The sequence below is a fragment of the Clarias gariepinus genome, chromosome 10, assembly GCF_024256425.1.
Source record: "Clarias gariepinus isolate MV-2021 ecotype Netherlands chromosome 10, CGAR_prim_01v2, whole genome shotgun sequence".
Classification (NCBI taxonomy): domain Eukaryota; kingdom Metazoa; phylum Chordata; class Actinopteri; order Siluriformes; family Clariidae; genus Clarias; species Clarias gariepinus.
This window is the reverse complement of record NC_071109.1, coordinates 24060981-24122310: the sequence shown is the minus strand read 5'-3', so window position 1 is coordinate 24122310 and position 61330 is coordinate 24060981. Positions and strand designations below refer to the sequence as shown.

General features: G+C 36.2%; 2 protein-coding genes across 2 annotated transcripts; both read left to right on the top strand.

Moving 5' to 3' along the window:
• Positions 1 to 21500: 21500 nt before the first annotated feature.
• On the top strand, positions 21501 to 27721 carry gm2a (ganglioside GM2 activator). The gene is made up of 4 exons (XM_053506626.1): positions 21501 to 21747; positions 21831 to 21983; positions 23484 to 23666; positions 26060 to 27721. Exons 1-4 carry the CDS (start codon positions 21646 to 21648, stop codon positions 26213 to 26215), a joined length of 594 nt encoding a protein of 197 aa, XP_053362601.1. The 5' UTR covers positions 21501 to 21645; the 3' UTR covers positions 26216 to 27721.
• Positions 27722 to 35622: 7901 nt separating this feature from the next.
• On the top strand, positions 35623 to 51029 carry ccdc69 (coiled-coil domain containing 69). Its single transcript, XM_053505047.1, has 9 exons — positions 35623 to 35900; positions 42013 to 42073; positions 43322 to 43500; positions 46539 to 46626; positions 46708 to 46781; positions 46948 to 47049; positions 47183 to 47302; positions 49183 to 49280; positions 49662 to 51029. Exons 1-9 carry the CDS (start codon positions 35853 to 35855, stop codon positions 49834 to 49836), a joined length of 945 nt encoding a protein of 314 aa, XP_053361022.1. The 5' UTR covers positions 35623 to 35852; the 3' UTR covers positions 49837 to 51029.
• Positions 51030 to 61330: the final 10301 nt, after the last annotated feature.

Here is a 61330-nt window from a genome sequence, read left to right as displayed (position 1 = left end):
ATGAGCACATGGACCCAGGAAACAAGCAAGCATGCATGGCCCACAAATAAGACTCAACAGAAGGTGGGCATCAGGCCACAGACAGCAGGTGGACCTAGCAAAAGTGCACTTTGAAGACAGAGTGAAAAATGTGCATCCCTTAGGGCATGATAGGACAATTTAGAGACACAGGAACTTGCATCTCATTTTATGCACTGCCTTTGAATGACAAAAAATATTTGGAGTGGATCAGAGCCGTGTTTTCATGGAAACATTTGAAGTACACGGCAGTATAACAGTATCCTCGCTTGTGCTCTGCTGGCTTTTAGTGATTTAAATCTCCTAAAGCTTTGGCTTGTTTATTTTAAGCCTCAGATGTTGATTAATGGATGAGCCATGAATCACTAAACCCACTATTTAGACAAGCAGTCTTTTTTAATACACCTTCTATCTGAGAGGCTTATTGTTAGTTATTAAAAGAAGTAATTCTCTGGAGTTGAAATTGTTGAATGACTCTCACTCTCATTCTCTGTCAGATGTCCTGACTTGTCTTCCCTTTGCTTTCTAAAAAGTTGCATGATCAATGTCTTGAATTAGAAATGTCAGATCAGTCAGGAGGTTAATACTATTCATTTATCATCAGTTCAGTATAATACTGGATTTGTTCTGCTTCTTCATTATGGATTGTCTACTGGATTATCATGTTTAATCAGCAAACAAAAAAAGTGGCATAAAAATATATAAGAAACAGTTATATGGTGAAGAACAAATGTTTCTCATATTTTCATGCCAAGATTTTTTTTATAACTGTAAAAGAAATCTTGGATATGCCAACAGACTGGCTCAATAGTAATGTATTGGATGAATACAATCCTTATACCTGTATTAAGTATTTAAAACAAGGCTCATATATCAACATGTTTTTCTGGCTTTTCACTTGAACCATGAAGCTTTTTATTTTTAAAATTTTCACTCACATAACACATTCAAATTATAATATTTATAATAAGGTTTGTGTTTGAGCTAATGAGGTACGCGTTAAACCAATTAAATTCAAGTAAAAAGTTGAACATGATCTATTAACTATACAAACTTATCAGTAAGGGATACTAAAGCAATGTTGCATGAGAGGGAGTGCTGTTGTACTAAATATCAGAATGACCTCAAGTGTGATATTGCTTTTATACAACAGTTCCACAAACACCATTTATTTTAAAAAGATTATAGTTTGTTTTTTATTTAACCAGTTTCTTTTCTCCGCCAACACATCCTTCCGCAACTGGAAGAACTAAAACTTGCTTAACTGGCAGAGCTAGAGCTCGAAACTTAGCGCCCGACAGTTAGTGTAATTAACAGAGATAAAAGTAGTTTTAAATTCTTACTGGTACTATTGTATGTAGCTAAACGTTGAGGAGACTAAACTGTCGAGGTGGTGGACAGACCTGAAAAACTTACAAGATATTTTTTTTTACATTTTGCTTTAGAAAAACTGCAAACTTTTGTGTTCTAGGGATGAATGCCAACTAGCATTAAATGGAAAGCTGGTGTATTATGTCTATAAAGAGACAAAGTGCTGTTTAAGATGACGTTACGTTATCACCCATATTGTCGACTGATAGTTAATTGTACTTAACAGTTAATACACCTGTAGTTCTAACAAATATAGGACTATATTAGGATATAGTTAAACAATCCAATACTATTATGGCCGTTTATCACCACTCGTAGAATCCTCTCGACTGGTCGGTATTTACTGTTACTGTATATATTTTACTTTAATAGTCTTTTTCCCATTTATATAATTTGGTTTTAGTTTTAGTGTCTACAAGGCTTTCAGGTGTCTGTGAAAGTGATTAGATAATTGATGGTCACAGCTGTCTGCACCAAATAAACAATGACTGACCACATGGCTGCTTCCCATTCTGACAGTTAATTACACCAGGGTGTTGGAAAAGTCAAGACTATATTTTAAATAGCATTTAGTTGACTAATAGTTGCCTATTTACCTTCCCTTCTCCCAAACCACATAATCCAACAAAGCAGTGTGGTCTTGCCATAGTAGTTTAATCATATTGGTATAAGAGGATGATAAAATAATTGATCAGAAAGAAAATGCCAAACAAAATGAGATTGACAGTATCTATTCAGAGCATAGATTGCACACTAACTTCTTTTCAAAGGGCTAAAGAAATTGCAGCATTAGACCTGACAATATATTTATTGTGTTTGTTATTTCAGGAAATAGACAGAGATGATATCTTGACTTTTTTCTTTAGTTGAATTGTTGAAATAGTTGAAATGTTTTGTTGTAATTGGGATTGGCTTTCTTGATTGTAATTGGAATATTACCTCTGGCTATTACTGTACATACTGTATTTTTACACTGCCACACATAATTGCCCAAAATACAACTTGTGCATTCAAAAAACAAATATGGTTTGAATAGACAGACTCTATTAAACTTTGAATTGTATGAGCACCTGGACAGCACAAATTTAGAGGTTAAGAGGCGAATGTCAAAATCTGACAAAGAGATATAACAACATATGCCACATTCACACTAGCATGCATGGAAGAAAACTATGTAAATTAAAATTTTATTTGATATGAAATTATGTTTCTTCATGCACTTGGTACTTGGTCAGGTCTTCTTTAACACAAATTACTGCATCAATGCAGCATGGAATAAAGTCGATCAGCCTGTGGCACTAAAGACAAGGTTGCTTTGATAGCAGCCTTCAGCTCGTCTTTATTATTGGTCAGGTGTTCATCATCTTCTCTTGACAATACCTTATAGATTCACCACGCGGTTCAGGTCAGACGAGTTAGGTGGCCACCGCATTTTGGCACCGTGGAAAGCTGTTGTAGTTCTGTTAAAGTCTTACTGGAACAGGCAATCAACATCTCCATAAGGCTTAAAAAGCATGACCTGCTTTAAAATCTCCTGGTAGATGGCTGCATTGACTTTGAACTTGATAAAACTCAGTGGACCAGCACAAGCAGATTGCATGGCTCCCCAAATCATCCCAGACCTCGAAACATCACACCAGACTTCAACCACCTTGAATTTTGTGCGGCTCCATTCTTCCTTTAGACGGATTTCTAAATAAAATGCAAAATCTACTTTCATCTGAAAAGAGGACTTTGTGCCACTGAGCAATGGTCAAGTTATTTTCTCCTTTGCCCCATTTTAGGCTTCTGGCATTGTCTCTTCAGGAGTGGCTTGATACTAGAAATGCAACAGTTATGGCCTATTTCCCAAAGACGTCTGTGTACACTGGCTCTTGATGCACAGAATCCAGCCCTACTCCAATCCTTGAGAATTGCTCTTAATTTCTTGATTCTGCTTTGCTTAAGGCTGCAGTCATCCCTGTTGCATGTGCACATTTTTCCTTTCCAATCAACTTTCCATTAATATGCGCTGATACAGCGCTGACCCCATGTGTGTACTGAATTGAACCTAAGAGGCACATAGAATTTATGCTGTATCAATAGCTATTTACTTAAAATCAAAGAGAAATATTTTTTATAGTTTTAGATACTGGACTTTTGGACTACAAATTTTCATGATTTGTAATATCTGATAATTTAAATAAAAATGGTTTGAAATCTTTAACTTGATGTGTAATGAATCTACGATGTACAACAGTTTCACTTTTTGAGTTAAATTACAAAACAATACATTTTAATATTGTGCCAAAGGTTTTTATTTTGACTTTTTAATACTTATGATTTTAACTTTTTGAACTGGAAGTTGTATTAAAAAATATATTTCCTGCTCTTGATAGGAGTGGCACCCAGTATGGTCTTTAGTCCATCTGCTTTAAGGTTCAAAATGTTGTGTGCTCAAAGCTGCTCTTTGCAATAGATCAGTTGTTACAAGATGTTACTTGAGTTACTACTGCCTTTCCATCAGCTCAAATGAGTCTGGCCCATTCTCCTTTGACCTCTGGCATAAACAAGGCATTTTTGCCAAAAGGGAAATGCAGATCACTGGATATTTTCTCTTCTTAAGACCATTCTCTGTAAACTTCCGAGATTGTTGTGCATAAAAATGCCAGTAGATCAGCAGAAATACTTCAACAACCATGCTGGGTTCAAAGTCACTTACAATAAAGTAATGTAAATAAAATTTTTCTCCATTCTGATGCTTGAATTGCCTAAATGCAAGTAGCTGCCATCTGACTGACTCACTGAAAGGTTTTTTCAAATCAGTTTACCTAATTAAGTGGTCACAATCATTAGTACATTATATAGTTACATTTAGGAGATAAGTTTAACTGCTACCGTTATCTGAATTTTTCGAAAATGCTGAGGTGAGTGCACACCCACAAGTCAGGTCAAGTTAAGACAAGTGACTTTTATTGTCAGTTCAATCACATACAGTTTCTGCGATACACAATGAAACGAAACCAAGTTCCCCCAGGACCATAGCGCTACATAAAATCTCACCAAACTACACAAAACACGAGTCTACACATACACGGTACTACTTAACAAGTCTGTAGGTATCCTACACTGTAAACCCTAATGCTCAAAGTAATTAAACATATTGAGTACTGTTAACTTAAATAATTACAATTAGTTCAAAATAATTGACCTTGATGAGTATTTAAAACTTTTTTGGTTTTTATGAGTTTTTAGAAATGACACTTTTCAAGTTAGCTGAACAAATTTGATATTTTAAGTATTTGTAAGTACTTAAGTAACAGTAACTGTTAACTTAAAATCTTTCAGACTAGCGATTTTGTGTCTGACGTAATTAGAGCAATAAGGTACCAGTGACTCAGTGGTAGGTGTTTCGCCTGCCGTACGAAAAGCCCGGGTTCGATTCCCAAAAACTTGAATGAATGACTGACTGAATTGACTGTCCCAAGCTCCCCATATTGAGGAGTAGACTGGAGCGAGGAAACTGTGACAGAGTCTGGCCATGTGGCCCTGAAGGCTTTGGTACATTTTTCCAGATGGCAGGAGGGGGTAGAGTTTATGTGCATATTGTGTGTGGTCAGACAAAATTGCTGGTGGCTTTGCAGATGCAGCATGTGGTGTAAATGTCTGTGAGGGAAGACAGAGCCCCAATGATCTTCTTAGCCGCACTACCTGCTGAAGGGACTTGCCATCCGAGATGGTGCCATTTCCAAACCAGGCAGTGATACAGTTATTGAAGATGCTGTTTGTGTCTGTAGCCTGAAACCATTAAACTACTGACCTCACTTGATCCTAAAACCCAAATAAGACTCTGACTAAAAGTAATATATCAATGGGAATTGCATTCACTTTGCTTTTACATTACTGTATGTTTAGCACTGTGTTATTAATCAAAAGCACTGAAAAAATATCATATAAAATAAAAAATACAATTCTAATTAACATTTAAGTACTGTTAATGTTAATAGTAAATGTCTCAGTGCATCTAAAAATACATATCTAACATCTAAAAACTAAGTATCTGCCTTCTGGCGTGTGTTAATTCTGGCCGTCGTTCCATTTTCCTTCCTCTATTGCAATATGCAAATAAGCTAGCTATGCAGAGTGTGGCTGTTAACATGGCGGGAGTAGGATTAACAGAAAAGAAACCAGCATTTCCTTGTAGAGCTCCAGGCGTGTTGCTCACTAATGTTACCCAGACATGCCAAATACTTACAGACAGACGGTGTTTGTTCCTTACCAAAATATGACTATATATATAATGAATATAATTAATATAATATAATATTTGACTGCTGGATGTCAAAGGGAAACAAAAAGAGTGCCAAGGAAGGGTTGGCTTCTCAGCGCATAGAGTTTTTCTTCACTTGGTATAAAATATATACTGTATCCGAACTAAGTTTGGTCCCTTTAAAGGACATATTGAACTTTACCTTTCTAAAACACATTTTAAGTCTTTAATTATTGAATAATAATAATAATAATAATAATAATAATAAAAAAAAAAATTGTATGTAGATGTTGATTTGTATGTAGATGTATTACATTCTAATATACTATGGGTCTGTTAAAAAAGCTTTTAAGCTCTATCTTTATTTTACCTGTATAATTATAAGCCAAACCAGTTATTTAGTTTTAAAAAATATATATTTTTAGAGGAATATTTGTTTTTTAAGAAAATAACATTTTTGCTTAAGAAAAAACTAAACTAAATAAAATCAAGAAAAATGTGTAAGTTACTGTTGAGAGTAGGAAATTCAAAACACTAAATGACACTCATAGTCAAATATTTTTCAGGTTTATTTCAACAGATGTCAGGGGTCATAAATACTGTACTTTGAGTCAAGTTTCCTTTATAATAAAAGGTGATGATAAGACATACTCCATGTTTAAAGAAAAATGTGAGAAAGTTATTACTTTTGGTGCGTGTCAAAATCACATTATTATGATGATGTGTGGCAACTTGTTGAATGATGTTTTTTTGGAAAAATAAACAAAGGTGAGCTTTTCCAGAGTATTTCCTGTAGCCCTGCAGTGTCTCCGGAACCTCCGGAGATTAACATTTCACTGCATATCATACTGTGTATGACTGTGTATGTGACAAATAAAATTTGAATTTGATTTGATTTGAGATTAATAATAAAAAATTTAAAAAAAAACACCATGCTATTTGGCACTATTGCATGCTGAAGGTTTCTAAACTTTCCCTCATCATCCTGTGTGTCAAAGCAGGACATTTGAATGTACAGAATAACATAGCACAGAAAGTAAGTATTACCTTTATTTCTCTATATAATCCTCTGCTTCACTAATGCAGTTATCAAAATGTTTCATTAGTGCTTAGATAACATCAAGGTTGAAGGTTTTTTACAGTATGCCCGAGCCATGATTGCCAGCTTCTGTCCTGTTGTTTCTAAAGTATCAGGTGTTCCACATGCTAAATGTTCATGAGAACGACTGCAGTAGGCTCTGAGCCATCCCAGCCAGGATCGTCATTTACTGACGTACAGGCTTCTTTAAAATGCTTGCATCATTTAAATATTTTATTGCAGCTAAGTTTCTTATCACCATACTGTTATTAAAGGCTTCAGTTAATGTCAATCAGTTGTAGGCCTTTTTTAAAAAACTATTTTATTATCAGTCCTGGTTTGACTTGAACACCACTGGCGTTATTACTTAAAAGTAATAACTGGTATTTTTAGGTGTTTATATAAAAAAAATTTAAATATTTTTTTATACTTCAATGAACCCTTACTCGAGTTAGGGTCAAACTGTATCCTTGGAGGACCCCACTAAAGTGGCACTAGGTTTGATGCAGGGACATAAATCAGACAACAATACTGCCATGTTCTTGGCTATGGACAAGGGGAAATACCCATGCACACATGAAAAATATTGCAATGACGACCTATGACAGTTATAACACCATAATGATTAAGTAATGTTGTTTGAGAATAAAGTGAGTTTATATGGCTTGTAACATTCATATACAAGAAGTGCTCTGAGACACAGTCATTCTAATGTTAGTCAGTTAGGGAAGTGTCTATATCATCAAAGCCTATATCATCAAAACTGTTGTCACTTTGTTTAGGTATTACATAAGCTTTACCTTTAAAAAATTTCAATGAAAACAGAAAAAAAAACGCTTTATGTTTTATATAAATGTTTCTACAGCTCTTTATTGTAAATTATTTAGAGTAAACACTTTAAAAAAAAACAGTATAGGTAATGCTTTATGAAGCTGTAATAATGTACTCTAAGTAATTCCTTTATAACCTACAGAATAATCATCTTCCAATGTGCTGTACTGTATACTGCGAATACAGTATGTATCACAGAGGGGTTAAAGTAAACAATTTGTTTAATGATTTCTCATTAAAAGCAAGTTATAAGACAATATGAATTAGTTTAGCTTAATTAACTTTATTGAACTTATTTAAAAAAAACATTGCCCTCTATGGTATTATCCATTATTGTGACGTTTGCATTATGAGATTAATATATATCATAAAATAATTACTTATAGCATTATAAAAGCTTTATACAATATTCTAATTGTATAAACACGCTAACAAAGGATGCCAAAGAATTATAAGCACATGCACAGTATTATGATTTATTATGAATAGTATTATTATTATATTTTATTATATATTATTACTGAAATTGATTGACAGTTGATACATGCTGGAGTAAATCTTAATAAATTAATAGAGTTTTAAAGTGTATATCAGTTTATGAGCTTACAGTATGTCACTGTCGAGTGTTACACAAAAATAACTCAATGCAACTACTGTAGGTCATGTAGGCAGATCATTTAGACAAATGTTTTTGGCATAGGCTGAAGGACATCACTAAAAATTAAGAAATGTGTAGCAAGGAAATGTTGTTTAACATTGCATTACTTGCTAAAATCCTATTTATGTCAGATATAACTTAAGTAGTGCTTGTTTTATAAATTAAAATCATGAATTAATATCGATTCAGATACAGAATTATATTTCATTTGTAAATAGGAGTACTGAATAATGCCTATCTACAGTATTTTATTAGCTACTGTATATCAGAGTATGTCATTACAGCAAAGCTGTCTCACTGCTTCGGGGTCCCTGGTTAAATCCTGAGCTCAGGTTACTGTCTGTGTGGAGTTCCTGTGGAGGCCTGATTTTCCCATGTGAAAGGGGGTTTCCTTTAAGTTGTCCTGTTTTCAAGAGACCCTGAAATGTGATGCCAGTAGGTGGGTTGGTGAATACAAAGCGCCCCAGGGTGTTTTAGAGCTATATGTGGATTCTGATACCAAAATAATGTTGCTGAAGCTAAAACTATAGGCAACATGGTTGTCTCTGTGATTGAAGAAGTCATATTTAAATGTATAAATTTGATAGACTCAATTATTGCTAATGATGTAAAAACAAATAGGTATAAGAACAATGAACATACTACAATATTTCTAAGCCACTACTATTCATGTTATTTTTACAGATAGTATCCATAGCAACAGTACACATAGTATCCTTAGCAATCCAAAGAACATACAGTGAAACTGATAACCATCTCATGTCTTAATACGTTTATCGAATTAAATCAAACTTCTTAAATTCTCCCGAACGTATAACTCAGTCGGACACAAAACTCACTTTAGGTGCTCTGCATATGCTCCACAGTTCCTGTCCTGGGCTGTAAAGTTGTCTATGTTTACACTGCTCAATAATACAGGTTTGCCGCTAGCTAACTTGTTTGTCGATTGTTTGGTCTGTGACTTAATAGTTCAACCAGGAAATGCTCAATACTAACAAGGTGAAATGGGCATATCACCACCTATCATAAAGGAGTCGGCCATACTGAACTTCAGGCAATAAATTGATTCCCCTTCCTTGCTTGTATACTGGGACAAGGACAGCAGTTCAATTTGATCTATAACCAAAGCTCGACTTAACTGTGCATGTAAACATACTGACTGTGTGATCCACAGTCATATTATTAGTGACTAATCCACTGACATATTGTCACTTGTGATTCATATTCACATTGACGGGGATTGATCCAAAAGCACACTCATCCATCCTGTGCTCTCAGGGCTTAAGCCGGGTCTCAGACTGCTAATGCATTCGCTTGATTTGGTTTTAGGTGTTAAGAGATATGCTTGCCAATTGTTTAAGCAGGAGGATAGGATAAATCAGCAGCTTAGGCATCTGCGAAAAAGAAAATTACAGGCCCAGGTTTTTTTGGTCAATCTCAGTGGGTTAGTTGTCACCATTTATTTTCCTTATCTTGTTCCACCTTTTTTTTCTGGCTATTGACTTTTACATAAAAAAAAGTTTTTTTAAATTATTTTTATGTAAGTACTGTATAAACAAAATGCGCTTTGCCAATGAACTTTGATGCCGTAACTACAGGAAGCACCACATGTTCTCAATCCTACCTCCTACTGAACTATACATACATGTCAGCTTTTACTAGTGAGGTTATGCATGAAGTAAACCTTATTCAAAATGAGGAAATGCAAGTATGTGTAACGCTGACAAAACCAAGCAAAATAAAGTGCTGCATAAAGTCATCATATGACTCTTTTGCTACTCACAGTTACCCTGTGGTCTGACCTACTGACAAAAAGTTCAACGTCTCTTATGTGCAATCTGAAGATATTTCATAACTAAACCCTGTCCACTGACTGACTCACTTTATGTCCAAGATGTTAACATGATGTTCTTCCTCAGACTAGAAAAGGATCTCATTTCAGTAGGATTAAATGGTTGACCAATCCAATAAACAGGAATTTCGATTATTATTAATGTGACTAGCTTGCCGTCTTTTATTAAATTGCATTAGCTTTTAAATGTTTATCTAATCAATCAGGTGTCTGGGCATTATACTGTACTAGAACTTTCTCCTGCCCAATGGGAAGGACAATAATTGTATTGTTTGTCCATCTGTGTTTTGTGTATGATAATGAACATTTTGAGCATACTGTTGCGCAATCTGCTACATGTTAAGAAACGTCTGAAAAATACTGCTATGACTAAAAGACCTTAATTCAGAGGTGTTTCTTCTCAGATTGATGTGAAAAGATAATTTGATCTTATGTTGTGGATTTACCATTTTGACCTTTCCACTCAATTCAGGCTTGTTTCATTCAGAATTTTATTACAAAGGACTTTTTACCATACAGAGACGGATTTTGTAACAATTGCATACATTCATTTGACCAATTAATATACATTTATTTTTAAAAAAGAAAGTCAGTTATTACAATATTTTACAACAGTTAGATCCAACCGAGCAATCTGATTGGACAAGAGTCATTCCATGAATGGTGATAATGGACAGTAACAACAACAATAAGCTGATCAGCTTTAACATAATCAATGACATTATTATTTAAGGTTAAAACCCACATCCTCGCATGTGTTTACCTGCTTTTTGTACGGCAGAACTCTTTGCCTAACTTATTAATAAAAGGAAATAAAATTTTGTACGGTGAAAGATCCTTGTTTGTCATCAGCCAAACTCTCTTATTCGATAATCAGAGAGATGAGAAATCGAAAAAGTAGATTGGATACAGATTAAGTTTTTCAGATATCTTTTCGTACAGCTGTTTAATCTGATGCTGTTAAAGACTAATCCCCGATGATTTGGTGCATGATATAAAAATTTTTGTTAAACTGATGGTGGCATTGTAGCATACTGGTTAGCACTGGTCCTGGGTTCGATGCCCGGGTTTGTTTGCATGGAGTTTGCATGTTCTCCCCATACTTGGTGGGTTTCCTCTAGGTCCGCCGGTTTCCTCCCACAGTCCAAAGACATGTCGATTAGGCTTACTGGTGTTCCCAAATTGCCGGTAGTGTACAAATGTGTGTAAATGAAGTCCTACCACAGTCATAAAATTGGAACAAATATGATGGTTACTATTGGCCTCCACGGTCCCTAGTTGGACTACAGAGATTTCCAGATGGATGGGTGGATGAATGTATTATTATTACAGCTAGAAATAACAATGTTTCAGATTCTTTGTTTTTCTTTCTCTTGAAGATGATAAGACAAAACATGCAGCCTCCTTGCAGAAAATCAGTTTTAGTTTAGGTTTTTACGGTATAGAATCAAAAACTGTAGAAACAGCTACTGTTATTAAAAAAACACGAGTTAATAACTGTTGAACAATAAAAATCAACAATGCACCCCAATTTTCTTAAAACATGAATTAAAAAGATAGCTTTAACATTTCTTTTTTTAAAGACCTAGAACAGTACAGGACTGTAGATGAACCTGTGAAATGAACCACCTGAAGCAATTTCCATTCAGGAGAGTACAGACAAACTTTTCTGTCTGAGCCAAAAGCAATTTTCTGTGAACGGTGCCGGGAATAGATTGAGCTTTTTATTGTTAAACACTCTGATGTGTGTTTGCTGACACACACACACAAAAAAAGATGCATCAAAAAGGGAACATTTTTCAGCACTCCTCAAGGCATGTATTGTTGTTATGATTGTGGCTGACTGATCGAGCTGCTAAGGCTGAAATATAAAACCTCACTGTGTTAAGACTGTTGATAAAACTTCCGAGACTTCACAGCACAATCACAGTCTGTGCTTGCGCTTATAAAAGACCTACTGTGTAATTTGTGACTTCACACAACTGATCATTTGAAAGTCTGTTCGCTAAAATCCTTGTCAAATAATTTATAGGACTGTAATGGGGAAAAGTAGCATGAGGAAGATAAACCTGTGGATTAGAAGAATTTGGTTTGTAACAGAATGCAAAATCAGCAAAACTGCAATTGCAAACCTAAATACACAATATTTACTCTTTGTTTGCTTAGACGTTCATTTCATATTTAATCAGATTAGTGTATGGCAAGTAAATCTCCTCCCCAACAAAGCACATGTGCACTGTGTTGTAAACTGAATTGGATATAATTATTGTATGCGAGTCTGGATCTCATTCATCAACCCTTCCATTAGGATAAAAAAAACTAACTACAGCGCACAGAGACTGAATTCCATAATCCGTATTTTATCCACACTTGCTCTGCATGATCCTGACTTACTACCCACCAACGAGCTCCTCAGGAGCGCTGTTCATTCATGCAGAACTTAAACCCATAATTAAAAATGTGTTCCAACAAGGATGAGGAAAACGAGCATGTAAGTTTAATGTGCTGAGGAAAGTACTGTATACATACTTTACTGTACTTTTTTATGGGTACAAATGATTTTAGGAACGATTTCATGGTGAGGGTGTGAAATGGCGCACTGATGCAACAATTATTAATATTTAAAAGACATAGCCAAAGTGTCCACATCCAGCTATGTGCATTAATTATTTTTGCAATAATGTGTGAATTCTTTTAACGTTTTATGCTTGAAACATTCTTTTTAAATCATCCTTTATTAGTTATGAAAAGTATCAATTATGGTTGAGCCTGACAGCATTAACTCAACCCTGTTAGCACAGGCGCCTGCAGGATTATATTTTATACTATGCACAAGAACTGCATTTATTACATAACTTTAATGTATACAGTAGGTGTAGCACGCGTGCATACGACTACTCAGTGAGAAGTACTCAGGTTTTTTCAGGTTTTTTGCATGTTACTGATACAACACCACTGTAAAACTCTGATTACCCTTTCAAAGGCCAGACTGTTACTGTTGCTCCTGGCAGAAACAACAGGACACTTTCTATTTTTAAAAGTTTAAAAAATGTTCACTTGTTTCTAGGCTCCTGATTTCCCTGCTAATAGACAAGATGAACTAAATGTGAAAAAAAAAATCTAGGAATGTGCAATGACTGCCAGATGCCAGTGACGTAAAAATTGGCCTGAAACATTTTGTACAGTGCGTACACGATTACTGCTGCCGGCGCCCCACTTGTAAGGTGTGAACCTTGACAACACATTAACATGAAATATGAGGGTAAATGAAAGATTAACCACACGCCAGTTATATTAAAACTTCTGTTTTCCACACTGTCTAATCGGTGCTTTCCATTCAATGCTTCAGTCTCCCCAGTCATTGCTGTGCAGGTGTGAACGTGCTACATGAGTTCAAACTCAGTAACTGTGGTGCGAACAAAAGTAGATGCCTGACTTGTGCTTTGCACAAAAGAAGAGCAGCGTGCATTGATTTGTTTTTTGTGATCTGAGAGTGTACCTGGTGTCGGAACAACTCACAGAAAAGCTTAAACAAAAGCGTTGGATCAATAGACCGATGCTCTAAGGAAGGTGAAAGTTCCTTAAAGAGAATCATTACTGATGACGAGACATGGGTTTAGTACTAAAGGCTTGAGAGTAAACGGCAGAGGTTGGAACGAAACAGTCTCAATCGCCCATCAAGAAATTGTTTGAAAGTCAACCATCAGCTGAAAAATTGATGCTTACAGTTTTCTGAGATTTTAAATAATGCACGTCCACAAACTTCTGCAACGCTGCCAACACTCTGCAAAAACTTTGTTTTGAGGTGGTAAAGTATCCTGCCTATAGTCCTGATCTCGCTTCATCTGACTTTCACCTGTTCAGTCTCCTAAAGGACGAAGATTCACTAGTGACCCCCTGTGGGGAATATATTTCACAAAAAAAATTTTGTTCATCTGATTTGGAGAAAACTATGGGAACAGGAAATCTCTCGTTCTTTCTTCTCAATCGTCAATCATGTATTATTATTATTATTATTATTATTATTATTATTATTATTAATCTTTTACATAATGTATTAATGTAACATTAATTTATGCTTTTTTTCAAAAGTAAGTCCCTATTACACTTGTTTGTAACATGTAGTACATGTAAATGTTTAATTTACAACAACTGCCCTCAGACAGACAGAGAGAGAGAGAGAGAGAGAGAGAGAAATGTTGCCTGAAATGTCTTGAATTATTTTTGTATAATTAACATTGTTTTGTCAGTGTTATTGGATAAAGTTTCACTTTTAAGAATTACACAGATTGCATGGCGCCACAAACATGATCAGACTTATCGTCACAAAGCTGGAAGCAATGCTTCTTTTCTTCTTTTTTTTACTAAATCCACGTCATCCGGTTTATCAGTGTGCATGCAGTTTGTTTTATGTCCATCAGCCCGACACGTGAACCCTATCTGTGCTTTCATTTTCCCGTCATACAATACCCCAATAGTGAGAGAAAGAGAGAGAGAGAGAGAGACACTGGGGAAGGGGGAAGGGCAGGACAGAGTGTTCAGCCTGACATGACAACACTATCACCTGCTCCTGGCTGGGACAAGCCAAAAGGAGTGGGAGGCTCCTCCGTGCTGGGTGTGGGCCAGCACAAGGGCGAAAGAGGGAACAGGAGGAGGAGGGAGAGGAGGAAAGGCAGATGGAGGAAGGTAGGGGGAGAGGGGATGGGATTCAGCCCAACACAGCGTGCACAGGAAATACAATCAAACTCGCAGCAGACCTGCTGGGCCTAAAACACACTACAGGCTGCTCTCTCTCTCTCTCTCTCTCTCTCTCTCTCTCTCTCTCATGGTTATACACACCATACGACACGGAAGTCATGTAATCATTGAGTGGACCAACTAGTGAAAAATTAATATAATTTACTGAAAGCCTTTTTACCGTTTTCAAAAGGAAGCTAACAAAGTACACACAAGTGTCCCAAGGTGTAAGACCACTATAAGCTTCGATTTGCATTTGGCATCAGTTGTACTCTGGAGCAGTCTCTGGAACTGTGCTGGAGAGATGAACACCATTTCTCCAAAAGATATTCTCTCAGTTGGTGATTTGTTGAAGAGCACTGTCTAACACATGGCTCCGAAATTTCCTGGAGGCGTTCAGTGGATTGAGCGCTGGTGACGGTGAAAGCCCTAACATATAATTTACATCAGTTTCCATCATCTTTCCATTATTTATATAATTCTATAAAAAACATATACCAGCACACAATGAGCACTTTTATTCGCTACAATTTCCTCTTTAAATCTCAGGCATGCACAGCCTGGTGCACAGGTTCGTTTTATGGCTGCATGCTTCTTTTTTTGTGTAACCCTTAATGTTTGTTGTCAGTGTTGAAAACTGGTTCGGACAGGAACTTCAACTTACTAGATTTACATTTCACGATGATAAGACAACGTATTTCACTGGTAATAATTGTTGATTCAAATCCTGAAGCAAGACTTCCTCTAGGACCAAAGATTAATATCTGGGCCATTGTGTTCACACCCTGTGCAAACAATGCACCTCATTTATCTTCTTTTTTTTTTTGAGTAAAGTTGTGTAAAAAATGTTTGTTTTTATGTACATATAACCAATTATACACACTCAAAAGCACAAATACAAGTTTTTCTGAATTTGTCTAAATTTCTTGTTTGGAACCTCTTATGAACATAAAACCTTTCATATCCAGATTAATGAATAAGGTCTTTTGTTTAAAAGTGGGTATATTTTACTGGTGCTTAAACCACTAAGATTCTATGACACTACTTACTAAAATAAATGATATAACAGGACTGACCCTGTCATTTTTAGAATGCATTGACGGTATCAATGACAGTGTTGGGAAACATGCAAATGCTCGATCTGTGTTTAAAATAGTCACCATTTTTTTTTTTTGAAAGAGGATTGTTTATGAACAACCTTGGTCCTAGATATCAGCTTTGCCTGGTATTTATAATGTAGCAGAGGGACAGTGTGTGACTTTTGTATGGTTTAGATAAGATATGAGTTCCTTATAACATTTTAAATAAAGAGGCTCTGTGTTGCAGATATTTCAGTGGCAAAAAGAGAATGTTTAAGAGGCAATCAGCAAGATAAGAAGGAATGCACACAAGGAGTGCTGATGTCTTTGGAGGATCCTGTGGCCATGAAATACCCCTGCATCAACAATCATATATAATCTGCCTCCACACACACCTCCTTGTCTGGCTTTTGACACAACGACCATCAGTTATGCTGGGGTTGTTGGTCCGGGGCACGGTGTGAGCGCAGGTGGCTGATTAGGCCGATCTGCATGCTGAAGGTCCTTGGGCAGTGTGAGCAAGTGATGTTGCTAGAGGTTCACTTTTCTCACCTGTCAGTGTTGCTCACCTGCAGCAGCCATTGCAAACTAATGTTGTGATGGACAGCCGAATTGCACTTTGCCGTGTCCAGGGCTGCCTGCTTTCATGAGCTGTGGTTGATACTGAAGGCCTTGAGTGTTGATTTACATCAATCCTCTTTTTTCTGGTCTCCTGACTGTGTTTGCCATGCTGTAATTCACCATAGAATTCTGTTTTGGAAAGATAATGGTCTGGCAGACAAACTAATGTCCTCGCCCATTGCGGATAGGACTGTATCGAGATGGTTTGCAGTCACTGTGTCACTTACCTTGACTTGCCACTTGTGCCGAGAAGCATTCTAGGGCAAGTGGTGTGGAAGTGGTTCAAACTCCTGGAATAGTGTCAATAGTGGGTAGGACTATGGCCTGTAGGATTCTTGACTGATGCATCTTCTGTTCCACACATCCTGGCATTTACACACACACACACACACAGGGTAAAAGGTCTCACAGTAAATACTCCGTGCCCTCTAGGGAGGGAGTAGAAGTATGCTCTGTGACTAGAATAAATACAAAGGTAAAGAGGAAAATGTGGTTAAAATCATCTTTCCTCTTTGTGCTCATTCAAAATTGCAGTTCGTATTTTTTTTTTCTTATATGTCCAGCTGTCCTCTCTGTCCTAATGGCTTTTCAAGAATGCAGGCACCTGTATTACACTTTTACTGATCATACACATCAGTTTACAGAGATGTCAGGTCACTACCGTGTGATATATTCAGTCATTGGCTACACTGAGGGCTGATAACATCATAAACGGGCAGATTCCTGGGATGGAAATGTATATATAAGAGGTGATATAGGAGTGCCCTGATTTAGGAGAATATGGAATGTAAGCAAAGATATGTGCCTTAAAGAGAGCTTCTTATCACCCTTCATTTTTCTCATGGATAACATGAGTTATCAGCTAATCTGCTCCTTCTGACTGCCCCAGTCACTTGCAGGATTCTTGCGTAAGCACATACTTTTTTGCCTCATATTTTGTAAAGAAAAAATTATAATAATAAGTTGCACTTGGCTTGTTTGTGAATAATAATAGCTATAACACTTTTTTTATACATTGAGGAAATTGGTCCTACAGTATGTCACGTATGCGGCTACAAAAGCAATATGTCTTACCCCTCCAATGAAAAAGCCCAAGCACAATATTTTAAAGCTTGGCCACAATTCTTTTGTGCTATGCTTGCACTGTTGTGTGAATTTGATTCTTTTCTCATGTAGAGTGTCTGTGCATGTGTTTTTTTTTTTCGATTATGACAAAAGAAATCTGTCTGAAAGCAAAATCATAATGTTCTCAAATACACTACAGAGCTACACTCTTGGTCAACAATAGTATTAGTATTACAATACCAGAGATATAAACTAGGAAGCACTGCTTTAAAAGAAGTTGCTGGTGTAAACAGAAGCCTGTTTTCATTCTTTCAAAATATCTGGTCCTTCTGCAGCATAAGCGAATCCATCTAGTTCTCCCATTGGTTCTGCCACCAGCTTACGACTGCACAGATCAACATTTCTTTTATGTTGTGTAATATCTTTTTAATTGAAAAACTAGCCACATTTTTTTCCTTAAATGCATTTGGCGCCTCCTTGATTTTCATATTTATATGTATTCATATATATATTTCATATTTCATATTTCATTAAAAAAAATCCTTAATACTATTTATATGTACAGTAAGGGCAAGTTTTAATCACTTACAAACTTTGGATATAAACGTTTTTTTTTTACTTCTTTATTTTTTTGCTACAGTAAGTTATAAAAGCAATTTAGAAATAAATATATACATAGATAAATCTTTATGCCCTTTAAATGGACATTTAACAAAAACAACAACAACAACAACAACAATAATAATAATAATAATAATAATATGGTGGTTATGTTAATAATAATGTAATTGTTATCAGTTTAAGCAGTTGGGCTAATCAGGTATTGGTGGTGTACTGGTTAGTGCTGTGGCCTTGAACTTCCAACTTCCAAGTTCTGGTTCCCACCCCAGGTCTCTGTGCATGGAGTTTGCAGCTCTCCATGTTGTGTTTGCCTAAAATGAGTCCGCTTAAAGCTTTACATTAGTTATATAGCAGTTTTTAAATAAACAGCTTGTTATTTAGTGTTAAAAATCTTGTACCAAAATGACTAAAGTTGGTGTGAAAATGGTGTTTTGTTTTGTTTTTTGTTGCATTTTTTTGCTGTCAAACTGTTCATATGTTAATTTAGCTACAAGTTTACCTTCATGACATCAGTTTTATATAGGGTTTGCATGCTTTGAACAGACTCACATGGTAATGAAAATGTAGGCCTTCTCTGTTTAGATATTTTTCTGTGTGCATTTTGGATAGCTGGAATTTTTGCATTCGGAAAATTGGTCAGGTTTTCTGCATTAGGATCAGATGGTCAGGATATTTGCATTCAACATGAGTATTCTGAGTTACATATATACAGCTTGCCACTGAAAGCAAGAACAATTATCCATTTTTAGATAAAGTAGAAAAATGTAGAACATAACTAACCTAGCATTTTAATATTTTTTTGGACTCTTGTTGAATCTCTCTCTCTCTCTCTCTCTCACTTACTCTTACTCTATATATCGCTTATTCTGTTCAGGGTCATGGGAGGCCTGGAGACAGTCCCAGAGAATTTGGAACCCACCTTGGGTCTCTGTTTATGGAGTTTACATGTTCTCCCAGTGCTTGGTGGGTTTTCTCTGGGTACTCCGGTCTCCTCCCACAGTCCAAAGACTAGCAGATTAGGCTAATTGCCGTTGCCAAATTTCCCATAGTGTGTGTGTGCCCTGCGATGGATTGGCACCCTTTCCAGGGTGTACCCTGCTTTGTGCCCAAAGTCTCCTGGGATAGGCTCCAGGCCCCCTAAAAGCCTGTACAGAATAAGCAGTATAGAAGATGAATAAATTAATGAATTATAGCTAGTTAGGAAAAAAATTGAGCAATAAGAGTTTGGAAATAAAAATCTTTGGTCGCATACATAACAGCACTATAGGTTATAGTGTTGTGGCTTTTATTTAAAAATCTAATTTCTTCTTCAGGTTCAGCACCAGCCAAGGGTTTTGAATGTGAGATACCAAATGTAGATATTCAAATAAGAACCTATGTTATACTTTTGACTCTTACTTTCTCACAGCCTACATAAGGCAAGTTCTTATCACAACCTGATGCATCCATTAAGCTAACATTGCATGTAAATCTACACTTTGAACATACCTGTCACTATCTTTCCATTGTTTGTTACCTTGCTTCTCTTTAATTTAGACGTGAGGAGATTGTTGTGTGCATATGGGCTGGCATTTACCTGTGTGCTCTCACGCAGCGAGATTAAAGGTGACTCATGTGCACGTGCAGTGCCATCATATGGCCTTTATACCGCCTTAAGACAAAGCAAAAGTTGCAGCACAGGATCCATATATGTGTGAGAGCTTTTCCGTGCCGTTTTCAAAGAATACTTTTAGCTCTGCCTATTTGGCACAATCACGGCATCCCAAATAACATGTTCCTTGATATATTTGTGAAAATGTGTCATTATGGTGTGCACACACACACAAGGAGGAAGTAAATAGACACCCATAGCTGTATGATGAAATAGATGCACCAATTTTGTTACATGTTCAAGCAAGTAAGGTTTAGATGTTAAGGCATTATTGACACTTTGTTGACTCATAGCTTTAAAAAACTTCAACTCACCCAGACATCGAATGAAAGGGTTTGTTGAACTGAATTGTAATTCTGTTAATGGCAAAAATGGGTATTTAAAGATTCCTAGCTATCACACTCTGGAAGCAGCACCTTATGGAATAACAATCTGCCCTCTTTGAACATCTTTAAAAATTCTTGGAACAAGAATACACATAGCAGTAATAATAATTTTGGTGCATACAGTTTATCATAAAATTATAATTGTCTATTAATCTTTTTGCATGTCTGTGTACATTGAGGTCCGAAATTCCAAGCCACATTAAACATTCAAACAATTTATTTGAAAAATCATTTCATTTTAAATTACAAAAGGTTTTAGAATTTTTGAATATTTAAAATAAAGATTGCTTATTGGAACACATAAACAATAAATGTTCATATTCAATATTCTGCTCTATTTCTGGGTCTTAAATATGAGCAAATTTGTGATATTGACTATGTTAACTGACTTGCTAAGACAGTTTAGAATTTCCTCATATCCAATCTCTTTTATTGAACCATGTGTTCAGATCAAATGACTGATGGATTTGACCTAACATGGAACAGGAGGTTTTGCATAAGCGTGTGTCCAGGCCAGTTTACTATAAGTGCATACTGTAAAGCAAAAAAATAAATAAATAAATAAAAGATTTTCCTTTTCCCCTCAAGTTATTTTCAGTAATATAATTGTTAATGAACATTCTTGTATTAAATTAAATAATGTAATTGTAGCATTTTCACGAGAAATAGGCTTTTGTTGCCATAATACATGTCAAATAATTTTATAATCCTTGTAACCTAACACTTTTTTATTTAGAAAAAAATATTTTTACTTTCTAAATAGGAATAAGTCTAAGTTGTAAATATGATGAACATTGCAGAGGAATGTAATAAAATTCAAATTTAAATTATAGTTAATTTTGAATTTATTGTAGATGTTATACTGGAAAAAATAAACACTTTAAAAACTCCAAGCATGTGATGGACATGCAAACTCCACACACACACACACACACACACACACACCTAAGGCAGAACTCACCCCACCTTTTTTATTACATCACATGGTAATTTCTTGATTAAACCTTTTTGTGTTCTAATATGCTGTAAAATGTTTCCCATTAAATTAAGCAGCTTAATTGGACATCAACATCTTATAGTATAGTTTGTTTGCAACTGGGGAATCAATTTCAGTTCGCTGAGGCGAGAACGCGATGTCGGTCCAAGACCGCCATCTTGTGGTGGAAAAGAATAACTACAACGGGGTCATTTCTCCTCTTGTAGCAATCGTGCTTGTTGATGCATCCACCAGCCTGTAGGGGGGGCACTAGGTGGTATAACGCGGAAGTAGTAGCGAGCGTTACGAGGGATACATTATTGCATTTGGAATGTTTTACACTCAGTGTGTCTGTGGCACTGGATGAGTGGACTGAGGAAAGCCTGCAGCTGTGTGTGTGTTTTTAAGTCTACCTTACAGTGTTTTCCACTGACGAGATAAATTGTAAAGCAATGATGTGCGTTCCCCTGTGTCTTGCTTTGTGGACCGTTGGTGTGTTGTTTTCTCAGGGAGAATGTGCAGTGCAGATCAGCAGACCGCTGAGATTAACCAAGGTGAGAGTGCTGGCTTTGTATTAGTTTACAGTTTAAACACGGAAACTGGAATCAGTGTAACATGTGTCACGTTTCCCTGTCAGGTCTCAGGCTTCAGCTGGGAGAACTGTGGAAAGGGTGAAGATCCAGCTGTTATGAAGGGTCTGGATCTGTCTCCAGATCCCATTAACATTCCTGGAGATTTGACAGCAAGTGCAGCTGGGAGAACCTCAGTGCCTCTGGTGTCCTCCCTCTCTGTAAGCACTGCACACACTTTCACACTTCTGATATCTTTTGTTATATCTGTTATAGCCATGAGATTGAATAGACACCCAACATGTATGCACTAAAATGTGTTAATGCACCAAAATAGAATTTAAAGCATGATTGTTCGCAGCATGTCCTCAAGCAGCACAAACACATATTTCAGGTTATATTTTCACAATTTGTGACTATGCTGGCGTCTCAGACGTTTCTTTACATTAAGCTCTAATTTTGTTAAAGGTGTGTTTCAAGATCCCTACCTATTTGTCTCTGAACTTAAAATTTGTATTATTTTTTTTATCACTTGCTTTAAGGAGGTTTTATTCCAACCCGAAAAGATCAGAAGAAATAGTAGTCGTTATAACAGCAATACATTTTAAAGCATACATTTATCTTAAAAATACGGGGCCCTATTTACAGTAGCTGCATGTCTGTACAGGTTCAGTGCTAAAAAAATGGTGACAGCCTTGGTAAACTTGATGCACCAGTCTTCTAACATCACCTTGAAGTTAAGGTGCATTATTCGCTTTTTATATCTATATTGTCGCACCTCTTGTTGTTGCAGTGTTAGAGTCACTATTGCCTGAAATCATAATAAATACAGGAAATGGAAAATAACCGCCTTCACACTTCTGCTTTTTTGAGTATTACAAGAACTAATAGTCAAAAAAACTATGACCATTAATTCAAGAATAAAGTAGATTTTTATGTGTTTTTCTACAAGTTCAACATCTTAATCTTTAGATATCTTAGCCTATTGTTTTACCTGTTTTTAATATCTAGGTAGTACAGGGCGCAGTTTAAATTGCGCATGGTGTATATCTTCTTCTGCTTTTTTATAACACACTCAAACTAGCAATGCATGATTTAGCACAATGAGAACTGAATAGAAAGCATGTATGATAAGTTAAATGATGTTTATAGTGCAAGTATATTTTCTTGAATAAAAAGAAAGAAAGAATAAAGAAATAAGAAATATACAAAGTGCTGGTTAATGCTGCTAAAGTAAAGTAAATTTTTACTGAGTGAAGTAAAAAATTTTGTCCAGGCCAAATAACTGTCAAAATGCAAAAGTAATAGATTTTTGCAATCAAGCAAAATAATCTTTCATAGATCGATTGATCTAACTACAGTATTTGCCTAAATTATGAAGTAATATGTTATTTAGCAACTGAATCTTTCACGATAAAGCCACCATTTAGGACTTTTAATAACTTATCTGTGTGAACCTGTTTAAGTCTAAGCCAATAAGATTGTCTGTGTTTATTGCTTTGTGTGTGTGTTTTCCCACTTGTGACTATCACATGGTTCTGGAGAACTGAAACAATGAGCAGATTTTATGTCAACAAATTGATAAAGAGATAAAGAGGCCAAACTGCAGATTACCTGATTAAATCCTGAGTCAGACTGTGTGATTAATATTTTTTATTATTTATTTATTTCATTCATTTATTTATTTTTTTTATTGAGTAAAATGTGATGTCTTATCACAGGTAAATGTCACTCTGGAGAAAGAAGTGGCTGGATTCTGGGTCAAGGTCCCTTGTGTGGACGACCTAGGGAGCTGCCACTATCAGGATATCTGTAGTATACTGGATCAGCTCATTCCTCCAGGTCAGAACTGTCCTGAGCCTCTATACACGTACGGCCTTCCGTGTCACTGTCCCTTCAAAGCAGTGAGTTTCAACACCTTCACACACTATAAGCAGACATACAGTCAACTTTTCACACATGCATGTTCAACTCATTATGAAACCTATTACTGTAAGGAAGTTATAATCTTGGGCTTTCTACTGTATACAGCTTTCCGGAACTGAATTGTGCTTTTCTTTTGCACAAAGTTACTCCCAAATGTGATTGTTTTTCTACAGCACATAATTACCCAATAGTTTGATCAGAATGTGACACTTTTGTCACTGTGTGTGGAAATCTGTAAAAGTCTATAAAAGGTTAGAAAGTGTACAAAAGCAAAGTTACTTAAAAGAAGAAAAGGCATGATAATTTCTTCGGTTCAGTTGTCGGTTTTACTTCAAACCGATCTTTACTATTTAAGAGCCAATAAATTTCAGATTTGTCAGCAAATTGCCCAGCCAATTCAATGCTGCTAATGATTTCACATATCTTCACATCAAGTTTAACAAAATAAACTCACAGACATTGATCATGTCATTCAAACAACTTAAGACCTTTAAAAACTTTTAAACCACTATTCAAGGAAGGTTAACAGTACCAGTCAAAAGTTTGGACATGGGTTTGGATTTATTTTCTACATTCTAAAACAATACAGAATTTTATTTTTAACATTATGAAATAACACATATGGCATTAGGTAATTGGGTAACAAGAACAGTCAGTTGTTATTTTAAGACACCAAGGTCAGCTGTTCTGGAATAATTCTTGCAAGAACAGTATTGTCAAGTGCATCTGCAAAACTGAGAAAAGCACCATGATGAACTTGGCTCTCATGCAGACCTTCCCAGAAAAGAAACACCAAAACGTACCTCTTATGCAGAGAAGTTCATTAGGAGTTACCAGTTTCAAAAAAACCCTCTTAACATCATCTCAGATTACAACCCCTGGCAAAAGGTATGGAATCACCCCTCTCAGAAGATGTTCATTCATATGTTTAATTGTGTAGGAAAAAAAACAAGCACCTACATGCCACAAAATTTTTATTATTTTCATTCAACAATCCAACCTTGTGGCTGTATAAAATACTTTTAAAAAAAAAACAAAGAAAGATAACTATAGTCAATGATAACTGTTTTAAAGATCAAACCGAGAAAACAAATATGGAATCACACAAATCTGAGGAAAATTATACGGAATCACCATGCACTTTGCATTTCTAAAACAACTGTATCTGATTACAACTGCTAATTAGTCTGCAGTTAAAAAAGAGTGCTTGGACACATTAGGGATGTGTTGAACCAAGATGATTGACATAAATATATCAACATAATCGCCTAAAAGAAATGGGATTTACATACAGAAAAGCTAAACGAAAACCATCATTAACATCTAAACAGAAAAAAAAAACAAGGTTTCAGTGGGCTAAAGAAAGACAATCTTGGACTGCGGATGAATGGATGAGAGTTATTTTCAGTGATGAATCATGAATCTGCATTGGGCAGGGTGATGATGCTAGAACTTTTGTTTGGTGCCGTTTCAATAAAATTTATAGACAACTTAAGAAAACATGCAAATTTCCACAATCATTAATGATATGGGGTTGTATGTCAGGTAAAGGGCTTTCCTACAGAAAAGACATATAATGTTAATGGCATGGCCGGCAAATAGTCCGGACTTTTATCTAATTAAAAATTTGTGGTGGAAATTAAGGAAAATAGTCCACAACAAGGCTCCAACCTGCAAAGCTGATCTGGCAACTGCAAAAAGACAAAGCTGGAGACAGATTGATGAAGTATACTGTTTGTCATTAGTTAAATCCATACCTCAGGAAATTTAAGCTGTTTTAAAAGCCAGAGGTGGTGAAACAAAGTACTAGTAGTGTTTTTATTTGGTGATTCCATATAATTTTCTTCAGATTTATGTGATTCCATATTTTTTTCCTCTGTTTGATCTTTAAAACAGTTGTCATTGACTATAGTTATCTTTCTTTTTTCTTTTTTTCTTTTTTTAAGTGTTTTATACAGCCAGTAGTTTGAATTGTTGAGTGAAAATAGTTTTGTGGCATGTAAACAATTAAACATATGAATGAACATCTTCTGAGAGGGGTGATTCCATACTTTTTGCCAGGGGTTGTCGAGCCGTTATGAAGGCTTTACAGAGCAAAAAAATAATAATGAAAAAATGAAATATCAAGACAGATCTCATGCAAAAAATTCCTTTAGCATTGTTTTACTGGACGAGGTGTTTCCAAACTTTTGACTGGTATTGTGTATATATACAAGGATACCAAAAGCTTCCTTTAATCAGTATATCTCAGTGTTTGATCGAAGTTATTAAAGTCTACAATTGATATATTTTCTAGATTTTAGCCACATCTATGCCGCCAACATTGTTTTTTCATATTTGTCTTTAATTGTTATTTTTCTTCCCTTTTAAGGGTGACTACACTCTACCTCAGTCTGTTTTTGCCCTACCAAAAGTGGAGCTGCCTTTCTGGTTGACCAACGGTCAATATCGTGTCCAAGGGGTGCTGGGAAACTCGGGCAAAGAGCTCGGATGCTTAAAAGTTACACTCACTTTACATTCAGGTTAACGACCACAACAGAGAAGCTGTTTGGGATCCTTTATCGCACAATGCATGCTGTTCTGTTCGTACACATTCTGTTCTTCAGTGGAGCAATTTAGAAACCTGCTAAATTGGGAAATTAACAGGAACTTCAAGGATCACTTTGAATTGTAGATCATGTTTTGTTTTTTGTTTTTTGCTTTTACGATTTACTACTAATTTATTAATAAAAATTAACATACTTTAAAATTTAACTTCATCAAAAAAAAAAACAATCATTTTTAGTATTTGTTAATGTGATTTTGTTAATAATGACTTCTTACAAGTACTTTTACATTATGTATATATTTCCTGTTTAGTGCAAAAAAAATTAAATAAAAAATACATTAAGTATTTTTCTTTTGCTTTCCTTCCTTTTGCTTAACGCAAATATTTTAAATCCAGGAATTTCATGGGCAAAAGCATTATTATTATATTTTTATTTATTTTTTATTTGTATGATCTAACTATTTAGAAATTAGGCATTATTTAAACACATCTAATAATATTTTGTGGGGCTTTTTTTATAATGTTTGTATATTTCTGAAATTTTAGGCTTCGTATTGTTGCCTTAGTGTTACAAGAATTTGGATTGATTTCAATTCAAACAAGCTATGAACAAAAGTGTAATATATAGGTATTTTTTTAAAAAGGATAGTATAAAAACAAGATTTTAGTGGTTGTAAAAGATACTTCTAGTAGATTATATCTGACAGAGTTTAAAAAAAGGAATCAATTGTCCCTATTTAAGATGCTTTCGCTATGAGCTTCTCTGAGATGCTGGTGTTCTACACTTTGAACACCTGATGGTGATAAAACACTTTAACCAATCATTGTTTCATCATATATACATTCATTGTCTTTTGTTATGTAAACACACAGTGCATATATACTGTAAAGATATATAAACTGAATATAGAATTCACAATAGCCTTCCTAACTGTTTTCTGTTATTCACTAACAATTTGAATTCAGTTTAATATTTTAAAAACAAGCTCTAACTCTGGTATAGGCTAGCACTATTTTTATTTTATTTATATTAATTCATTCCATTATTAATTTAGTTGAATTTGTTTTTTGCCTGTTTTTAATAGGTCTTACAGGCAATATAAATAGAAATGGCCCCAGTTCATATTGACACGTGGTATATTTTATATTCTGCTTTTTGTCAGGACAGAATTAAACACTTAAAATTAATGATACATGATTTTGCACTGTGGGGTCTAAATAAAAAAAATGTATGATGAGTTAAACGATTGATGTTTATAGTATAAACATATTTACTGCCTTGCAAAACGATTTGCAAATAAATAAAAATAAAGTGCTGGTTTATGATTTCTTCTGCTAAACTATGGATGGAATAGCAGTTTTTTTCCGTTAAGCCACATAACTCTGTCTAAATGTGAAAGTAATAGTCAAAATAATGAAGAAGTATGTTATTAAGCAACGCAATCTTTCATGATACAGCCACCATTAAAGACTTTTACTGACTTATCTGTGTGAACTTGCTTAAGTCTAAGCCAATATGAGACTAGATTGTTTGTTCTTTCTTGTGCTTAATGCCCTGCATTTTCTCACTTGTGACTATCACATGGGTCTGATAAAAATAGAAAACAAGCAGATTTTATGTCAACAACACGATAAAAGATAAAGAGGCCAAACTGCAGATTCACCTGACTGAATCCTGCGTCAGACTGTGTGAATTGTTTTGTAACATGTCATGTGTCTGTTATCACAGGTAAATGTGAATTAGGTCCTTAGGGACCTAAAAGTGTTCTTAAAGTTGATGTAAGTAGTTAATTTTAGTAATGTAATTTATAAATAATATTTTTATTAATTCTTATAACAGTGGTTAGCATCGTCGCCTTGCACCTGCAGCCAGATTAGATCCGCGCCTCTGTGTGCATGGAGTTTGCATGTTCTCTCTGTGATTGGTGGGTTTCCTCCGGGTACCCCGGTCTCCTCCCACAGTCCAAAGACATGCATATTAGGCAAATTGGCATTCCTAACTTGCCCGTAGTGTGTGTATGTGTAAGTGCCCTAGGATGGATTGGCACCCTGTCCAGGGTTTACAATATCTTATGCTCCAGTCCTCTTCGACTCTGAAAACAGGATAAAGCAATATAGATGATGAGTGAGTGAGTGAATCCTAATTTATGACCAACTGTTGAAATATTTTCAAGATTTTAATTATGTCTACACCTACAACATTGTGTTTTATATTTATATATAATATTCTGTTTATATTATGTTGTCTTGTAAAAACTACATGTTTAAGATGATACGAGACTGTGATAAGCACTCCAGAACCCTCACCTTTTTTTGCTGTAGCCACTGGACGGTCAAGTTGGCCTTGTGCTTTGGACCAACACCCCGGTGCCACTGAAACTCACAGAGCCCCAAAACATAAGAAACCCACCACCACTTTTTGTGACATGAGTGCAGTAACGACTTTCTTCTGTCAACTCGACCATGCAGGTCATTTGTGTTTAAGTACCTCCTTATTGTGCTCCTTGAAACACCACCACCACTTCTTTTTCCAGAGCAGCCTGTATTTCACTTGAAGTTGTTTGTGGTTTATTCTTAGCCTCCTAAAAAAGTCTTCTGGTAGTAGTGGGTGAAATCTAAACCATGGTTTAGTATCAACAGAGCTTCTTATTTCAGTTCTTCAGATTATTTCTTTATCAGAGATTGAACAGTCCTGACAGGCAAGTCAGTGTTGAGATATCTTTTTATATCCAACCCAGACCATCATATCCTATGATGCTCCTTTTGTAAAATACTGTGAAGTTTGATGTAATGGGATGCACAACATCCAAAAAGTTTAACTTTTGTCTCATCTGACACTAATAAGACTTAGTTTTAAATTAAGTTAAAATCCATTGATTTCAGTTAGTAAGCTACAAACATTAACATGATTTAAGATCAAAAGGGAACAAGCGTATGTAACAATAGTTAAGTAGGTCTTTAATATAAATGAATTGTAAAACCTAATTAATGTATGTCATGTTATGTCATCTAAACACAGCAAGTGTATACACGTTCTCCTATAAACCTGTGCACTTTACTCTTTAGGTAAAGGTTGATATTACCAACGAAACAATCAAATTATAGCCACTAGTTCAACACGATGCAAAATGCATGCCCAGATCATTGCATACAAAAATTATAGCTGCTATTTTAGGAAAACAGAGAAAGGCTTGAAATATTTTAGTTTACGTTTTATGAATCTAGAATATATTAGTTTAACTTTCTAAATTAAATTACACAAAAACTCTCTAATGTTATTTACATTTTTCTAAATACACTAATTTAATAAAAAGTTATGGTACAAAATTCAATGATATAAACATTTTTTAATTGAATTATGAAAAAAGAAACTTTTCCATGATATTCTTTTTTTATGTTTAATAGGAAGTTAAAGCTACTTTTGTATTAATTAATATACAAAATCTAACATTTCGGTTAATGTATTAAATCTAATTTTAAATTGTCATCTCTTTTACTTACACTGTCATGATTCGGGCTTTTTCTACCGGAATGTGACTTTGCATGATTTTGAAGTTTGCAAAGTACACAATGATCTGGGCATGCAATTTGCATTCTGTTGTGCCTATAATCCTTTCCTACTTGTTTGTCATATTAGCCTTGTACAGAATATATACTCTACCTTTTGGTGTATATAGACTGGTATGTAATTTTTTGAAGGGAATATAAAATACAATAATCTTCCCACATAAAAAAACATATTATATTTTTATCGTATTGTGTTTTATTATTCAGGCTTAAAATTTTTCTTTAAAAGTTTCTCCATACACTTCCCTTAGTGAGCTAAAACCTTTGTGATTTAAGATCAAAGGAAAACAAGTCTAGAAAAAATAGCAGCATAAGCTCTATAATAGAAATTATTTAAAAAATTAATTATGTGTATTGCATGGCAAAGATTTAGTACAGTAACACAGTGCATCTCAAAAATTGGAATATCGTGGAACAAATTGTTTCTTTTTATTATTCAAAAAGTAAGACTACATTCATTACAGTTAAGGTGACATATTTCAAGAAGAATTTTGAAGAATATGGCTTTAAGCGGCACCATGGCTTAGTGATTAGCCCATTCATCTTGTACCTCCAGGTTCCGGGTTTGTTTCCCACCTCTTGCTTGGTGGGTTTCCTCTGGGTACATCGGTTTTCCTTTCAAGGACATGCAGATTAGGCTAATTGGTGTTTCCAGATTTCCAATAGTGTGTGAATGAGCATGTGTGTGTATGTTTGGGACAGGCTCTAGGCCTCCCATGCCACTGTACACAGAATAAAGTGGTATAGACAATGATTGAGTGAGTAAGTTAGTGATAAATGAGTATGGCTTACAGCTCATAAAAATTAAAAAAGCAGTATATCAGAAGTTTAAGTAAATTACTATTTATACGATATAAAAACCACATATTTCTCAGTTTTGTTCAGTACATGCAACCACAATCATGTGGTCATAATCAAGTCACAATTAGACTGCTGACTTGACAGTTGCCGAGATCATCGATCGTCAATGAGGAGTTTTAGACTAAAAGTGATTTAGGAAACTTCTCAGAGCAACTCTGTGTAAGGAAAGTACAAACCCTCCTCTAAGTAAGGAGGTGTGGTTGACCCTGTTGCTAGGCATGAAACAGCAATTTAAGGACTGTGATTGACTGATAAAAAATCTGTAAATGTTTTAAAATGTGCCCTTTGTGAAAATAGAATATATGATAATAGAATAAAAATCATAATGTTTGTACATAAAGAAATTTTAGATTTATGAATGCAGGCTACTTTATGCAAAGTTTTTTATAGGCTAGATATAGGCTAAGTTAATTAAAACAGCTAAACGTTGAAAATATGTCCACTTTTAAAACAACCAATTTCCACACAGTAGTAACTATATTAAAGTTTCTTACATCTATTTACCATACTGATTTTATTACTCGTAATCCATTTCAGATTGATAGGAGCAAAATGGCTCAGCTTTTACCAATTTACATGATTGCAGGACAGTCTATTTGCACATTTGGATGGTATGTAGCCAACAATCCAAGAGAGATGGAAGGGAATAAAAGAATAAAAAATAAAAAAAATTGGACAGAAATGCAGTGTTTACTTTTATGTTTTGTGTTTAAAGAATATTTCTTCTTTTTGCCATTTTGTCCTCTGCTATAGAAACTCTTAAGCCTCTTTAAAACCTTCCTTTTCGAAGGTCTTCCGCTGTTTTTAGGGCTAAGACGTTTTGTGAATTATTTTTATCTTTACTAAGATTTAGTCCTGAATTTAAGGGGAAATTAAGAACATGTCCTAATTATAATAATTTTTACGATTGATCATAGGTTAGAATATTCTAAGAATTTTGAATACTGGATTTCTATTTTTTAAATCATAATCATAGAAATCAAAATATATATATTTTTTATTTACATGTGTATGTGTGTGAGTCTAGAATATATTAATGTTTCATCTTTTGAATTATGGGTTTAAGTTAATTTAAATCACAAAAAAAAAACTTTTTCATGACAGTTTAATTTTGCAAGTTGCACTCTACATAGTTTATAAGGAAGTTATAGTAACCAGCTTTGTACAAATTGCATTTTAATTGATATACAAAATCAACAACATTTCAGTAAAAAAAATTAATTAAATCTAATTTAATTCAACTGATTGAAATAGATTTATCTGAATCACTTCTCTCTTTCTATTACACTGTCATGATTTGGACTTCTACCTGAGTGGGACTTTGCATGATTGTCAAGTTTGCAAATTGAGCAATGATCTACGCATGAAATTTTCATTCTCCCGAACTAGTGGCTGTAGGTTTGCCTTACTTGTTAGTAATATTAGCCTTGTAGCTACAGTGTAAAATTCTTAAAAAGGCTTAAAGGAGAAACTGTATACATTTATGTTAAGATGAACTACTCCTTAAAAGCATTGCCAGGGGTGTGTGGGATAAGTTCTGATTTTTTAAGCACTACTTTACAGATTTGTGGAATTATTATTATTTTTTTTATTATTATTATTATTTATGAGAAGCCATGTCACCCAGCTGTAATAATAATGTAATGAGGGCTAAGTCTCTATAGTGCAGTGTAAGGAGGTTACTATCGTAAAAACCTGAGCCTGGCCTCTTCACTTGTTATAATCATTCTTGACATTCCTTATTCTGGAAAAAACATTCCAAGTCATTCATCACCAGCATTATTCCAGATGGCCAGGTGGATCTCTAAACATAGCAGTCTTCCACCATTAACATTAAACACATTTTCTCTTCTTTCTGAATCCAGTTACCATATAAATTTAAAAGGAATAAAAATTTTGAATAATAGAGTATCTTTCACTAAATTATCAGTTTGTGCAATGATCGGTGGTTATGTTTGCTGCTTACAGTAGATGACTTAATACTGCACTCCCTATATATTCCAAGTTATAACGCTGTCACTTTATTTCAGTATTTCTGTCTCAATACGCAGGAGGGCAAAATATAAAAATGTAGGTTATCGATATACAGATATATGACTTATTACATCTATAATATAGATATGTGCATTATTAACTGAACCACATCAGTCACTTTCAGGGAGAGTGTGTTTCAGATACCAGTCAGATATTTTATTTTAGCAAAACAAAAGAAATGGGATTTTTACTTGAGTCCCTCAGTCTAAATGCTGTCAAAAATCACTCCATTCAGTCCATTTGGAGAACACCAGAACCAATGGATCGCGTTGCTGAGACCACTTGACGCAAATACCTACTGTATATGAGAGAGCGAGAGCTCAGGCGTGCCTGGAAGGCATTGGAAAGAATGTTATCTCGAGCCCACAGAAGAGTTTCAATGAGCTGTGGCACAGAGATCTCTGGAACTATACAGGGGGCTGGACATCGTTCTACCAAAAATATTCTTTCAATTGCTGTGTTCATAATAATGGTGAAGTACTATCTAAAACATCGGCCTATCTGTCTCCAAAGAGTATTTGGTAATTCTGAAGGCTATGTTATGAGCTTTAGGTTGTTTTGATACTCAGCAAACCATTCAGTATGCTCTTGTGTTTTGTAAATAGAGAAATTGTCATCCACAAAAACACCACTTTACATTAGGACAGAAATCTTTACTAAGGAAAAGAATTTTGCAGTTACTAAGGCAACAAGTGGACCCAAACCATTCTCATCTGCTCTTATCATCTATATTGCTTTATATTGTATACAGGATCGTAAGGGCCTGGAGCCCACTAGGAGACTTGGATCATGAGACAGGATACACCCTGGACAGGGTACCAATTCATCGCAGGGCACACACATACACATTCCTTCAAACACTATGGGCAACTTGGGAATGCCAGCTAGCCTAACCTGTGTTTCTTTGGACCGTGGGAGAAATCCGGAGTACGCAAAGGAAAACCGTCAAGCACATGGAGAACTTGCAAACTCTATGCACACAGAGGCAGGAATCAAACCTGGACCCTGGAGGTGCAAGGCAACAGTGCTAACCACTAAGACACCGTGCATTCCCAAACAATTCTAGCAAATAATAATAATAATAACAATAATTTAAAAAAGCATCTCGCTGCATAACAAAGCCAATATATCTTCAATTTTATAACAATGTGTTCAAATCCAGTCCTTGAGCCAGTATTCAGGACAGTCTGTAATTCACCAACACTTCAAACACCCACTCACTAACCTGGCAATTAACAAACTTCTTGTGTTCAAGTTGAGCAGAAAAATCACCAATCTCTGCTAGACACTGGCCCTCCAGGACGGGATATGAACACCCATGCTATATGCTCAACTTACTATTGGTAAATAATAATAGTATCTGGTCATTAACATTATATTTAACCATCAGACGGTTATAAAGTATGGTATTTCAACTTAAACTTAAACCTTTTTTCTAATTTAGTTTGGTAGGTTATATTAAAGTCATATCATTGTTTTTGCTTATCCACATTGGTCCTAGCATGACTGTGTGCCATGATACGGGTCAAATAAGTTCAAGCCAAGACAGTCACTGATCTTGGATGGAATTAGCTTGTATCTTTGGCTTATCAAAGTGTGAAAACAAACTGCTTAATGTCATTGCAGTGCTGTTCATCTTGCACACAGCAATGTAAACTGTGATTTATCAGATGGCTTGTCACTTTGTTATTTTGTCCAATGGATTCGGGGCTTGCTGCTAACTGAGACTCTACAGCTGCTAGGCCGTGGAAAGTTCCTTTGCTCACACAGAGCAACAACTGCGTTTTTATGTCAGATTAGAGCCGTCGACTATAAATAGACTGCGTTTTGACAAAAATTAAAGTGTTTCAGATTCCCTAGATGGCCCCGAGCAGAGGTAGGCTATCACATTGATGCTTAATATAAACCAAATAAGCAGGCCAAGAGACTAGAAATAGATCATGGTATGATCAGGCAGAAGTACTGTGACCTATCATACTGTATCTTACTGCTCCACAATAGTGTGACCATTCTCGATGGGTGAAGTTCAAACTCATAAACAAAACAGCCATCTATGAATTTTTATATATGATCAGTTTTATGTAGTGATCAAATTTAAAAATATTTATGCATGAAAGTTACATTTTAGTGTCTATGTTAGTAAATCATTCAATAAATGTGTATGTGCACTGTCAGTGGATTCTACATCTCTGACCCTACCCCATTGTTAAATGTTCAAATCCATAACAGCATGATTAAAAGAAGATTGAAGAAGTATGGTGTGTTTAGAAGGGTTGCCAAAGAAAGCCTCTTCTGTTTTAAAAGAACATGGAAGCGCAACTATGAGAAGGAAATTCTGAGAACAACAAATTCGAGATAAGATTATGACCTGCTGTGAATACTGACCTATGAAGCAACTTATCTGTATGACCTGCTGTGAGACCTGTGCAATACTGACCTGTGCAATACTGACTTAACTTATTTACACATTTATATATCAATACTATACTCCGTACCCCACGTGGTGATTATACCTTATACATCACTATACAATAACTGACTTATTAATTACTTTCGTCTTGACTGCAGTTGTACGGTTTAATATAGTTGCACTGTAAAGACTGTTCTAATTTCGCTGTACTTATGTAGTATAGGTATATACTAATATATGTATAGTTAAAAAAAGTTCTTAACAGTCTTTCAATTTGTTTTAACATTTAGAGAGAAAAAACTAAAAAATTCAGTGTAATTCTGTGCGAAAACACTAGCAAACAAGTGAACATTAGCAACTTATGTGAACAAATCCTTTAAAGTATGACCAACTATAACGGTAATTACGGTAAAATTCAAATATCCTACGCGCTTTCAGTGCATTTATTTATTTATTTAGAAAAAAACAGTGTCTATGTCTTGCTAGGTTGGTTGTTTTGTTCGGACGTGCCTTTGCTGCACTTTATGAGGCTACTTCCGGTCGTGCTGGTGTTTTGTTAATCTAATGCTGGTTATTAAAGTGTTGCGCGTCGCCGCCCCGCGCGTGCACTGTTGAGTGGGGAGGTGAGCTCGTGCAGCTGCACTCTTGTGAACGCGAGGTTAGTTAGTTAGGTACTCGGGCAGCTTTCTGTCTCTCTCTCTCTCTCTCTGGCCTCTTTCAAAGCACAGAGGCGGCAGGAAAGGCATGGGCTGTCACAATAGCAAGGTGTGTGTCCACGTCCGCCGTAAAAAGGTACGTTTAAAAACATTTTCAGTTTGGTCGCGAGCTAAAGTTTGAATGAAAGCTTGACTTGAGTGTGATCAGCTGCCCAGAGCACGCGCAACTGGAAACGAGCTGTTGTTGCTCCTCAAGCTGCTGATTTTACTTCCTTTCTCGAAATAAAAGATGTCAGGTTTGTGTGTCTGTGTGAAAATATGCAGTTTCAGTTTCACATCACCGTGTCTTGTGCATATTTATAACTAGAAACATATGCTGTGACTCGGAATTAGGCGACGGAATGTTTTTTTTTTTTTTTTTTTTAATCTGGTGTTTGGTAATCTGCTTTGAATTTGGTCTTTGATCTTGTGTTGAATAATTTCCCATCAAATCTGCATCAGGCTGCCACTTGCTTCTTCCACACTTTACAAGGCTACTTGTCACAGCCAAAACAAACTGTAATACAAGTAATGCCCATAATCACAGTTTTTGTTTTTGTTGTCTTTTACTTTTGTGCTCTTGCAACCCATATACTGTACATTCTGTAACTTTTGAAGTTATTGATGCATTTAATCTTCCATGCCATCCTTCATCAAAGACTTAGAAAGGGCTTGATTTATATTGATCATTAAGATTGATGTTAGATTTGTGTGCGATCTGCTCTGGTTTCCACATCTGTACACGTTCTAACATGATTTGCAAACAAACTGAAACGTTCATCAGCGCATGTTTGTGTGTGTTACAGCTGCTTCGCTCGCTGTCCTTTAAGGGCCTGTTTGTTTGCCTGACGCAAATTGAACTAGTTTTAATCAGAGTTTAGAGACCCAGCTGTGTACTGTGGTGTGTTACAGATTCCTTGTAGCATTTAACGACTGGTTCAAACGAAATAAACAGCGCTTGTCCATTAAGCATTAAAAACGCTTATGTCATTGACAAGGCTTAATCTGTTCAAAAGCTTAAAGCTTAGCTGACCACTTGAACCAAATTTACAAACAGGCCATGCTTTGAAAATGTTTAAAAGCAGTATGAGTGGTTGACATGACCAACTGGAAAAGTGTGAAAGTCCTGTATAAGCAAGGGAGTGTTAGTGAACCCCGCTGTTCATAATGTAGCCAAAACAACATGGGATAAAAAGTAATAAAGTTAAGGGTTCGTTAAAGATTTTACAGCGCACTTCAGCCAGTCAACAAATGTGCCATGTTATTTCGACCTGGCTTGAGCAGTCTTATGGTAGGTTCTGTGAACGGCCTTTAAAATACTAAGTGATGGAGGTGGAGTTTTCTGAGTGTAATGACGTAATCTGAGTTGTGGTTTTAGATTTACATGCTTCAGTTGTTTCTGACAGATGGCTTCATGGAACACTTAAATCTGCTGACAGGCTTGTCAAGGATTCAACCTTGGCTCTTCCTTATTACATGATTACTTAATGCATGCTTCTCATAAGAGTATGGATTCCACATCGACTTGTCTGTAAACTGCAATTATGATTCACGAATTATGATAGAACCTGTAAAAACAGAGAAACGGGAGCTCGACATTTCCTCACAGAACTGTGTGAAGTTGCCAGTATGTGAGACATCTGGCATGGTTCGAGAACATTTCGGATCTTGTCCATGCATAGCGTTTTTAGCTTTGCCACAAGAGCTTTAAAACTTTAAATCACCTACAGACAGCAATGGCCTTGAGTGGTCCTAAACATTCACAGTCGCACTACACATTCTTGCAGATGACATGAGAGTGTTCTCTTTGGATTTATAAATGAGCAGCTGAATTTCGGTGCGTTAAGGCAAAAAATAAGCCAATAATCTTTCAATTTCCATTTTGTTAAATTTGTTCATAGTGGTAAGGTTTTGAGTAGATTTAAGCAGGATCAACATTTTATATCACTTTCCAAATATTTCAACAAAGTTCCCCTAACTTTCTGAAAGCTGTTTTAAAAGCTCTACAGAAAGGAAATACTTAGGCATATTCTTTATGTACAGATTATTGAGTTAGCTGGATTGGATTGTTGCTGGAGGTGTTACCAAGATAGAGATCACACAGGCTCAGGAGCAGTCTTATGCAACTTGAACAAGAATGAATTGTTCATTTATTCATCATATTAAACTAGGCTTTTGTTGAAAAAAAAACATGCCCATAATACTTTATTGAATGTTTCTAGGTCAGATTTATGGATTTATGCTTATGGATTTTTTTTAATGAATTGTTATGGAGAAGGTGTGAGACAGTACCACAGCCAACTAAATATTGTGTGCAAGAGGAAAAAAAGAAACTTTTCTTGGCCTCCCCCAGCTTCTCATTAAAGGAGGAGTCGGTGATTCTAATCCAATACACATTTTTGTCAAACTCAATATTTCTCTATGGTCCAGTAGCTGTTCATTGTGTGTGTTTGTGAGACGGCTTACAAAAGAAATCCAGTGTTTATACACAGCCCTGGATTTGTACATTAATCATAGAAAGCAGGGGAGGCAGTGCCACACAACACTTAAAAAGTGGGGGTCGGGGTGGGGATTACCAAGGAAGCAAGCAAGGAAAAGGTGTATTTGTTTGTGGACCTTTTACACTATTGCAGACTCCTCCTTTAATTAATTGCTGATGTAAGGATATTTTAAGTTAATGTTTTTTCTCTCCCAGTGATGGTTACTAGTGATGCACCTAGACAGTCAGCGGTTTAAGACTTAAAGTCAGAAAGTTCTCAGTTCATGCTCTAAGAGCAGTTTGTCCTAGTACCCTAAATATTTATGTAAATCTTTGTTTGCAAAGTTGACTGTAATTAATGCTCATTAATGCTCTTGTGGCTTTATTTTATAGTTTAATATGATCTTTAGGCCTCACAAAGTGCAGGTCTCACAGCCGAGATACAGTGACATTTAAAAATTAACTATTGAGGCATGTTACCGTAAAGCCTGATTTAGGCTTCAAGTCTACCCTGGGTCTACGCCATAGGCTATGCTAGTGGCCTGTGGTGTTGTAAGCACCTATTTATGTGCGCTGGTGTGTTTATTGCTTCGCAATTACATCGACAAATCACTAGTTGGTGGTGGAGTTTATGCCACTGTGTTAAGTCTCTTCTCTACTCTGTCAAGTGTTTTTTGGTATACTACAAACAATGGCACTTAAAACTTAGCTAATCTTTTGCTCAGACTCAAACTCAGTCAAACGCAGTCTGTGAAATGTACTGTGTAAACAGAAATGTACACAGACGCATAGATCAGCTGTAGGAAGTCACGATTTTACCAGCACCAATTGTTTTTTTTCTCAGCCTGTTATTGTCAGACTCAACCTGAGCCACATTCATGGCAATGGCAAACTAGAAGCTAGACTCATTAATTTCTCAGAATGGATTTCTAAATACACCATGTGGCCAAATTTACGTAACGTCTGACCAGCACATGAATATGTGGTTCTTGACCAAAATGTTGCTTTGGTTTTGGAAAGACAATTATATCGGATGTCTCTGTATGCTGTCACATTAATTTTTAATTTCCCTGGACTTAAAGAGCCCAAATGTTTTGTAACATGACCATACCCATGTTCACAAAGTGAGATAGAAGACATGGTTTGCCAAGGTTGGTAGAAGAACTCCAGTGGTCTCCCCTGAGCCACTGAACTGGAATAATGCTCTTGGGGCTTTTCATAAATCATCATAACTATACTCCAAATTTTGGTGGAAGTCCTTTCCAAATAAGTGCAGGCTGCTATAGCAATGGTTAGAATTTTCAACAAGCACGTCTGGGTGTAATCGTCATGTGTCCACTAACTTTTGACTATATGGTGTATAAGATGTTTCCTGGACAAGATGGGCTTTTTCAATTTACTGTAGTACCTAAATATTTGACGCTCCGCCCCTTATCTTTGCACACACAGCATACATGTGGGTGATAGAGCTTTTTTTTTTTTTTTTTTGAGGTAGGACTGAAAGCTGGCTTTGTTTGTAATTTGAGTTTCAAAACAGGTGGCTCCTTAGATCAGGCTCAGGTGTAGACTTAACAATAGCATATTAGAAGAATTAGACAACTCAGACAAACCTGGGACAAACAGATTGTTTATCAGGGCTAATAAGTTGTTGTTTTTTATTATTCATAGCTGTCTAGCAACCAAATCGGGTCACTTGCATTGTTTTCTCCTATTTAACAACCGGAAGAAGGAAAAACTGCTATTGCAAAACAAAACCAGCAGTGTTGAGACATCTTTTGACTCGTGTGCATTACTCATTTTAAATCCAACTGCCTGCTGCACTGCATTCTTTGTCCCAGTCTGGATGGTGGTAGGATCTGTTTTTACTACACAGATTCTTTAGTTTGCATGGATTGCAGACAGATCAGGAAAACAAAGGGATGGAAAGGCGCTGACCAATTCAGGTAAAATAAAGCGCAATGCAAAACTATAGCTCTCCCACTAGCACAAAACAGTCACCACCTATTTAAATATATCGAAATAAAATAAAGCAGACAAGACCATAGTTGGAAAATATATATATATATTTAAAAAAAAAAAAAACGAAATGCTTACCAACAGTGTCTTAAAAGGCTCGGTGGGCTGCTTAATGAATTAGTGATTCATGATTTTTGTTCTCATTTAATTCATAGGAAATTAAGATTAGATTTTTTTTTTAAACATGGATTTTTAAGCCTAGTAATTTGCTCCTGATTTGGTCCAGTGCTGTGCACAATTTGTGCTTTATTATGCCACAGGTTAGGATTAGTGTGTTTGCAGACACTTTAACCTTTGGGTCTTTAATTAAACATCTTTAATAAATGATCTAACAAAAATTGCATGCATTATAAATCTAAGACAGATTATTTTTCACCTGATGCGCACCAGGTTGTCATACTTGCGTTCATTCTATATGTTTATATGCTGTACATGGACTTATTATTTATTGCCTTTTCATATCTAATAGTCTTTATATAGAGGGGAATTTTGTTAGACAACATCTAACTAACCATTAGACAAAGGATATATCTACATTTTTGCATTTGAGGTGGTATGATATTGCAGTTCCTCTTTAAACTCTTTTCACATTGGCAGGCAGCACAGCGTCTTGTGTGGTAGGAGCAAATGATTTGTGAAGTTTGTTTAGAATTGTAATGACTTCTGACTTTTTATATTATTTTAGATTCACAATACAAGTCAATTACGCACCTTGGTGTTGTGGTCATATCATATCGGGTGGTCTAGGTGATGCCCATGCATAATAATATCTCCAATATTGGAAAAAAAAAAGATTTCCAGGCAATTTTAGTGTCTGGTGGATATTTTAGGACATAAATTGAAAGAATAGTCTATAAAGCTTTTAAATTGTTGGATGCTAATTACTCAGTAATGAACGAACCCTGAGGCAGGTTTGTGTATAATCGATGATTTATGCTTACGTATTTACTGGGTGGTAATATTTTATATTAATGTACATCCAGATAAGAGGAACACTAGCAAGAAGGGAGAAGTTAGAGAAGAGATTGTTAGCTTAAATTTATTTTCAGCCATAGACTTTATACTACCCTGGTACTAGGTGTACCCTGTCTCGGGTCCTAAGACTTCTGGGCTAGGCTTCAGGTCCCCGTGACCCTGAATACAGGAAAAAGCAGTACAGGAGATGAGATGAGAATTTATACTGCAGTTAAGTAACCAAATGCTATTTTTAGTTCTACAAGGAATTATTGAATGCAGATGTTCCTTTGGTGTCTTGAATACATTCCAAGTGAACTAATCAAATTAGGTTTACTGTGTGCTGGGTTAAACTGTTGTATTTTAATTTTCAGATATTTGATTAAATAATTTCTGAATATCATTATATTATATTGAACATATGTTAATTTTTGGAGGGGTGATTTATACCCAAACAAATAAGCATTCAAAAAACACACATTTAAAATTTACCATTTAGGTTCTCCAAAGGTCTAAGGTTTCTTATGAGGTCTTACTGTTCCTTGAGAATTTATTATCCATTTCCATAGTAAGCTTACCATAACGGACTGAGCAGTGGATGAACAGTTTTCTTCTGCCACAAGAGGGCTATTTTTTTCTGCTTAAAAATTATATAAATATATTTTGATTTTCATTAAATGCATCCCTGCTTTACATAATGACCAAGCTTCACTTTTGTAAATTTTCTTATAAAAGTCTTTTCTTTGTCTCTTCTCTCAAGAAAAAACAAGCAAAGAATGAAACCCCTCTAAAGGAGATCAACAGCGCTCATGATGGAAGTGGTGAGTGGTTTCCTGTCCCTGATGTCAGATCATGTTAATATGATGATGATCCTTTTAGTGAGCATTTGAGAGCAAAAACATGTTTTCAGTCATTGTGCAAATTGATGTTGTAGTTATTGTATAAGCGTAGACCATTTTAATTCTGTTGAGATGCTACTGGGAAAAAAATTGCTAAACTATAGAACTAGACTAGCACAAAATAGCACAATAAACTATAAAATTATTTTTTGTTTACCGTACCAAAGGATATGTCATAGGATATGTTTTGTTTTTTGTCTGAAGGAGGCTAGGCTACACTAGTCCCGTGTGACCAACTAACATTTTAATTCTGTGTGAATATTTTATCGGCAGTCATATTAGCAAAATGATCCAAACATGCAATGCAAAGTCTTAACATTATAAGAATGCCTGATATGAAGATTAATGTAGAAGGATTCATGTCCAGTCTACATTTTCATCGCTCATTCTTCAATCGCTACAATTTCAAAGTCATGATTTGTCCTGGCTCTGGCACGATCTTTCCTTATGAACTACAAAAGAATGGGTAAAATGAAAGAGCGTTTAATAAAGTCATTGAAATAACTGTCTGTCACAATACTGGCACTTTGACATCATGTGACATGCTACTGCAAATTCAGCATGCAAGCATTGTCGTAGCCAAACGTATTAAGGAGTACCATAGCTCAACCTAGGTGCTACTGTAGCTCATGTAGCCTGACACAGCCTCCTTTAGGTGCTACCATAATTACACATTAGCTCTGTTGTAACTCTCTTATAGCTTTCCGGGGGTTTCCATAGCCCCTTTGCTGGCTATGACCGCCTAGGCTTGACTATGGAGGGGCACAAGTTTCCATATATAGGCTTATAGAAACATAAGTAGCCCTACGGCAGACAGTCATAAACAGTTGTTACACAGCTTATGTCAAGAGGCTACATATCACTTTGAGACTCCCCTGGAAAGTCATCTTGCCACACAACTATCCCAACACCTCACAATTTGTGAATTTCTAGTCATTCATTGCAGTTGTCCTGATGGTGGGAAGTGGGCATTAATAGACAGCACAACACTTAACAGGACATAAAGCGAACTAGACCATAGGTTTACACACAAAGTAACTCTCTTTGTTATTGTGCAAAATAAAAGCAAACAATTTGATAGCTTAGAATTTAGTCATACAGAGATGTTTTATTGTTTTATGGTGTAAATTAAGACCTTCTGTGGCTTACTATACTTTTGACGCTTGCCAGGAAAGTGCCCATCTGAGGAGAAGGACTCTGGTCCAGTGTCACAGCTGGAAAAGTATGAGTGGCAGCTGAAAATCTTGGCAGAGGTCCTAGCAGCCTCAGGAAGTGAAGAGCGAGATCAGCTCCTGAAGAATCATCAGCATGGTGATATCTGCTTGCTAGTGCACACTATCACAGAGATGGTAAAGCACTTTGAAAGTTTAGTCTTTTAATTCAAATTCACAAGTTTAGTCTTTTAGTCCACAATTATTGGCACCTCCTTGTAAAGATTAGTACCTTTTTTCAGACATACTTTTTCAGAGAGTTCTATCCTTTCTCTTGTGCACGCTTCTCTTCACCTCACTCCGGTTTTCAGTGAGGTTTGGGTCAGAGAACTAAGATGGCTATGGCAGAAGCTTGACTCTTTGTCAATAACCATTTTTGTGTTAATTTGGACTGGAGAAAAAAGGCTCACACCACAGAACCTCCACTGGTTCTTTTCTTTTACATCAAACCCACCTTAAGTGACTATTACTACTAAATATCAGCCCATAAAACACATTGTTTATTACTGCAAACTCCAGTCTTTACAAGGGGTGCCAAAAATTGTGGAGAGCACTGTATATCGACCAACTGTGGATTTACTGGATGGTCTGCAGATAACCCTAATTGTCATCTTGATGTGCAGAACTCATGCAAATGATAATCTAATCCTGTTTGTATGCAAACAGTTTCAACCTGACATGACTCATGTGACCACCATCAAGCTAAACAGTAGTTTAATCATTTATCTTGAGGAATCACTGCTTTATCCTAAAAATTAGTTTAATATTATCCACTGATTGTACACTTATTTACTGAAAAATGAATCTGAAAGAATTTGAGTCATGGCTGAATGTGCTATTTTGCTCAGAAAGGCCAGCAACACACAGAATGTGTTATTTAAGGCCGTTTTTCTGTCCATGTGTGACTTCTGTATTGCTGTCAGCAGAAGAAAAACACATGACTAACAAATATTTGTCTAATTTGTCATTATCATTGATAGTTTCCAACATATTGTTTTGAAAGGACACACTCTGCTTTTGACAACCTAATTTGATAACATTTTTATATTAAATAGTGTTTAAGCTCGGGTTTAGCCAGTTGCAGTACAAAGTTACTACTTGCCTCTGAATGTAAACCAGATCTTTCAAAGACAAGTACCTTCAAATTGCAAGCCATTCAGACACTGAAAAGAACAAACAAGGAGGAAGATGTCAGCCAGATATATATTGTAAAGCTGCAGCGGATAAACAAGACTCTTTCCATTACATAGAGAATTAAAAAGTAATTGGGAATATTGCCCATTTTCTGTGTATTTGTTACCGCTTTTTCCTGTTTGGGGCTGGGAGCTTTGCCACATCTGTCTATCTTCTGACCAACAAAGCCAGACCTGTTCATTGTTGCCTCTGTGGTCTTGCAAATCTTGCTCATAGACTGGAGAAAAATGCTTGCATTTACAAATGACTAATTACCAAAGCATGTCTATGAAGTGGTCTGGTTCCTTTGTTCTTTATGCAGTTCCCTGCCAGTTGTCATATCTTCTTCAAAACCATCTTACTGGGATACCAACTTCTGCTTTCAAGGCTAAACATTTTATCTTCTGTCACTGAAGCTTTATCACCTTATACGTTTAATATTGCAGGCAGTTCTTGGTCCAGTCTTCTTTGTATATAGTAAACTTTTCTTTTTCCTTCATCCACCTCGCAAGCTGCGTAGATAATTGCTGCCTTTGACATCCTTTCCCTGGATGAATACCCATTATTTGAAATACCCATTATTTGTTATACAGTATGTACTGACAAAAAGCAGAAACCATTCCCTGTGATGGATCTATCAGTTTCCCATTTGGCCCTCACGACTGATGTGCATCACTTATTAGATCAAATTACCACAAGCACCTGCAAATCATGCAGTGTTATACTTCTAACTAAAGAATCTGATCAACTTCTTGAGTGAATCTTCTAGATTTTACTTCTGAAACTCTTATTTTTGCTGTCACTTAGGGCTGCATGATTTTAATTAAAAATATATATCATTAAAAATATATATTATTTTGACCGCATTTTAAACTGTGATATATAACTATTAAATAATTGACCATTTTGTATTCACTTGTATTTATCTAGGCTAACACCAAATTATGGCACAAATGTTGATCACTTCATAATTATGTAAAGAAAAAAAAATTATTCACAGTTCATAAATTCACAACTATGTGTATAAGACAATTTAAGACATTTGTGACTAAATAATTGTGGTTCTGTACTGCAATTTCGATTTTTGTGAAATCTAATGGGCAGCACTACTGTCACTTCATATGCCGCATCTCAGCAAGAAGCACCAAGTAAAAAGCTTACCAAATAAAGAGTCTATTGAAAAGCTATATTGGCTCTGCACTGCATTGTCTGCACTCCCTGGCCATGGGCCAGGATACGAGTGCAGGTCTTCAACTTCACCCTTTAGTCAGAGCAGCAAAATGTTTTTATTCCTTTTGCGAAAGTGTAAAGCTATTACCCTTAAAACATGTAGGCCTTGTTATTTTTCATCAATTACATTACGTAAAGGTCTTTTTATAGCCCTTGTGGGTTTTTTTTGTGTGTGTATTGTCCTTTTAGTGTCTGTCTTTGTTATGTCTGTGCACTTGGGTTTTAAATTCTTTTGTTGCCACCTAGACCACTCTAGCACTTGTACTGCTAAATGACTGAATGTAAATGTCTGTTAAAAACCCTTGACATTTACAGGAGGGTTTGTCAGCAAAACTGTTTTTTTTTTTTTTTTACTCTTGTATCGTTTACTCTTGGTGGAGGGCCTGTTGTAGAAGAGACAGTTCTTGAAGTCGTGATTAATATAGAGCAATAAATCTACAGGAAACCTTCAGGTGCTTTACTTGAAGTGTAAAGACATGTGAGGTGTGTTCAGTTATTCATTCTAATAAGAGAACAAGGGAGTTCTGTTTTTTTTTCTTTTTCTTTGTTTCCTGATTCCATATTTTACCTACCTTTATGGAATGTAATGGGCCTGTAGTTTGAATGCTTTTCTTTCAAAGTACATTCATCTTCCCAAAGAGCAGTGAGACACCAGCTGAAATCTGCATGCTCGTTTGGCATTTAAAAAAAATGAAGTAAGCCAATCGGCTTGACGAATATATGGCTTGAAAGTGTTGCATATTTTTTAATCATATGGTTTATCATGGCAATAGGTAAAGTCTGAGACAGCTGCTGAGCTTGGTGCTGTTCATGAGAACCAGATGAAGAGTTGTGCAGAACAGCACCAGAGAGAAGTGGAAGGTATGTTGCCCGTAACTAATCAGCAAGCTTGCACTTTATTTATGTGCCCATATAAAATAAAGGACATGTTTTCCACCACAGAGATGAAAAACCTTCACAATGAAGTGAAGAACACTTTGCAGGAAACGCACAAAGAAGTTGAAAGTGCTCTGAAGGTACTGCTAAAGAAAATAAAACACTGCAGTCGTGTCTGTTTTAGTTTACTGTCTATGAATTATATATGGGAAGGATTTTATAAACTGTTTAAATATGTTGGGTTGCACATACCGTAGTGAAGTTTGACTGATGTTTTTGTCTGAACTCTGTGTGAACTTTGAACAGGAGCAGATTGAGCAGCTGACAGCGGACTTGAAGCTGTTCACAGAGTTAAAGCAGCGAGTAAAGGAGTCTACATTAAAAAGAGACCTTCACAGGAACATAGAAGTATATTTCATGGTTTTTTTTTTTTTTTTTTTTTGGGGGGGGCGGTTTCCCCACCAAATAAATTTCACATGATTGTACACTGTATTTAGTAAGAATGCAATATTTGCTTTGTATCTTGCCCTTTCTGTGTTAGACTCATGGTAGCCCGGGTGAATTCTGGGAGCAGGAACAGGAGAGTCTGCTGATTGTCATAGAGATGAAGAGCGAGCGTTTACAGGAGCAGGGAAACAAGCTGCGGCAGATGGAGGCCCTGGTATAAACTCCCACTCACCATTTTTGGTCAGAATGGAAACAGATGACCTCTTCCTCTTAACCAGTCAGGCTTAATTTAAAGTTCCAGTGCACCAAAATGAAGAGATGCACACTGACAACAGCATATAACGATGCTAAAGCTTCGTTTTAAGGCTAAATTCAGCTTCTTATATGTTTAAGTCTAAATTTCTACAGCTAGATTTTAAAAAGTAGTAGAATGGTATTTTAAAGGGATTAAAAAGCTATTTTTTTAAATATTGCAGCTAAAGAAACATCAAATTATACATTACATGTAATAAATGGTCAGTCTGCTATATATGTTAACTTTGTCCCTACACTTTGGCTATTTTTTTTTTTTTTTTTTTGCTTGTTTGTTTTTTAAACATACAAACCGTATACAGTCCATAAGTATTTGGACAAAACCACAATTAATTTTTTTTTACATCAATGCCCACATTCTAAGCGGTTTTTAAATGTAGCAGTCAATGTGTTTGGATGTATATTTAGACTTTCAATATTGCTTTTTATAACGACCCCTTCATTTTTTCCAAAAGTAGTTGCTGGCCAGTTTGGGCCTGTTTCATGGTTAATTTCAGGACAAAATAAGAAAATGCAGTGTATCTGGGAACTCTCAGTATGCAGTTTTAAGAGGTATACATGCCAGTGAAGGAGGCCATCATTAGACTGAAAATAAACAGCCTAGTCGGAGATATATAAAAAAAAATTTGATTGGCCAAATAAAACTGTGGTACATTTCTGAAAAAGTAAATGAATTGCACTGGTGAGCTCCGCAACACCACAATGCCCGAAAGACCCTGAAACACAATTAATGTAAAAGGTCACAGAATTATTTTCTTGATAAAGCCTATTCAGAACATGAAGCAAAGTAAAAATAATAATAATAATAATAATAATAATAATAATTGCTATGTAGGCTTAACAATGACAAACCTACCCCTTCATTCAAGTGAAGCCTTCATAAATTAAAATCTAAGGGTTTTACCTTAAAATGCAAACCAGTTGTAACATTCAAGAGCAAATCTGTCAGATTATATTTTGCCTGAAAATAAAAGATGCATAATATTCTTTAATTGTTTCTTATTAAGAGGCTTGCTGATTTGAAATTCACCATACTTACTCTAGAATGATCATTAATTCATTCATTCATTTAGTAACCCTTAAAACCCAGAGCATTTTTAACCTTTTTTTTTTTACATTTAAATATTTTAATTAATATATACATAGTATATACAGTACATGTTTTTTTGGCACAATCTAGGCAATATGATGAATTTTAACTAACTAACTATACAATGACTATAGCATGACTAAGTAAAGGATTTAAAAATGTGTCAAAGAAATAGCACAGATGTGTTTGATCATGTGTCTTTAAGGTTGTTTTTATGACAAATTAATAATTATACAAGCATTTGGTGAGTTCAACTATTTTGAGACAACATTCGCATATTCCTGCAGCAGTCAAATTTACGTGTTTTAAAAGTAATAATAACTTTAATTCTACCTGACATCCAAAAACCCAAATATACTGTTAGATGTTAACATACAATGGCAGGACTTCCATATAAGTAGTCATTAACTAATTGTGTATTGCTGACACAGATTATGAGTTTTAAGGTTAACTACTTTATTTTTGTTAGAATTGGAGTGAACCCTAACCTTTGTGCAAGACAGAAATAAACCTTTGAGAGAGCTTCAGTTCATTCAGTAACCTAGGTGCAATTTACTGTAGAGGGACCTTCACCTGTATGTGTTGTATGATTGTTGGCCGTATATTTAATTTGGGAGTTTAAATCTACTTCTCTATCATGTTCTGTGTTCAACACGATTACTCATTGATCATGCTTCATCTGTTTTTCTAAGGTTGAAAAGAATCTGGCTTTGGAGGACCAGGTCGGGCAGGTTCTCCAGCAGAATGAAGACCTCAGAGTTCGAATAGACAATTATCAAACACTCATTCAGTAAGCTGTTCTTTTGTCCATCAAACTCCCATCATGCATTTGTGTTAAATTATGAAAAATACTACTCTAGTGTACCATTTAACCTCATTCTTTAATTTATTATCCATTTAGACAATTCCAAGAAATTACATTAAGTTACACGACTACATGACTAAATATAGCCAGACATTGCATGCATATACATATATAATGGATAATATCATGATGTAAAAAAAAATTATTACTACTAAGGAAAAGGGAAATTGTAAGTAAATGTGCATTTATTTAAGAATAGAAGAGACACTTATTTGTTGACATGGAAAATGCTAAAAAAGTATCCTGTACTTTCCCATAACCATTGGACCTTTTTATTTTTCCTAACTTCTATTTTTTCACTTTCAGCCAACTGTCTAAGGAGCAGAATGAGCTGCAGGAGGTGCTGGAGAAGCAAACAATACAAAGCCAGAAACTCAGTCAGGAGAAGGAGGAGTTGCTTTTTAAGCTCCTCCACAAACAGGACTCCTGCTCATCTTTTCACATACCTGCTGTGGTTCCTACAGATGTTTCCACAAGCTGACCTGGTCTCAGCTCTACCATCTCCCACACTGGACTTAACTGACCTCACCCTAGTGTGTTATAACTTTTAGAGTTAAGCAAACTGTGCCTCTTTTTTTTTGCCTGCTGCTGCTGTTTTTTTTTTTGTTTTTTTTTCTTCCAAATATCCATTTTAAGGAAACTGTGGTTTTCATGCTATGTTGAAAGTGACTTATTACATGAGTTTTGCATACTCAACCACTGTATCAAAGTTTGTTTAATCTGACAGATTTTTCTGTATTTTAGTCAGTTTTTATTTTTTTAATGTTGGTACCAGTAATATGTTTAATTTTGGAGTACCAAATTTATATTGTGTATATATGTATTATGTCATTGTATATATGGGGTTTGCTGTGGAATTTAAAACATCACGTTTTCCCAACACACCTGTCCCACCTGCTTGATGGTTAGTCAGATGGGGTGTATTGGTGATAGTAAAAACTCCATTGTGCAGGGCTGAAGGTTTTGAGGCAGTGATGTGAAAACTGATGCTTTGTGATGTTACTGGAAAAAGGTATGTTATGTACGTTGTTATGCTTAGCATTTATGTACTGGTTGTTCCAGGAAACTGACATCAGATTTTTTTTATTATTATTATTTTTGTTCCCCTCCCCCATGCTCCTTTTTCTCTTCTTGCCTTACAAAAGCCAAAGCACTTGTTACATATTTTAAAGCATTATTTTTCTTCCCTCTTGCATTTCAGATGCACTGGCACTTTTACAACAGTATTCATGTACATGTATGTATTTGTATAAGGAAGATTGAGGGCTTTTGTAAATAGCTGGCACATGTAAGACCAGTTTGTTTGCATGTTTAGACTTTGACAATGTCATTAGTGTACATTCTGAGAACATTGATCTTTTGTTAGATGAAATACGACTAACTAGTGAATCACTGTTCTTTTGGGTTTGTTGGCAAATACAAGATTCTCAGCAAGGAGACAAATCTAACTTTACAAGAGGTGTAAGCAGTGTTGGATATAAGCTAAACGATCACTGCTTTGGATTTGTTTCCAGTGTTTCTCAGTGAAGGTGTACTTATTGTCCAGTCTTTCTTTTTTTTCCCTTCTTTCTTTTGTCCATATGGCCCATTTTCATGTTCTGTTGTTTGTTTACCTCTACACAAGTGCCTTTATGCCTTTCTCACAAAGATAGGCTCAATAAAAGCTGCATCTGAGGTATTTGTGAAATGTATTGGATTGAGTTCACAGTGATACACGTATCAGGTACCTTGGAATGGACTGATAATCCAAGTTTATTTAGTGCTTTTAGAGTTTTTAGAACGAGCGAGAGAATTTATGTAGATAGGATTTGAGTCTTGAGAAGATTTACCTTTCTGGAACTGTAGTTCTGTTGTAATGATATTTAGCCAGTAGGGGGCAGAGTGGTAACGATGAAACTGAGACACGCAGGAAACCGTAAAGATGAATTGTCTCTGCCTGTATACTGTGTCTAAAAAATAACATGGATATCATTTTACAATTTCAAAAGTTGTACGGACTGGCCGACCAGATTACCCCGTGAGCGATAACATGTTCTGTGTTTATGCAACGTTTTAATGTGATTAGAATCAGATACCAAAGCAAGTATTTCCAAACTTGTAAAGTATACCTTTTGTGTCTATACGAATACTGCTATACTGCTGATTCCCTGGGGAATGAAAGTCTTTATTTTGGCTATATTGTCTCTCACCCTTAAGGTGTCATGAGCTCATGTTGATGGTTAACAAGTGACCCTTTTAGCGCTGAGTCAAGTTACCCAGACGTGCACTTTCACTGTGGCCCATGCAGAGAGGGTGATTAGTGGGGCTCTGTTCTTCTTCAAATAAGAGCAGCAGAGATACGTGATTGACATCATGATTGGTGATGTGTGCCCTGGTGTGGCCCCTTTACCTCCTCAGCCTGCCTGCTCACTTGGCGAGGTGGGAAACACGCCGTCTCTTCCCTCAGCCTGCGTCCTTGTGGAAAGGCTGAGCGGATGTAAGAGGATCACTTGCTCTATGGCTGTTTGACATGTTGGGACAATACCTGGCCAGGCAGAGGGATAAGTGCAGGTCAGTCCCCTGCAGTGATGTCACACGGTTCCCAGAGCATTTAGCAGCCACCTGGGAGGATCTCCGTGGCCCGAGAGGAAGCACTTGAAAGGGATACGAAAGCAGCACAACACGCATGCAGACCTGTAGTCAACACAGCGTCCTGTTACAGCCCCTCTTCTGCAAATAGAGGTGCTGACCCACCTGCACTTAACATTTCATGCTAGTAGTCTTCCGATGAATTAAGTCCCTCTTTGAAATCAAGTACAGCTTCTTTGAAATCTGTCCAAAAGCTCTTGGATTCTCCCAGCCACAATTAAATAGCTGTGTTTGTATTTTTTATGAAGAAAAAAAAAAAAAACATGCACAGCACGATTGAGTACTATAGACCTAATAGTAGTAAACTGATATTCTTTATCTACTAAAGCGTATAACATTATAATGTATATTATCACTGTCTCGTTTTGTCGTTTTTTTCCTTAGCTCTTCTGGCGCACATGTAAATACATGCACATAATTAATATTAAATACGTTACTAACTATTAATTAATACACAATAATGAGCTATAAATTTTAAACAGCCTTTCCCATCAGCATCTAACAAATCAAATTAGAAATCCTATATGAGAATGAATCGAAATAGAAGAGAACAATAATTTCTGATAACTCTCATAATTTTAATAATAATAATAATAATAATAATGCACAAGGTCCGACTTTCTCAGCCCGATGGCAACCATATCAGACAAACAGATGAGATGAGAAAAAAATGAGAGAGCAGACATCCATAATCAAGGCTCATTAATCTTGTCATAACTGTAAAGCTTTTAGTTTGAGGGGCATAAGGTTATACATGTGCGCAGGAATGTGCTGCATCTTAGCATAATAAATAAAATATGCCGTTTATTCTAACGCAAATGTATATATTTTTTTTTAAACCTGCTATTGCCTTAAAAGTGGAAAAATTATTAAGGAGATATTAAAGTTGTGCATCGTTTTGTGGTTTTGTGGCATTTTGAGTGATAGTTCGTCAATCAATTTGTTTGTAGTCGTAAGGATTATTTTGTATACATGGACATCTGTTTAGCCAAACAGGATATTGCGATTCAGCAGTTTCGCACAGGCCTTGCGGCTGGACTTAACATTTACATTTACATTTACATTTACATTTAGGCATTTGGCAGACGCTCTTATCCAGAGCGACTTACAAAAAGTGCTTTAATGTTTACGACATTGGATACATACTTACACTGGGTTAACTAGGTTAGTAACTAAGTACCATTAGTCGAAAAAGTTCTTTCTTTACATTACATACAGCTAGTGAAATTCTGAACCCTAAATTATATTATATGTCCAAATAATGTATACACACTTCAGGAAAAAAAAAAACTTGTATAAATATTTTAATATATAAATTTATATATTAAATGTATTCATGTTCGTTGTATAGTTTCTAACAGCTCCTTTAGGGAACGTCGGGAAATACACAATAACTAAGCAATGAATAAATAAGAAGTCTAATTACTGAATAATAAATAAATAATCAGTTTTGTGAATTAGGTTCCTCCTAATAAGCCACAAATGCTGCTCATAACATCTGCTAATGGATGTACAGTGCTGGTTTGGGGAGAAATGGAACAATTCTTTCGGATGGCGGGAAAGCGCGGGGTTTTCTCTACACACACACACCTGAATTGCTCTCAGTCCCTCAGTGCATTATTATCCATGTGAACGAACGCTCCAGCCTTGTCTCTGTGCACGGCTCTGGAATGGAAGGCATATTCATTAAAGACGTGTTGCCATTACATCTGCTCCCATTCCGCACGGGTTATGTGTGAAATGCGCTTTTTATTTATTTTAAATTCCATTTAATTGTCAAAGCGATTTTTAGGGATTTTTTTTAATGAGTCTATTCAGAAACCCAACCTATTGCCATGTGCTATTTGGGAGTTGTGAGGTGTACCATGCCACTTAAGCTTAGAACAAAAAAGGTGAAAATTGCACTCTGGGGAAAACAGCTTTGATTAAAAGGTGTGGTTAACTAACCCCCCAACCACCCCCAACCCCTTTTTTACTCACTATGTTGAGCTTAGTGTTAGTCTGATCATAATTTCACTTAAACAGTATGGCCCTCCTTTTGTATCTGCAAGATGTAGTTTTTGAACATAATCTATCAAAACCCCATTCATAAATTGGTTAACTTAAGTAAGATCAGCTTTAAACTCTTGATTTTAAGATAAAATCCACTTTAATCTGTTTTAAATGAGTAACTTCACTCACATTTGGCACTAAAACTCGTCAAAGGGGTAGGTCTTACTACAACTGTACCTGGACCTGTTAAGCTCTAACCAAATGTAGGCTTAAATCTGCCGGGTAACACAACATTCCATATAGGCCTACAGATGGCCTGCCTCACACATACACTAACTCCAGCCCATAGACAAGCCAGCTGGATGCTTATTCACTAATTGCTTATATTGTGTGAATAGTGAAAAACTATATGCTTGAAAACTGCAACAGCTATATCATCTCTCTCTCTCTTCTGTAGTCATATATCCCAGGATCACATGCCATTTTCAGGAACTGCCATAAGAAACCACAAGAGGTCTCTGTGTTACAGTTGAACATATGTTACCAGTTGGACCAGTTCCTGTGGTTGCTTTCAAGCAGATAACACTCTAAACGGCTATGGAAGAACCACGCTGTCACATTTTCAGGAATTATATCAGTGCTCAATCAACCCCATAATCAATATATCAAGAGCCTGGCACATGCTGTGACTTGTGTATTTGACGAATACAGTTATGAATATCTTTTGATCTAAAGTGAGAAATATCCACTGCAAAACTATTGTCATATACCTACAGTACTTTCCACTTACTATATTGCACATGGGGTGGGACATTTTTGCCTGTCGATATCTGTCATTAGTTTGTCACAAGTGATGTAATTGTCATTTGATGCCGTAAATATGGCCATAATGGAATGGCGTGGTACATTTGGTAGTGTATGAATCATTTCCCTTTATTTGATGGAGGTGCTGTAAGCTCTCCTCACACTCATCCATATGCTCGATATGCATCCGGGTGCCTGGGGATACTGTGAGCTATGTCATTTTTGGCATAGTTTCTATACAGGTGAAAACATGTGGAGGAAAGACATTAGTAAATGGTATAATGCCTGCAGCAATTTGTCTCACATCAACATACATTCTTATTAGAAAAGTCGACTAGAAATGCTTCTGGCTAACTCTACCAAAAAAAAGGTCTGATTTTTATGTTAAACTGAACATTTTTGTTTGTTTGTTTTAATTTTGTTTACAAGTGTCTGATGTTATCAATTGTTCGTGTTCACTGAACAACTTGCATTGATGTAATATTAAAAGCTTTAAACTGCTGTTTAATCTTCAGGGTACGAAGGCACTAAGGTGCTTCAAAATCTCTTCCCCAGTGAGTGTAAGTCTGTGCATACTGTGCTGAAATCCTCCACAGGCAAACTAATTACACGGATCAGGAACTCTGTGTAACTTATAAATCTGCCACCTGGGATCTTCATTTTAAGCTCTATACAGAGTCTAATACTGAACACCGCAGGTCGAAGCATTTGAAGTGGCCAGGAATGACAAAACAAACAGGATTACAGTAGATAAGTGAAGATTTTTTTTTTTAAATCATTGAGGAATGAATTGTACCAAGAAGACGTAGTAGCTCCACATTGTCCTTTATATACTATGTACACTATGTACAAATATGTTGTCCAATTCTATACATGACTGTGATATTGGTGCCCATGGACTGGACCTGAAGTGGTTTGTGATGGTGTGGCCTTGTGAGAAAAGACAGTTAATGAGTTGAGACAAAGCTTAACGATAGCGCCAAATATTAGCAAGTTCTCCTTGCAGCCCATCTCTTCCTCTTCTTTCAACTCGCTAGTTTCCCTAAGCCTGTCAGCTCATGTCATCTGCCTGAAATAAAACAAATTAGAAGTCAGGCATCAATAGAGATCTTGCGTGCTTCCTCCCTCCCACTGCCCGAAAGAAGCAAAAGCTTACTGCCAAGATCCATCAAACTGTTAGCACTTTCTATTACTCATCTTCCAGCCGAGCTCAGGGATTTATTTCACCAGTTTAAGTGTCCAAATGTGTATTTACACGTTTGGACAAATATGTTAATTAAATTGTGATTAATGTACAATTCCGACACAATTTAGACCACACGTTTGATCACACATTTCCTTTAAACTGGGAAATATTTTGTTGTACATTTGTTTACAGTTTTTTCTTTTTCGTTTGAATAATTTAGGGGAAAAGAAGGGTTTTCTAGATGTTCTAAATTCTATTGACACAAAGCATGGACAACAAATTGGATGCATGACCAAAAACAAACAACGTGTCAATATCAAAAGAGGAAAACAAACACAGAGGTGCACAAAGGTGTTTAAGACACTTAATTGTGCACACCGGGGAGTCGTTTGGGCTAGTTAAAGCATCTATTTAAGGTCTCCTCACCTTGAGGGACTGCACTGGAAACATACGCCACCACAGGAAGACCCCAGGGGCTGGGCAGCTTCCCCTCCTCCTTCCAGCTCTTCTGCTCTAGACAAAAGGAAAGGCACCCTGCCTTGACACCTGTCAACACATTAGGTGTCAAATAAGCTGGCTTTCAACCTGGACCAGCAGGTAACCGAAATCCCGTACTTGACAACACAGCTTTATGTTGTTGCCTCGCAGTAACAATTGGCAGCTTGTGACATCCATTTCCTCAAATCACTGTTAAGAAGTATAACTGTTGGGCTCATGAGGGGTCTGAATATTTTAAACCGTTGTAATCTGTTGTATTGTAAGTTACTACCCTCGGTACAGGTTTTGTTGTAGAAAGCAGTTAAGGAGTGACCCTTATTACATCGTAACTTGTATTTTATTAGTGTAAGGGCCCAGTAGTGCTGCTTCCAGCTGTCAGGATTGCCATGCTATGGTGCTAAATCATCTTTTATGGGTTCTCAGGTGGCGGTTTATTATTCTGAACTACAGGTGTCGCCCTAAATTGGTCTGGATCAGATAAGGTTTGTCTGAGGTATATGTATATTTGTGTTTGTGTGTACATGTCTGCTCATTTATTATTCTTTAATGATCGCATCAAACATCAATATGACAAAAAAAAGTCTGTTCCCTGTAACTTTATCCATGGCATGTGTTCTGCTAGGTTGGGTATTTTAGAAACTGCTGAATGTCTTGAAATTCTACACACAAAAGTCTTTGGAGTTGACGAATGGTGAAAAAAAAAAATCCTGTGTGCAGAAGGTCTGCAGGCTAAAACACCTTGCTGGTGAGTGACATCAGAGAAGAAACTGGTCTAGCCTGACAGGAAGTATACTGAAACTCAAACAAGCACTTTTTACAGCCGTGCTCAGCAGAAAAGCATCTCCAAGAATCTGAAGCAGTCGTTGGCATAGACTTAATAAAACTGGACAGTTGAAGACTCGTGCTCTTTTTTTCTAGTCTTTTAACTGTTGAGTTGGGTATTAGTTTGTGCCTGGGATTTTCATTCTTGGCCGGGAGGAGTAGAACCTGAGATGGTCTCCTGTTAACCCGTCCACATCACGGTTGAATGTGCAGACCGCCTTGCAGAGGTGGCCATTTCCTCTGACCTTGTTAATCAAAAAGACACTTCTACCCACACAACTTGCATTTACGTAGTGTTAATTTTTTATCCCTCTGTGTAAAATTTTAGAAACGTGTGGGAGAAATATGTGTGAATATCCCAGGAGATCACCAGTCTCTAAAATACTTAAACCAACCCAGCTTTCACCACCGAGCATGCCACATTTTAAGTCACAGAGATTACACTTCCCATTTTGACATGTGATGAGAACATTTAATGAGGCTTTTCACTGGTATCTGCATAATTTTATGTCCTACCATATGATTTCCTGATCGGACATTCCCATATACAGTATGTATGTATATGAAATAATATCAGTAGGTGCTAATAGTGCTTATTTTTTTCTAAATATATACAATGTACATACAGTACCCCTTTACCCCGACTCATTCATGCAGCCAAACTGGTGTATTAAAAGCTTTATGTTAAATTATACAGAAATCCTATAAAGAGCTTTAATTATTGTTCATATCAACCTTTGTGAGGAACAATGGAGGAAAATGTGATCACAGTGACTGTAGTATGGTTGTTGGTGCCAGACATTTGAGTATTTCAGAATCTGCTGATCTCTTGGGATTTTCACATGCAACACTCTCTAGAGTTTACACAGAAATGTGAAGAAAAAAATCAGAAACAAAAACTATACCTTTGAGAGCTCAGAGAAGAATTGCCAGACTCAGCAGTGTATCTCAGTTTGCATAGTACTTCAAACCACTGTTGAGTTGTATAAGGGGCATAGGGTTATGGGTCCTGCCAAAGGACCAGCAGCTTAGGGGCTTAAACCCCTGACCCCCTGATCAGCAACCCAGAGTCTCAACCGCCTAAAACTTCACTGCCTCGGCAACAACAACAACAATATTGTTAATAGCAGTAACAGAAAGGCGAAAATATCTTTGAAATATAGGCATAATATATGTAAGTGGATAAACCAGAGTAAAAGAACAATAAATAAAATATTTACCCCATAGTCTATCCCGCTTTATCCTCTATACAGGGTCGTGGGGGGCGTGGAGCCTATCCCAGAAGACTTAGGACAAGAAACCGGGTACACCCTGGAGGGTGTGCCAATCTATTGCAGGGCACACACACCCAAACTCACACACTTTCACACTCAATCCCACACTGCAGGCAATTTGGGAATGTCAATTAATCTAATCTGCATGTCTTTAGACTGAGGGAGGAAACCAGAGCACCCTAAGGAGACCTATCAAGCATGGAAAGAACATGCACACCGACCTGAAGTGAGAAGTTCCCTCAGTGTGATGACAGAGCCCTTATAGCTAATAGGCAGAGAAACGCAATAAAAGTATTCAACCATCACTAACTAGCCATGTCTGGTTTCAACATGGCCTTAATTGTTCTATTAGTCAAAAATAAAATATAGGTTGAAATTGCATCATTAAGATCAGTGACATTTAGTGGAGATAATGACTCCAAACACTGTGATTGAGCAAATGCTCAATGAGCTTTAAGCCTAGTGAGAAACAGGTGTTTGGGCTATTGCTGTTGCAACATTTGTGTAATGCGTCATCACAGCTTTTATTGTGTCTCGGATGACAGGTTGTTTCATACCAGAACCAGTTTATATGTCTGCACCAGGAGGCTTGTAACATCTCTGCTTTGAAAAAAAAAGTGTAGTTGATGGTAACACCCTGTATGGTGGTGGGTTATCTGCATGTTAGAAACAAAAACAGCCCATGTAATGATAATAGCTGATTTGGCAGTTTTACTGTTGGCTTTATTCCAGTGTAAACTGAAGTCCTTACTGAATCAATCCATCTGACATGGCATTATGGTGCTTTAAATGCTCTTCACAAATGTCACAGTTATAGACTCCTGTAGGAAGGAAGGGGGACATTTGTGAAGAGCACTTAAAGCACCATAATGCCATGTCAGATGGATGATCGAATGTCAGCTAAGATCTTAAATCACTAAATTGCTGCCAGAGATGACTGAGGCAGAAATGCTGCAATAGATTTCTGGGAAACGTGAACCATCCGTGTGCCAGGGGGAGCTGACTCACTGAAAGAGCGGTGTAAATACAGTTGTACTGCAAACGCCTCAGGTGGCATGGCAAATATTCAAATCATGTTCAGGCTCGTATTATTTACCTTCACATCAGCAGTGTATAGACTATTTACTAGGATGTGTGGAAATGGGGGGAAAAAAGAAAAAAAAAGCTCTTCATTGACTGGAGGTTTAGCATCTGTAAGATTAACATCACATGAAACACCTCATGTCTCCTTTTGTCTTGCTGATGGGCTAATCGTTGTTTCCCTGCATTCCTCTGCTTGCGTAAGTCAAATTCCCATAATAATGTGGTATAGATATATATAGCTCAATGAGGTCCAATTTCATGGTGCGTTTCCAGATAAAAAATTCAGACGACCACAACAACAACAACAACAACAATAACAATAATCATAATAATAATAATAGTAGTAGTAGATGTGATTTTGCAAAGGTGTGTTCACATTCCATCACATAGACATGATCTCACAATCTTGGCATTAGCCCACTGTATTCTCACTCACTCATCGTCTATATCGCTTTAGCCCGTGTACACGGTCGCAGGGGGCCTGGAGCCTATCCTAGCAGACTTATGGCATGAGATGTGGTACAGCCTGGACAGTGTGCCAATCCATTGCAGTGTGCGCACACACACACACACACACATACATACACATGCTTATTCACACACTATGGACAATTTTGGAATAAATTAGCCTAAAATTATGTTTTTGATAATAATAATTGAATTATTTGTCACATGCACAGTAAAAAGATTTTTTTCATATATCCCAGTTACAGTGCAGGATACAGCACCCCTGGAGCAGATAGGGTTAAGGGCCTTGCTCAAGGGCTCATCAATGGCAACTTCCAATCCATAACCCTTCCAATCCTTAACTCACAGCCTTAACTGCTTGAGCTGCCGCACAAACGGAGAAAAACCACCAAGCACAGGGAGAACATGTAAACTCCATGCACACAGACCCAAGGCAGGAATCGAACCCAGACCGTGGAGGTTTAAGATGACAATGCTATCCATTAAGGCATTGTGCCGCCACCCACTGAGTTCTATGCACTATAAATTCTATAAACTAAATAGTTAAAAGCAACAATATCTACTACAAGTACAATATTTCTTTCTCACATGTTATGAGAATGTTATCAAAAAATAAGAACAACCAGACTTCAGATTATATGGTTCTGATGCTCCAGTTAAGAATTTAACCAGCATGTCACATCAGTTACAGTAAGATTCCTGTAGTACATATACCGTACCTTTAAAGAATACAGAAAGATTACTATTTATTTATCTAAATTCATTCTATTATACAATCACTATGGGGTAAAAAAGCTGACCCTGAATGTGAAAGTTATGCTGTGAATTTACAGACAGCACAAGTTCGGTATTTTTGGAATAAATAGTTGTCACTGGAAATTTGCCGAAATACTGAACTGTCTGCTTCTTAACTGAGAAACTGAACAACTCTATTTATAAACACTGGATTTGCACATTGAAATGTGTGTGAAGGCTTGATTAAATGAAAAGTGTTAAATCAGGAGTTTGTAAATAATGATATAAAATAATAATAATAATAATAATAATAATAATAATAATAATAATAAAGTACGGCACCACACTGCAAACTAATGCAACATTTTTTAATTATGTCAATAAACACATGTTGAGTGGGTTGTACAAATGGCTGGGTTTGATTGTTTCTGTATGTGTAGTGTATATGGCTAAGTGTCAATTCCGGTGGCGCTGGTGCATTATGG

Excerpts from the sequence above, each read along its gene's own strand:
- gm2a (XM_053506626.1), top strand. The coding sequence starts at position 21,646 with ATGATGTGCGTTCCCCTGTGTCTTGCTTTGTGGACCGTTGGTGTGTTG. Across the intron at positions 21,748-21,830 it reads GACCGCTGAGATTAACCAAG|GTCTCAGGCTTCAGCTGGGA; the intron begins GTGAGAGTGCTG and ends TTTCCCTGTCAG. Across the intron at positions 21,984-23,483 it reads CTCTGGTGTCCTCCCTCTCT|GTAAATGTCACTCTGGAGAA; the intron begins GTAAGCACTGCA and ends GTCTTATCACAG.
- ccdc69 (XM_053505047.1), top strand. The coding sequence starts at position 35,853 with ATGGGCTGTCACAATAGCAAGGTGTGTGTCCACGTCCGCCGTAAAAAG. Across the intron at positions 43,501-46,538 it reads TGCACACTATCACAGAGATG|GTAAAGTCTGAGACAGCTGC; the intron begins GTAAAGCACTTT and ends TCATGGCAATAG. Across the intron at positions 46,627-46,707 it reads GCACCAGAGAGAAGTGGAAG|AGATGAAAAACCTTCACAAT; the intron begins GTATGTTGCCCG and ends TTTCCACCACAG.